Source organism: Hyperoodon ampullatus, assembly GCF_949752795.1.
Source record: "Hyperoodon ampullatus genome assembly, chromosome: 20".
NCBI lineage: Eukaryota > Metazoa > Chordata > Mammalia > Artiodactyla > Ziphiidae > Hyperoodon > Hyperoodon ampullatus.
In genome coordinates this window covers 7,797,886-7,862,192 of record NC_136933.1, presented here as the reverse complement: position 1 = coordinate 7,862,192, position 64,307 = coordinate 7,797,886, and the positions used below count along the sequence as shown (strand labels likewise).

General features: G+C 48.9%; 1 long non-coding RNA gene across 1 annotated transcript; it reads right to left on the bottom strand.

Annotated features, from left to right (window-relative positions):
• Positions 1–3,606: 3,606 nt before the first annotated feature.
• Positions 3,607–18,417, bottom strand: LOC307068748. The gene is made up of 3 exons (XR_013811472.1): positions 18,204–18,417; positions 17,421–17,547; positions 3,607–3,712 (listed from the first exon to the last, which is right to left on the bottom strand). It is a non-coding gene; the product is annotated as an uncharacterized lncRNA (long non-coding RNA).
• Between the last annotated feature and the right edge of the window lie 45,890 nt (positions 18,418–64,307).

Below are 64,307 nucleotides of genomic sequence, written 5' to 3'. Positions count from 1 at the left end.
CTCTGCTGGGACACTGACCCCCGTCGTCTCTTGCTGGGCACTGCTGTCCCTGCCACCGCAGAGGTGCTGGAGGCCCCCAAGCCAAGCATCTGCGGGGCTCCACCACGTGGTGGAGGAGAGAGCCATTCTCCCCATCGTGGGTTTTACTCTCAAGACCAGTCCCAAAGCTAGTTCCCAGGTGACCACCGCGTATTAGTTTAAAGCAGCCCTTTCCATCTCTATATGCTCTCCATAAGTTGCCGAAAGAAGCCCAGTGGGAGCTGAGTTGCACCCAGAGTCAGTTGTGAGCAGCACCCCAGGCCATGCTCAGAATTTCTCCTGCCCTGCTGCAATCAAAGCTTGGTTACCAGGCCACTGTTTGCGCTCAGTTCCTTCTTCCTCCAAAACGAGCTCCTTCCCAGGAGGTTCCACAGTCTCTCTTGCAAATAGACTTTGAACAGATCCACCCAGCAGTTCACCAGGCCTGCTCAGACATGCCTGGCCAGCCTGGGCTCAGGCTGCAACTCCCTGCAGGCTCCCCGAGGGCCAGCCTGCCACGTGGGAGAGGCACTGTGCTGGTGCCTCCCAGCCTCAGGAAGACCAGCAGGTGGAAGCTGCAAGGAGACAGAATTGTTTTCCTTGTATGTTGAGCCCAAAATTGAATGCATGTGCCTGTAGGTGGAATGAAATGTCTCAGGTGGCCATGAGTGTCCTGTATCATGAACTGTTTAAGTCAGATGGTTCCCTAAAAGGGATGTCGTTTAAAGATTCCCCAAGTGTCAGACATCGCCCTGGAAATCTGTGCATCTATCATCTTTCATGGCGCAGTGCTTACTGGGAAACACCTCCTGAATTGCCCCAGAAAAAAAGGTCCCAGGCTTAGCAACTGGCTTCATTGTCCAGGGAGAATAAGCACCCTGGATTCCTCTGCAGAATCTAGTTTTCACGAATCAGACCCTCATGTTTGCAGATGGAAGTGTGTTGTACAGTAGCCAGGACCTTCTGCAACTTGCAAGGATATTGCCAAGTGATTGAGCCCAAGGAAGACCCTCTGGGTATCATCACACTTTGGGGGATCAAGTTTTCCCAGGAGAAGAGATAACCCGGGGAGTACATTAGCACCCCACAAACGTACTAGGAGGGGCATGCAGCAGAGGCACATTCATATTTTCAGGTTAAGGTAGTAAAAATGAACTCTGAGTAGGAGTCAAATGACTGGAGAATGAGCCATAGCTGCTGCCCATGCAAACTGGGACTTCAGGCAAGTCATGGAAACTCTGAGCCTCCATTTGCTCAACTGTAAAGTGGGCCTAATAACAGGCACATCATAAGGCTGATGTGAGGAATTAAAATAATTATGTAGAGTACATGGTGAGCTGCACCAGGCATTCTAGAGCTGAGCTCTCCTTCGTGTCTTATTCGGCTCTCTATGTAATAGGGAAGAACAAATCTGACTCCATACTGGATCTGTTTCTTTTACTTTAGCCTTTGTGTTCTATTGCTTTTGCTACAAGAATGTTGCCTAGTGCCTGAAATATACAGGATAGCTCATTCTCAAGGCTCTGACCTTTAAAGGTATAACACTTCCATTCATAGAGAGATAAAAAGTTGCAGAACAGAGAATAACATTAGTCTTGTTAGAGGTTTTACAGGAACATCAGTTGCCTGACCTATGTGGACAGCTGCAAGAACAAAGGATTCTGACGCCAAGAAGTTTGTGACAACCAGCCACTCCCCTCCCTTTCAGCATAAAAGAAGCCTGAATTCCGTCTCCGGTAAGATGGTTCTTTGGGACACTAGTCCATCATCTTGGTCTGCTGGCTTTCCAAATAAAGTCACCATTCCTTGCCCTAACGACTCATCTCTCAATTAATTGGCCTGTTGTGCAGCAAGCAGTATGAGCTTAGACTCGGTAACATCTACCCCCAGTGCCTGCATCCCCACCTGATAACGCCACACCAGGGTTCAACAAATGTCCATTGAATGAACTGATGTTTCTCCAGAGAAGAAACATCTCCAGAAGGCAATCAACAGTTAAAAGTTCTAGGAAAGGGGCTTCCCTGGTGGTGCAGTGGTTGAGAGTCCGCCTGCCAATGCAGGGGACATGGGTTCATGCCCCGGTCCGGGAAGATCCCACATGCCGTGGAGCAGCTGGGCCCGTGAGCCATGACCGCTGAGCCTGCGCGTCCGGAGCCTGTGCTCCGCAACGGGAGAGGCCACAATAGTGAGAGGCCCGCGTACCGAAAAAAAGAAAAGTTCTAGGAAAGCTAAATCTGCCTTTAACTTAGGCAAGATCCACAGTGCAGGCAGAGAGGGCTACCAGGCCGATTCAGAGGCAGGGACCCCCGCTGTGTGGAGGCATCCAATCCCAGGAGCCTTGGTGGCTGGTAGAGCGAACTCTCTAGAATTCACGCTCTAGAATGAAGTCTCCCCACAGAATGTGGGAAGTAGAGAGTGGCGGAGCCACACCAAGGGGCAGATACTTCCCTGAACACCCACCTCCCTCAGCAGCCCTGGAACCAGCCCTACACACAGCATCTCAGCACGCACGGTTCAAGCTCAGCGCCACATCCCCAATCACCGTGTGCGTGCACATCTGGGGCACTCACACATGACAGCAAACGTGAAAGCCGCTCACGCCAAGGGTTTATGGAAAACCGTGTGCTCTCCCTAGATCTCCCGATCCTGTACGCTACCGTGTGGTGACGCTTCACTCGCAGATGGGCACCAGACAAGCACCAATTCACTCACTCATTCGACAAGCATTGCCAGAGCGCCTAATCCGTAACAGACACTGTCACAGGGTGGGGAGGTGGGAGTGGTGGCTGAGGAGGGGACGACAGCTAGAGTAGGACACAGCATCCACCAAACTTTGCCCTGCCTCAGGGAGTATTCACATCTATCCAGGAGACAGACATTCCATAATAGCCAAACAAACAAATGCGTACGTGCAAACTGCGGGCTTTGCTGTGAAGGAAAAGTAAAGGGCCTCTAAGGGGCCACCGTCAGAAAAGGTTTCTCTGAGGAAGCGACATGGAACTCAGCCTTCAGGCTGAAGAGTAGAGTCAAGCTCTTCAGAACAGTAGGAACAGCATTTAGGAGGCAGGAACGTGACTGAGAGAGTCCAAGAGTTGCCATAAGGGTGAGTGGAAAAAACAGTGATGGAGTGGGCCAGAGGTCCATGTTACAGATTTTGTCTATCTTATCCTAAATGCAGGGGATCATCAGTAAAGGATCTTCAGCGAAGACTGGTAAGATCAGATTTGGGGCTTTAAAAAGATCCTCCCCAGAGAAGGAAGCAGAAAGGACTCAAGAGAGGAGCAGTTTAAAAGCTATTTCGGGGGTCAGGCGGGAAGGGGGTACAGTGGTGATCTGCACAAAAGTGGGGTGGCAGCGCAGAGGGACCAGCCAATGTTGATTCTGTTTGAGCTGCCACCTCCAGGAAAAGGTCAAAGAGCAAGAGGAAAACAACCCTGTGTGCTCAAGGAAAATTATGAGAATACATTTAAAGCAATCCTAAAGTCTTAGAGTCTGAGGACATGTAATTAGAGTGCGAAGATAGATCTTCAGCCCAGATCATTCACAGAGCCTCGGGCTACTACTTAAAGAAAAAAGAATAGAAGGAAACACACCAGTTTGTTAACAGCAGTTATCTCAGATTACGGCTGCTTTTTCCTCCCATCGTTGCCGGTTTCTGTTTTCCAAGTTTTCTATGATCATGTATGTGTTTCTCCTGGAATTAGGGGAAAAATCCATAGATTAATTGAAAAAATAATAATGTCTTCTTCTCAATTCCTGGGTGTGTTTCCGGAAAAGAATTAAGGGTGTCTGCTGGGATTTCATCTTCCCAGCGGGATGCTTATCCTTCCTACGGAATAAAGACGGAGAGGCATTCAGAAGTGACTACGAAATTCTCACTGCCAGAAAGTCCCAGATCCTTAAGACAAACACACACACACAAGTGATTGCTTCCTTCAACTGCCCCTATAAAACGTACAGCTCCCTTCCGCAGCTGACCCTGTACCATCACCTCCCGGCCGCACCCTCCCCGAGGGGCTCCCCTTGAAGCTGACAACTCCCCGAACGACTGTCAACTGGACCAGAGATGGAAGTGGGACTCAAGGTAGGCCAAATGGATTTTCTCTCAGGAATTTGGAACTGAGGCAATGAGACTCAGTGAAGAAAGATGATGGTACTTGGACAAAAATATGGTCCTCTAGCATCAGGGTAACGTTGATACAAGTGTTCCTGTAGCATCAGGGCACAGCGGATACAAGTCAAAGCCATGACGAAGTAAAAACTGAGACACTCCCGGAGGAAACCCCTAAGAGGGGCAGGAACAGAAACAGAGGCAGATCAGAGACTGCATGGCTCCTTGGAAGGTATAAGAAGGAAGCCGCTCCCATCTGCGGCCCACCTCATTCCCCAGATGGCCTGTCTCCTCTTAGCTGTCTGAAAGATGGGCTGTTGTGTTCCTTCAATAGATCCTGTTTACTTGAATTTGTCTGAGGGGTTTCTCTTCCATATAAAACCAAAGAGCTTCAACTAACAAACTCTCCTCCTATTCAGCCAGCAGCCCAATTTCTCGTTGTTTACGAGCAGATGATCCATCCTGCTGATGATCAAGCCTCTGCCCAGGCCTAAGTCACTGTGATCTGGGGAAGGCCATGGGCTAGGGTCTCTCCCCTCCAACCAGGCCCCACCACCCAACCAGGTCAGGCCAGGCTCCTACTCCAAGCCGGGTCAGCATCTCCACTCTCCAAAGCTCAACAAACCAAGACAGGGCTGCAGCTCCCCTCAAAGGCCATCTGGCATATCCACCAAGAAGAAGTCAGTGCCCTGTGGTCTCAAGAACTTCCTCAAGGCAGAGGCTTTGCCCCTTGGGGAGAAGCCCCTCCCCTCCATAGGAGGGCCAAGGGCCCAGCAGCCACCGCCTTAAGCCAGAGGAGGGAGGGAGTTTGACAGCTCCAAGGTAAAGCCTCTTTTTATTAAGACAACACAGCAAACTTTTTTTAACCGCAACTGACATCACTCTAATAAATCACCATCATGTCTTGCGGGATAGAAAAAGCCAAAACACTGTCACATTTGATTTTGCTGGCTACTCTCGCCTAGAGAACAAACCATGTGTTTTTAATCAACAACACTTTGTTTTGCATTTCTCAGACCCCAATACTCTTTAAATAGCTGCTTTTACCAGAGGGCTATTTTAAACCCAGGGCCAGCTTCTTTGCAGAGGACATTAAGAATCAGAACACCACGTTACCAGTTCCCCAGGCTGATCCAAGCACTTTCTCTGCTGGGATGATTATGTATTGGGAGGTTCTCTCTGTTTCAGAGGGGGCTTTCCTTGTCCCTCTTTGGGAATTGAATTACATGTCTTCCCAGAAAGTTGGAGGGGTTTTTTTTTTTTTTTTTTTGGTTCCTCTAACAGGCAGCGCAACTGGGTTATGGGAAAAAGGCAAATTCCCAGCCAAAGGAAACAGAGAAAGTCACATCTGGGACGAGGATTCCAGAGGAGTGAAAGAGGAGGTGGCAGAGGTGGGGGACTGTTGGAGGGGCGGGGAGCCATGAAATAAGATTTCTGGAAGGGCACATGTCAATTTCTGATGCAAAGAGGCCCCGGGCTTCTTGGAGGCTGATGGGCTAGGACCAACTGAAGCCTGCAAGGGATTCATCCTTTGGATCTTGGGAGACGGGTAGCACCTCAAGGCAAGAACAAGCTGTGTGCAGGAACCTTGCACTAAAAGGGGCTGCTTCCCTGACTGCCCAGTCAACACACCAGGATCTCAGCAGTGACTGGCAGCTGGGCTCACCGTGTCCTGACGTAGGTCTGCAACAACACCTGGCTTTGGAAAGACGATAGAAGGGGGCTGCGAGAGAAGACCTTAACCTTCAACTAGAGGAACACTCTACACTGTTTGTGGAACAGTTAACTGAAGCCCAGTGGAACAATTCAACCAAAAATACAGACATGGCTTCCGTGTGGTTCTGGTGTCAACCACTATCCCTCAGCTGTCTGGTAAAATTCTTTTCTTTGAGCGAGTAGTGAAATCTTCCAACACGGGTCAGCTCAGGGCTTTCTTCTTCCCTGGAGGTCCTAATTGTTGCTCGTCAGATGATGCATGCCACCCAGGGGGGCCCCATGCTGATGCACCCAGACCCAGGCCCTTGCACATCACACTCATCCCTCCCTGGGTCTGAGCCGACAGTCTAACTACAAAGAACTCACTCTCAGTTGTTCAAAGTTCACTCTTTCGTGGAGGGGCTTCATCAACTATACACTCTGGTTATTCCTTTTTCTATGTATTATTTCATAAAATCACGGAATGCGTAAGCATGATATTAACCCATGGAAAACCTACTCTGTCGATATCCTCTGCAAAATCGCCTGCCTCCACAGTCCCCAAATACCTGCAACTGTGTTGGGGAAGGCAGTAGTTTATAAACACACCTGTCATTGGGAGGGGTGTGGTCTTCCAGGCTGAATGCTGTCTGGAAGACCCTCTCCCATGACTCAAAAGCCTTCATTCCATGGGCAATTCTGTCTCCTTCTCAGAGATGAGCCAGCATGAGTAGCTATTGACTCGCAGCCTCACTGGGATTTGCTGTTATCATGGTCACCTCTGGGGATTTCATTTGGCCACGTAGGAGTCTTGGGGCTGACTATTTACAAGTCCAGGTTAGGGATGACTTTCCAGTTACGTATTCCAAAGAGGTATTTAACTCATGGTCTGGAACCTTAATGTTCTATGGCAAATGTTTTCATTCATTTGGATGTCTTCACAGAATAAACCAAGAAACCTGAAAAGATAGTCAAATATTGGAAAACATCTTCTGGCTGCTATTTATGTGGGGATTCAAGACCAGATTCAGAAGGAAGGGTGTGTGTGTGTGTGTGTGTGTGTGTGTGTGTGTGTGTGGTGGGGAGAACTGAAGATTCTACGGTTGGTACCTGACAGGAACACCCTCAAGCAAGCCTCCAGAGTTGCCGCACAGATTTCTTCCTATGTTCACCTCCACCTGCTTCCCACATCTGCCATCCCCGGCCATGGCCAGGTGCACAGAGCTGTCAGGATTCGGAAAGGGATAGAGCCTTGCTACCCAAAGTGTGATCCATGCACGGCATTGGCACGCTTATTAGCAAAGCCCAAGTCCCCCTGCCCCGCATGGATGGACTCCGAATCTACATTTTAATAAGATCCGCCAGGAGATCTGTATGAACATTAAATCTGAGAAGCACTGGTATTTCTTAAGCCTGGCTACACATCAGAACCACCTGGATTTTGATACTAAGGTTTAACTGTAGACCAATTAAATCAGAATTTCTAGAGGTGGGGTCCAGGCTTTGGAAGGGTAACCATCCTGTTCAATGTACAGCCTGGGTAGAGACTACTGGTCCACAGACGCCAGAGCCGCCATTTGAGCCACGCCTTAGCTCCAAGCACCATACAGCCGGCCTGTCCGTGGTAGTGATACCACACGTCTGAGGACCAGAGACAAGCAGGGAAGAACAGCCGTGAAGTTCCAGGAAGCGCAGGCCCAAGGAATGCATCGTTCCTCTCCCACACAAGCCAAGCAGGCTGCGGTGGGAGAGCAGATTGGAGAGCGCGGCCACCGCACGGCAGAGACCCACAGGTCACACTGGCTGTGACCTCCCTGGGAAGGCAGGTGCAGCAGCCCCCAGATCAGGAGCGCCCCCCAACCCGGAGGGAGCCCCCAGCAGCTCCTGTCTCGGTGCATCCAGAAAAGCCAGGCCAGCCCGGTGAAGGATTTCAGCCCGATTTATAGGGACCTTTGCAAACAAAACGTGCTTATTAGTAAATAATAATTACAGGAGAGCCGGTGCCCCGGGGGGAGCAGGTAACATAGGATCCCATTTTCTAACAACCTCCATGAACAAACCCTGTTTGAAATTAAAACATCCCTGCTGTCAACACGAGTGTTTAAAGGGGTTTCTGTAATAGAAGCGGTAACTCTAATGCCGACTGTTCACGGAAGCCTTGCTCATTTACAGGGAGCTCTCACAGATACTAATGCTTTTAAGCCTCCAAACAAGCCTGGGAGGCAAGTATTTTTCCTTATCCCATTTTTAGATGAGGAAACAAGCCCAGGATAGTAGACAGGGCAGGCCCAAGGTCACTCAGCTAGTGACCGCATCAAGGGGCTGGGCCTTGGGATCCAAGGTGGGTACCCAGTGCCCTGCCCCATGGCTGCCTTCCAAAGTGCACTAATGTCATCTGGTCAAAACTCTAATCCCACCAGAAAACTTGCCCTCCTTCACTTCTGGAATTCCCTTTGCTGCTGGCGACCAGAGCCTCTGGGACCCTACTTACGTGCTGTGTGCCAGCTGACCTCTAGGGAGACATGTTTGTGGTACCCAGGTGGGCCCCTCTCCGAGACTTAAGGCAGCTATGAGCAGGAGTTTGCCAGCCAACGGGAGAGCTGGGGCAGGTAAAACTCGAAGAGTTTACACATAGGCGCACGTGGGCGCGCACACACACACACACACACACACACACACACAGTTTTTCAACAGTAGTACACATTCAGAGTCATGTTTCTAGTCGCCCCCAAATTCTGGGTGGAAGTCGTGAGCCAAAGAAATCGTGAACACTTCAAATATGGCGACCAAGTCGTAAACGTCATCACCAACTTGCAGAAGATTAAGGAATCTGGGAACAAATCAGCCTGGTGTAGACAGTGACTTACGGAGACGTGTCAGAGAGAGTCAGAGGAGCCAACGACTTCAAATCCTGTAAAGTTTCTTAATCGAGTGACACTATTATTTGAAATTGGCAGAACACCAATGGATTTAGTCCAAAGACATAATATATGCCTTTTTTTTTTTCGGGTTTTCTTTTTTAAGGGCATTAGGGTTTTAGTTCTTTTTCCTTTCTTCTTGAGGTTTTTTTTTTTTTTTTTTTTTTTGGCAATATATCGCTTTCTTTTCTCAAATCCGTTTCCATCCGACATACAGAAAATGGAGACATTCCAGGGAGCCCTACACCTCCCTTCTCCTTGCACCCTTAGAAGAGCAGCCTCCTTGGTTAAACTGGCCGGCTCTGCGAGCCACAAGCAAAAGCACACAATTCTGTGCACATGGTTCAGCTATTCCCTTGCAGGGAAAGAGGATGTGGGAGCCTTCGCCACAGAATCACCCCCGAGATTATGGGGGACCTTCCCCTTCAAAGGTCTCCTCCATCCCCCTCCCTCTCAGGGGCTCCACTCACAAGGCTGCACAGCCCCAGGCTTCCCTCTGTTATTTCCTCCCAGCCTTCCCGGGCCTCAGCCCCACTCCCAGGGCGGCCCTCCCTTCCCGGGGAGGCCCCAGAGAGGCCGTTCAAGGCCCTGGGAGACTCTCGTTCCCGTAGCTCCCCTCCCACAGCCCGGAGAAACCCCGGAGATCAAAGGCTCAGCAGCAGACCAGGTGTCCAGCCTCATTCACAGGCCACGATTAATCAAACTCCTGACTCACAAGGAGATCAAACCCGGCCCCCTGCCAGCTGTTGGTTAAAGCTGGCCTTCAAGTTGCCCTCATTAAATTTCCTCTCCCTCTCTCCCTGCTGACTCTGCCCCGTGACCATCTCTCTCTCTCTCGGATCTTTCTCTCAGCGCCCGTTTCCTCTCCCTCCTCCCTGCTTCCACTGGCCTATCAGTTTCTGATCTCCTCCGTCCCCGCCCCCCGCCTCCCCAGCTCCCCGACACCCCAACTGCTCTGTTCCCTTGGTCCGATTCCTTCAAACATCCACGGTCCCCAGACTCCCTCGCCTGGACACTCTCTCCTGGAGCCTCCTGCTCAGCCCCTGAAAGTTCCAAGAGGAAGTCATCGGGGGCGTCTGCTGGGGGGTCAGAGAGCGGGTTTCCCCTGCTCTCAAGGCCAAGGATGAGTTCATCCATGCGGAACTGAATTCCCACCTGCCCCTCTTTGCAGCAGACACAGGCCTGTCCAGCACCACAAGCACAGACACACACACACACACACATACAGATACACGTACACACACATACAGACAGACACAGAGACAGATACACATACATACACATACATGCACACACACATACATACTCACACACGTATACACACATACAGACACACACAGAGACAGATACACATACACACACATACAGACAGACACACACAGAGACACATGCACACACATACAGACACACACATACACATACATACTCACACACACGTACACACATACAGACACACACAGACATGTATACACACTTACAGACACAGAGAAACCGACACACACACATACAGATACATACACACACAGACATACACACACACAGACACACAGACATACATACTCACACATACACACATACGCATATATACATTCTCATACACAGACATACACAAACACATGCGCATACACACATGCACGCATACCTACACACATACATACCTACACACGTACACATACCCACATACCCCAGCTGGCCAGTCCCCACCTTAGCACGGTTCTCGACTGTCTCACCCCTGAACGGGAAGCAGCAAGTACCCACTAGAAGTTGGAACACAGGCAGCGGGCCTTCGTTTTCCTCCCAGCTCTGCCCAGAATGGGGAAATTTTGAATCCTGACTTCTCACCGGCTGATGTGTTGAGAATATTCACTCCAGTTGTCTGAGGTTTGTTTTTATACACTTTTTCCTACAACAAACACTGACAAAAAAAAAAAAAAGCGAATCCAGGCTGCATAGCACTGTCCTCTCTTTTCTCCATCTCGCTACATATACATCTATGTATTTTTTAACTTGTTTTCCATTTCAGTGGTTCTTCAAGCGCACAGGCGTGAGAAAACACAGATGGATCCGAGCAGGGCCTGTCGGAGCCGTGCGCGGGAGGCTTCGCACCGCGCTGGAGATTTTTAGAAGTCTTGGAAGACCTCAGGATGCAGAGGGGTTTTTTTTGGTCTGGGGTGGGGTTTTTTTCCCTTTCCTCCTTATAGACTTGGAATGTTCTCCTCGCTTCCTCTCCCAGTTCTATTCCTCTAGCCCTGCATCACCTGCTGCGGCTGGGAACGCAGGGGCCCTTGGCCTCGGAGAATGGCTCGCTGTGGCTGCCCCGGGCGTGACCCCTCTACCTGCCCATGTTTCCCCAGCTGTGGTGAGGCGAGCCCAGGGGAGGAGAGGCCATCCGTCACCCGGGCGGCAGCGGAGGCCTGAATGAGGGCACGGGGTCAGGGCTTGCCCACTTGGGCAGCTCAGAGCGGGGCAGAGGCATTACAAATTGTTCAGATATCAGGGCCGGCCTTGATTGATGGTGAGGAACGAGGGGCAAGATGCTGGCACTGGGGCCCAGCCTGCGCTCCGGTCCTCCCGGCTTCCTCCCAGCCCACCCCACAGAGGCCCCTCTTCCCCAGCTTGCTTTCTCCTGCCTGCTCACAGCCCATCACTCAAGCCATGCCCCGAAGCTGACCTTTGGCAGAGAACAGCCAGCCTCAGAGAACCATTTCTCGCTGAAAAACCTCACCAAGGAATTTTATTAATGCTGGCAGGCCAGCAGTCACCATGTGCCACCACCACTTCCTGTCACCGCCTCCTGCCTCCACGCCCCTGAGTTTCATTAGCTTTGAGCCAGAACAGAAAGGGCTGGGTGTGACCAGATTGCTTGAGCCGCTCCTGTTTCTCTCTCTCGGCCCCAAACCCACTTCTGCCACAGGTAGAGCTGTTGGTCTGAGTCACCTGTGGACGTGTGGGATGCCTGTCTCATCTGAGCCTCATCGGTTTCCACAGCCCCACCTTCACCTCCACGCAGTCTGGCCCGAGTGATGGGCGTTTCAGGAAAGGCACTGAGGCCTCCTCTGGGAGAAGAGCGAGCATCAACTGAAAAGTCCAGCTGGGTGGAGAGGAGAAGGCATGCTCTGGGCTCGGGCCGGGGACAGACACACCGTCAGGCAGTTGCTAGCTGCCTGGGGGACCTGACCATCTCCTCAGGGCCCCTCTCTGGAGACCACACAGGTTGCCAATGGTGCCACTGCAGCAGCACAATAGAACGGAGAGTGGGGACATGTTGGGGCAAACGGTGATGGAAGATGTTTAATAGAATTACTATTAGGCCTCGAGTTAATGAATCACAACTGCAAGAAATCATGATAATCCAGCAGGCATTAGTGACAGATTAGCTTCAAAGCTGCCATAAAAGTGCCATAATGCTTACCTAACGGCATGATTAATTCTCCCCGTACATAATGGCTTTATGGAGGAACCAGGCAACAACAGCGGCCTGATAGAAAGCCACGCCAGGATCCCCGGGGCGCCGGGGGCACCCGCACCCTGCCTGGGCCCCGTGGTTTCCCCTCTACCGGGAAGCAGCCGCCCCACTGGATTGTCGGTAGACAGGCAGCTGCTCAGGCTAGCCCCGAGCCGCCTCAGGATGGGGACAAGGAGTCCCCTGGACTCCTGCCAGGGCTTTGCCCCTCCCCTGGTGACTGTCCGAGGAGACTGGGAAGTCACATCACCCCAGCTCCCAAGATAGGCAACCCCTGTGACCAGCACTGGTGCCTGGAGAGCCCCGTCCTGGTCCCCTGCTCAAAGGGTCAGAGATCTAGAAAGAGTACTCAACTGGGGAAGTCACCGTGACTGTCCTCACCCACTGTGTGACCTGGACAGTCACTTCACCTCTCTGGGCTCAGGCAGTCAGGCTCCGAGCCTGCATCCTTAACCACTAGACTGCCTTCCTATAATGGCATCTAAGAACTATGAATCGCTAACTTGTCTTTCAGGCATGATGCAAATCTCATATGTATTCTTTCATTTGCTGCCTCCAACAACCCTGTGAAGTAGGTACCAATACGTTCACTTCACAGATAGGGAAACTGAGGCTTGGAGAGGTAAGGTAACTCCACAGTTAACCTAGCAGTAAATGTGGAGCCAGGCAACACTCTCCGGTTCCTTGCTTCTCTATCAGCCGCCTTTAGCCCTAATACCACCAATTTAACCTCAACGGAAAAGCAGCTTGTGAGACACTGAACATCATCTTTTACAACGTTCAGCTCTGCTCGATTGCCCGCCCGCTGCCCGCCCCGCCGCCCCCTGGGGCAGTGGAGAATCTGAACCGAAAGACAGCCAATCTGGACTCCTCATCTCCTGTTTACCCCGACTCTAGGATCCTGTTCCGATAGTGTTACCTTGGGCACAAAACCACTCTGGGTTTCTGTTTCAGCTTCTCTTTTGGACCAAGGAAATAGTAATGTAACAGAAGAACAAGCCTGACTCCATATTGGATCTATTCCTTTAGCTCTAACCCTTGTGCTCTCTTGCCTGTGCTGAGTCACGCTGACTCTGCACTTTTTATAAAAGACTGTTGCCTATAGCCTGAAATATACAGGGTAGCCCATTCTCAAGGCTCTGACCTTTAAAGGTACAGTATAAAACTTTTCCATTCATATAGAGATTAAAAGTTGCAGGCCAGACAATAACCTTTGTCTTGTTGGAGGTTTACAGGAACATTGTGACAAGACCTAGCAGACAGCTGCAAGAACAAACGATTCCTGCACCAAAAAGTTTGTAACAACCAGCCACACCCCCTTCCCTTTTATTTTTTGGAGTATAATTGCTTTGCAATGTTGCGTTAGTTTCTGCTGTACTACCCAAAGCAATCTACAAATTCAATGCAATCCCTATCAAACTACCAATGGCATTCTTCACAGAATTAGAACAAAAAATTTTACAATTTGTATGGAAACACAAAAGACCCCGAATAGCAAAGGCAATCTTGAGAAAGAAAAATGGAGCTGGAGGAATCAGGCTCCCCATCTTCAAACTATACTACAAAGCTATAGCAATCAAGAGAGTATGGTACTGGCACAAAAACAGACATTTGGATCAATGGTACAGGATAGAAACCCCAGAGATAAACCCATGCACATATGGTCACCTAATTTATGACAAAGGAGGCAAGAACATACAATGGAAAAAAGACGGCCTCTTCAATAAGTGCTGCTGGGAAAACTGGACTGCTACATGTAAAAGAATGAAATTAGAACACTCCCTGACACCATACACAAAAATAAACACAAAATGGATTGAAGACCTAAATGTAAGACCGGACACTATAAGAATCTTAGAGGAAAACACAGGAAAAACACTCTTTGACATAAACCACAGCAAGATCTTTTTTGACCCACCTCCTAGAGTAATGAAAATAAAACAAAAATAAACAAATGGGACCCCCTCCCTTTCAGTATAAAAGAAACCTGAATTCTAACTCAGGTGAGATGGTTCTTTGGGAGACTAGTCCCCACCTTCCCAGTCTGCTGGCTTTCCAAATAAAGTCACTATTCCTTGCCCAACAACTTGTGTCTCGATTTATTGGCCTGTCATGTGGTGAGCAGTACGAGCTTGGACTCAGAAACTGTAGTAGTAATAGTAATAATAGGTTTCCCACCTCACAGCAAGAATGTCTTGACCCCGTAGGGCTCAGCTCTACCTTTTCACAACTCCCACTAGGGCCAGGGCCACTCTCCTGAGCACAGACTCCACTCCAGAGCCTTGCTCCATGGTCTGCCCATCTTCCCATAAATATGGAGGCAATTAGCAGGAGGCCCAGGTCCAAAGGGAATTCACAGAGCCATGTTCATCTTCGTAATGTTGAAGAAACCCCACAGGAGGCCTGAGTCACTGCCGTGGCAGACCAACTGTTTCCGGTCTGATTAACTAGGGCTCCATGAGAGGCACCCAGCCCTGCCTCCCAGCCCACACCGCTCAGGGATTCCCACCAAGTGGGGACCCCCCTCAGGCTGCCCCAGATACACTTGCAAAAAAGTAGACTTGCTCCTCTCCTTCCAAAGCATCAACAGGCTACAATCTTCCCCGAGGTCAATGCGCCTCTTAAACTCCAAAATCAAATGGCAACCATCACTCAATCAGCAAATACAGTGGACCCTTCAACAACAGGGGTTTGTACTGCGTGGGTCCACTTACACACGTATTTTGTTCAGTAGTAAATACTACAGTGCCACGTGACCTGTGCTTGGTTGAATCTGCAGATACGGAACCGCAAAAATGAAGGAACCACGGATATGGCAGGCTGACTATAAGATATACGTGGATTTTCGACTGTGCAGAGGCTCAGTGCCCTAAACTAGGAGTTATCCAAGGGTCAACTATATTTGTTTTTACGGGCACTATGGGAAAGGCCAAGAAGACTCATTTCATCCCTTTGCAGCCCTGAATCCCAAAATGGACATGAGGCTTGAAGATGTGTATCGCCAGCATTGGGTGGTTTTTCTGACAGTGACTTCATGATAGCCCATGCGTCTCGTAGCTGACAGCCTAATGGGTGTCAAGTGGACTCCATCACTTTAGTTATAAAGTCACCAAATCTCAGGGCTGGAAGAGACGGCAATGATTGTTTCTCCCGGCCCCCCCTCCCCAAATCTACCCCCATCTGCTATTGACTCCTCTTGAGTCAAATATATAGTTCTTATTTCAACACGCTGAGCCCAATGAAAGCCCAATAAATATTTATTGATGGTGGTGCCTGTGATGAATTAACAGCCAAAGCTATAAAATGAAAGTTTCACACAAGCAGAGACCCTGGTGAGAAAAGAAACTGCTATGTAAAGTTTGACATTTTTCAATGTGACAAGTATTCACACACTCACACTCACACACACGGGGTGTTAGACAGAAGACCACTGCTTTCTACCAAGCCTACCCAGAAAACCCCACTGGAAAACAGGAAGTATCCCTCTTATAGAATGTTCACGCCTTTGTGGCAGGCGTGTTCAGCTTCTCAGAGGCCAATCAGCACAGCCCGTCACCACGTGCTGGGCCCTGGACCCAGAGCCTCTCTTTGTCTCCTTGTCAGATCCAAGAGCCAATGCAATTCTGGTCCTAGAGAAACAAAATGGTGCCACTGAGCGCTCCATCGGGCATCCCAGATCAGCTAAAGTAAGTGCAGTGACGTATACATTTCTCCGGATGCTAAAAATTTAAGGAAAAAGATCCAGGACAGGAGAGGCAGCTTAAATGGGAATTTTTGACAAGACAGTGTGTGTCTAGAAGGAAATGCCATGGAGTGTGGCCATAAAGATGTCAAGAATTTTGAGGCCTGGTAGATGGAGACCAGTCATCATGCAGCCCCCATCCACCCACCCAATGTGTCCATATGCATGAACACACTGTCTTTAGGTCTATGAGCCTCACGTGGTTCCGTCAGAGAACCAACGGTAGAGCACACGTTTTCCCCCATCTGGCCTGCCTGGGTCCCCTCTAACTGCAGCTCCGAGGCACCAAAGCTCCCTGTCACCCACACAATCTTAATCCATTTGACTCTGAACTCAAGTTCCAGGGACTTCGCAAACCAAGCCACACAGCTACCTGGAGTGCAGTCAGAAAGGGAGTCTGCGACTCTTGAAACCAAACAAGAGAGAACCGTGTACAAGCCGATAAAGCACGTGGGCCAAAGAAAACCTCAGCCCGCTGGAAAGGAGGAAAACACAGACGACCTTGAAGAAACAAAATCCAGTTTGTGCTGAATTTATAAAGTGAGACCGTGCATGTCACTCCCTTCCTCTGAGCCTGGTCTGTGCACCGAGATTCTCTCACACCGGAGGAAGGTGGCTGTAGTGTAGCATGTGGCAGGGCCTGGGGATGGGGACGGAGCAGGAGAAGTAGGAAGGGAAAGGGCTTGAAAACCAAAGATCCCCGAAGAAAGCTGTAGAGGGAAGGGGGTCGGAGCTGCAGGGCACACTGCCCTGCCTCTTCTGGTCCTCCCAGACCCCATGCTCTTCTTCGTCTTCCAGATCTTGCTCTTTGTCCCATCTCCGGGAACCCCCTTATTTGGACCCACTGCTGGTGTTGACCAGGCAGTCTGGAGAAGAAGACAGAGAGGGAAGCTGTTGATGACCAGCGTTTAGCGGCATCGCCCAGTGCCAGGCACTCTGCTAGGGAACGTCCTCCCATGGGAAGATCACAGTATGTCCATGGACAGAAGGAACACCCACAGTCCAGCTGGCAATGCCCGCTGGCCCCTTCCCAGCCCAGGCCTGTCTTCCCCAGCTGCTGAATATTGTCTCCTAATTCTGCTCTAGGTTTTGGTGTTTGTTCCTGCCCGGATGGGGAGTCTGATCTTGCCATGGCTGGTGTTTTCTGCAGAAGGGGGCCTGGTACACTTTTATAGGAACCCAGTGGCTCCCTGGGGCCAGGCTCTAATGCTGTCCAGATGCAGGAAAACAGAAGGGCCATTCAAAAACAACCGAAATATCAACACACTTTGAAAGCGGTCTGTTAGCACTTGTCATAAGCACAATAAACAAAACAATGAAACCATCAGAAAGGACCGTGAGACAGTCAGGCTTTAGGAACTTGGCTTTGATGACTTAGAAAAGCAAAGAGAGGGAGCAGAACCAGTTCCCACTTGGGCCGAGGCTTGTTTGTTCTGCTTATCTGAAGTTAGCGCACGAACGAACGATCCTCACCGTGATGAAAGGACCTAGAAGTTTCTCCCTTGCAACTGGCCTCTTTGCAGACGGGAGCTGCCTTCCACAAGCGGTCAGTTTCTGCGTTCGGTCCATAAAACACCCATCTGTATGACACCGCGCCCATCTGCGGAAAAACCCTCGTCCCGTCTGAGTTAGCTCAGCAAACAAGTGAGCTTAGCCAACAACATCATTTGCTGGGTCTTCCCCAGGTGAGCTCCAGGAAATGAGACCTCGGCTGGTGAGGACAAAGTTGCAGATCCTCAAGTGTCAGGCTCCCAACCCCAGGGGAGTCAGAGCCAGGACCGAGGGAGGAAGAGGCTGAGAGAGAAAAACGTCAACCGTCCACCTGGCCCACTCCAGCCTTCCAGTCTGAGTTGTGGAGCTGGGGCCTGAGCTGTCTCCGGGTGAAATGAGGCCGCCTGCTTACCAGTTACACAAGGTTGTTTCCCACTGTCTCCGCGGCTCAGGCTTTACTTAATTCCCAAAGTGGGCGCCAGCCAACATCTATCAAATTACCTGCCAGTGATTTAAGTGAGCTTAGTTCGTTTGGGTGCAGTCCTGCATTTTGACTGTTAGTCAAGCAAAATAGGGGATTAGCCAAAGGGGGGAGGGGGAGGGATCCAACAAGCCCATCTACGGTGGGAGAGGGAGGTTGTAGAAGCAAATGAGACCTGACGGCAAGACTGAAAACCTGGGGGTCCCGAGACGCAGGCGCTGGTCCCCTGCTCAGCTGTTGTGACCCCAGATCCATCTCTTGTGACCTCCTCTCCCCGTACATACCTCCGGTCGGCCAGTCTGCTAAGCCCTGTGGGCAGATGAATCAGAAGATTCGATGCTGTTCTCCCCTCCTAGCTGGGAAAGCAAAAAATAAAAAAACAAAAACAGATGTCAGAACAAAGGAACAAAACATACATACAGCAGGAACGCTCCCATTTCTGCTCCAGACCTAAGGCCTGAAGTCTATTCTGCCATAATCCTCCTCCTCCCAAGTCAAAATGCCCAAAGTGTCTGCTGTTTTAGTCTGAATCTGGCTGTCTCTCTGGAACGGAGAATGAACCCACAACGTGTTCAGTAAGAATTCACTGAACACCTTCAATGTGCCCAGTCACTGCCTTCAACAACTTCAAACGTCTTATCAGGTGGGAATGATCTTTGAACCAAAGCCTCAACTTCTCCAGCTGCCTTGCAGCCTAGGGAGGATGCTACCCTTAGCATCGAAGGCCCACCCCAATTCCGTGCCTAAGGCCTCCCAGCCAGATGGGGACAGAAACCCAAGAGCCAGGAGGCTTGAGCCACCTTTCCTTTGATCCGCCTCCCGTGGCACAGAGGAAAGGACAAGGGGTTTTGGAGTCAGAGAAACCTGTGACTCAAGTTCCACCTTTAGCACTCCTAGCTGCCAGCCTGTGAGTAGTGACAAAATTCCTAGAACTTTGTAAGGACCAGAAGAGCTCATGCTTAGCAAAGACCAACGCACAGCCCAACACAGAGTGTGTGCAATAAATATTAGCTGCTTTATGCTCGTCTCCGCCCACATACAGCTGTCAACCCATAGACAAGTATTTGTTAGAAGCCAATTAAGCGCCCAACACAATGGGAGTTCAAAGGATACAGATAATAAGCCAAGGTTGCTGCCTTGGGGGAGTTCCCAGGATGACGGAGAAGATAAGCAGACCATTTAATAGAAAGAGAAATGGCTTCAATACAGAAACAGGGTCCTGTTATGATAGGGAGGCAATATGGTCCTTCCCAGGCTTAGACTTATCCGGCTGGGGATGCTCCTTACTGGTAAAATGACCCCGGAGCAAGTACTTAACCCCTCTAAGTCTTGGTTTCCTCATCTGGAAAATGAAGAAAATCACATCTATCTCATAGGGCTGTTGTCAGGATTAAATTAAATTTAATTTAATTTAAATATGCCCCTTATCAGTTGTGTAATCTCACATGTAAAATGTGGATAATTGACATAACTCATAGGGATGTTCTAAGGGTTAAATTTGTTAGTACATGTAAAGCATTTAAAATAGGGTAACGTCGGGGCTTCCCTGGTGGCGCAGTGGTTGAGAGTCTGCCTGCCGATGCAGGGGACACGGGTTTGTGCCCCAGTCTGGGAAGATTCTACATGCCGCAGAGCGGCTGGGCCCGTGAGCCATGGCCGCTGAGCCTGCACGTCCGGAGCCTGTGCTCCGCAACAGGAGAGGCCACAACAGTGAGAGGTCCGCGTACCGCAAAAAAAAAAAAAAAAAAAAAAAAAAAAATAGGGTAATGTTGTTTTTCGCTGTTATTACCCTCAAGAACGTAAGTTCCCTGAGGGAAGGATTTGAGTCTGTTTTACACATTGATGCATTCCCAATAGAACAGGACCTGGTACATACTGCATAAATATTAGTTAATTCAGTGCTACAGGAGAACCAAGCAGAGGGGCAGATTCCACCCCAGGAAGCCTCCCTGGAGGAGGCGATACAGAATGGTGAATAGGAGTTAGCCACCCTGAGAAGGAAGGTGGGGAAGGGAATGCCTGCAGAGCAACTAGCACAGGGGGGTACCAGGCGTGCAAGAGCATGGTGTGAACAGGAAATGCCAAGCAATCTAGTATTTGCAGAATAAAAAGGACAGGAAGAGGCAGGAGATGAGGCTCTCGCTCCCAGACCTTCCAGTGATTGATCTTAGTGGAGCCAAATATACCCAGAAAACATACCCAAGAGAAATGTGAGTATTTGAAAAAGACAGCTCCCATCAGCCCCTCCCGAGGCCTCCAAGTCCCTGGGCCAGATCCAAGAGAGCCCCAGAAAGAGCAAATGCCCTGGGGAAGGTCCCTTCACATGGGACCCTAACCCATCTGTCTGCAAGATTTCCAGCTCACTTGGAGAAGCAGGCGACCATGCCTGTGAACTCTGACCCCATCCATCCCAGCAGGGCCTGGGGAAGCATTTACATCTTCAAAGGTCCTGGTAAATGTTAGCCAACAGCCTCTCCCCACCCCCCAGTCCTCCCTCCTCCCCCTCTGGGCCACTAGGGGTCAGGGACCAGGGTCACACCTGGCCAGGCGCAGCCCAGGCCCAGATCAGTCTGGCATCTCATCCACAGACCATCCTGCTGACCCCTCCCCCATACCCCGCTCCCTTCCACACCCACACTTGGGCCCAGGGCTAGGGGAGGTGCAGGGCCCCGGAGAGAGGCCCCTATAAGGAAGGCCCAGGACATCTTCCAAGGGGCCTTCAGACAAATGAGGGCTTGGGCCAGCCACCCTGGAAGGAGCCCTGGGTTCTGCATTAGGGGAGGGAGCAGGATAGACCTGTAGACAGGGGTCAGCTCCAGGGACTGCCATCAAGCAGGTTTCAGCGACCTCTCCCTGACCCCCAGAGTCCCTCTGATCTGCTCGAGGCAGGGAGGCCTGTTAACTTTTACCAGACTCCTTTGACACGGAGCCCTAATAAGAAGCCGGGAGGGAGGTTCACTCAAGTGTCAGAGGCTCAGCGCAGACTCCCACAGCCTCACCACCCCCCGTCCCCGGCCCTGCAGCAGCTCCCAGGCCCAGAGCAGCAGAGGGGCGCCAAGGCCCGGGGGGAGGCAGGGGGAGGGCGGCTTCCACCCTGGCCCTTCACGTGCCCCTGCCTCGTGGCACGATGGCCTCAGCTCACAGCCTGGACTGACCATCTGACAGATGATCGCCTAAAAGTTTCCCCAAAGAGTCAGGGCCTTGCCACACGGAGCGACGACTGGAACCCGGGCCTCGGGAGCTCTGTTGAGCTGGACCACTTTGGGGATGGCCGCCCAGCCGGTGCTGACCAAATGGACCAGTAGTGAAGGAGGGCGGTACCCCCAGGCCGAGCCTCCCTGCCTTTCCCCCTTCACCTGTGCTCCAGGCCAAGGTCCCCTGCAGCTCCCACCCAGAGGGAAAGGACACTAAGTAAGGGGCAGAGGCTGGATGGTCTCCTCGGCTCCGCAGGAATGAGCTGTCTGGCTTGGGAACCACTTAGCTTCCTGTGCCTCGGTTTCCCCACTTGTAAGACAGAGCGGGGAGGAGGTCTCTAAGATAACCTCCCCTTTCTGCATCCTCTGATTCCGAGTTTTCCATCCGCCTCCAGTTTCTTCCCTCCTCCCCCGCCCCTCCGGCCCTGTCACCAATCCTCCTCAAAAGCCCTGCTAGATTCTTCTGGTTTTACCCCAGACTTTATAGCCAGAGGGATGCATCTAGCCTAAGCCTTTTACTTAAAAAATGAGATGGCTGGAATGCAGACAGATGATAATTCATCTGAGTGACCTGCAGTAAGACCCCTAGAGGCACAGCCAGGCCTGGAATTTAGGTCTCCCTGGACCTTGTCCTTTATGCTGGGCCAGCTGAAGGCTCCAAATCCCCCGGGGAACACCACCTCCTCAGAGGAGACAGGCCAGAGTCTTTACCGGGTATTCGAGACCACCTGCCCACAGCCTGCCCACCGGCCGGTCCTCTTAACTGCCCCCTGATGACCCCCCTGCTCTTCAGTCAACTTACCCTCTTCCCAGCAAATCCCAGGATCCGGCCTGGCCCGGCCTCTGCTCCTGAAGGCCCCATCCTACAACCCGCCAAGTCCACCCTCTCCCCAGAGCTTCCTGCCCACAGGGCCCTGCCCTCCCTCCCTGACCTCCCACAGGCCACGTGTCTGAGGCACACCTGCTCACATAGCTCCTCATCCTGCTCTTGAAGGCATCACCAGCCCCCTGCCGTGGACAGTGGACCACTCTGTCTGGGAGCCACCCGTGGATCCTGGCAGCCTGGGGTTGCATCCTGGCCCACCTCTCACTGGCCACATGGGCAAGTTACATCACTTCCTGTGCCTCAGTCTCTTCATATGAAAAGTGGGTGTAACAGGAGCTCTGACCTCAGCCAGCCATGGTTAGGATGCCCTCTAACACATGCACATACTTAAAACCATGCCTGCATACATACACAGACAGACCTCGGGGATTCTGCGGGTTCCATTCCAGTGCAATAAAGCAAATACCCCAATAAAGTGAGTCCCAGATTTTTGGTTTCCCAGTGTATATAAAAGTCGTGATTACACTATACTGTAGTCTGTTAAGTGTCAATAGTATTATATCTAAGAAAACAATGCACATCCCTTAATTTTAAAATACTTGATTCCTAAAAAATGCTACCCATCCTCTGAGCCTTTAGTGAGTCACAGTGGCAACATCAAAGATCACTCAAACATAATAATGATGAAAAAGTTTGAAATATCGTGAGAATGACCAAAATGTGACACCAAGACACAAAGTGAGGCAATGCCATTGGAAAAATGGCACCAGTAGCCTCGCTTGATGCAGGGTTGCCACAAACCTTCAAATTGTAAAAAAACACAGTATCTGCAAAGCACAATAAAATGAAGTGCAACCAAATGAGGTCAGCCTGTGTATATATATTTACTATGTATAATTACGTAATATATATTATGTTTCGTGTATATATTTTCCCAGCTGTAAGTTTCTCTGAATGCAAGTATAATACTGGGTTTCTCGGTAACTTCTAGAACTGTGGCGATGTGGGTCAAGGAGGCTTTCGGAAATGGATGGGTAGGTATGGAAATGGATGCTGGATGAGCTCCCTTGTTCTTGGAATGCCCTTTATCGGCACAGCTCCAGAACCCAGGAACAGACATTTTCTCCCCCAAACCATGAAGATTCCCCTTAAAATTCTAAATGCCACTTCCTATCTCCTGCCACCAGCAGAGTTCCTTAAATTCTCTTGGTTCATCCACTCTGCTTCCCGCTCACCTCTACAGACAAAGGGCTTGCGGGTGATTGATGGTGACAGTGACCTGCCACTGACCCTTCCAACTTGCTGCCGCCCATGAGGCCCTCTGCAGCCTGCATGGCTTTTGAAATGCAGACCTGACGGGGCTGCTGGTTTTCTTCCCCTTGTGAAGTGGAATCTTTGAAGTGGACGCCACTGGGTTCTGTCCAAACGCCTGGGCCCCCAAATCACCATCTCCAACAGCCTGCCCTGTAGACTGCCTTTGCAGGTTCAGAGCGAGAAGCTAGGCAGACCTGGGTTCAAATTCTGACTCTGCCACTTTCATGCTTTTTGTTCTCCCAGGCTCCGAATCTCAGATCCCTTATTGTGAAGACAGAAGATAAGGCATGGCCCAGGGAGCTGGTGGAAGGACAGCTTGAGATAACATATAAGGCTTTTGGCCCAAGGCTGGCCTGTTGTAATTACTCAGTAAGTGATGACCATGGAGAGGAGGAGAATGATATGAATGTGAAAGTAGAAGACTGGACATGAGGACAGACGTGACTCTGTTCTTTCCTCCTTCTTCTTCTTACAATATAACCAACCTCCTCGGTCTCCATCCCTGGAATGGTCACACACACACACACACACACACACACACACACAGGCCACATTCTATCCATGGCTTTTTTTTTTTTTTTTTTTTTTGCAGTACGTGGGCCTCTCACTGCTGTGGCCTCTCCCGTTGCGGGGCACAGGCTCTGACGCGCAGGCTCAGCGGCCATGGCTCACGGGCCCAGCCGCTCCGCGGCATGTGGGATTTTCCCAGACCGGGGCACGAACCCATGTCCCCTGCATCTGCAGGCGGACTCTCAACCACTGTGCCACCAGGGAAGCCCTATCCATGGCTTTTTCCTTAAACTTCTCCCTGCCCAGAACTTCTTGGGCTGCTCTCTGGAACAACCTAACCCCATGGACCTGTCTCCTTGCTCCTTCCCTTGGTCATCCAGGGATTTGCTGGCTGAGCTCACGTCTTCCACAGCCGAGTCACCTGAGACTTGCTGTCCTCACAAAAGAATCTGTTTCCATGAAACCACTGAGCATTTCCCCTATCACCATTTTCAAACCATTTATTTATTCATTGTCTCGAGTTTATTTGCCGAGTCCTCAAAAAATAGTTGGCAGGAGTGACTTCCTGTTACTGAACTTGGGCTCCCGGCCGAAAGGTATCAAACAGCCTGGACTTGACATGAGGCTGCAGCTGGGTCGACCACCACTTTGCAACAACCAGAAGACCAAACGAAGCCTCAGCTGGACCCATGCCCTGCGATTTTACACAGATTTCAGTGCAAGGGGATCCATGAATAGCAGTTATTGGAGAGATGAAGCTGACGAAAGCCACAGGGCCAGTGACGGCCCTGGGAGCACGAGAAAGAGGATCGGGAATACACCAGGGTCATAGGTGCAAACTATTACATTTAGAATGGATAAACAACAAGGTCCTACTTTATAGCACAGGGAACTATACTCAATATCCTGTGATAAACCCTAATGGAAAAGGATGTGAGAAATGAATGTCTCTATGTGTATAACTGAGTCACTTTGCTGTACAGCAGAGATGGGCATAAGATTGTAAATCAACTATACTTCAGTAAAAATAAATAAATAAATAGAATAGAATAGAATAGAATAGAATAGTTTTTTTTTTAAGTAGAAGGAATGATGGAAATTTTTAAAAATCAAAAAAAGAAAAAGCAAAAAGAAATGCACCAGGATCAGAAACGCACCATCATCACAGCTCCCTTGAGGCTACTCACAGGCGTAAAACTTGAAGCGGAAAAGTAGAATAGGTGATTGCATTTGACAGGGAAGGAGGTTTGGCTTACCTCAAAGTCCAGCTCCACAAGCCTGAAGACTCGCTCTCTCTCTCTCTCTCTCAGATCCTCATTCACGGGGCCTTAATGATATCCAAACGCAGACTTCCTATGCTTTTTAAAATTTTTTTATTGAAGTGTAATTGATTTACAATGTTGTGTTAGTTTCAGGTGTACAGCAAAGCGATTCAGTTATAAATATATATATATATATATATCTTCTTTTTCAGATTCTTTTCCATTGTAGGTTACTACAAGATATTGAATATAGTTCCCTGTGCTATACAGTAGGACCTTGTTGTTTATCTATTTTATACATTGTGGTTTGTATCTGCTAATCCCAAACTCCTAATTTATCCCTTCCCTCCCCTTCCCCTTTGTAACCACAAGTTTCTTTTCTATGTCTGTGAATCTGTTTCTGTTTCATAAATAAGTTCATTTGCATCGTTTTTTTTTAGATTTCACATATAAGTGATATCATATGATATTTGTCTTTCTATGTCTGATTTATTTCACTTCGTATGATCAACTCTAGGTCCATCCATGTTGCTGCAAATGGCATTATTTCACTCTTTCTTACGGCTGAGTAATATCCTATACTCTTCATTGTAAGGGAAGGCACCGGGGCAGATGAGAACCCAGGAAAAAAGAAAACTGTAAGTCTGGAATACGATCACCCTGTTTAAAGAATGTCAGTAAACACCTCTGAAAAAGAGCCTTCCCTGGAAAGGCAGTGGGGAAGGAAGAGATTTTTCCAGGCCCCAATTCCAGGGAGCTCCTTGGACAAAGAGATATCCCTGAAGGACATCCATGTGAATGGTCTCCAACCTCTGTTCTTATACCCCCAGAGTGTTCAGAGCAGTGGGCAGTGGGGACCGAGTGGGGAGGGGTGTGCCTTGGGGGTGAAGAGTTTTAACAACTGAAACGTAGAGACAGACGAGCCTCAGAAGGACTCATCTATGCCCCCTTGAACTAAATGAACTGAGAGAAGAAGAAAGAAAGGAGGTTGGGGGAGCTTACCAAGTGGAATGAGTCGCTGAGTTAAATTACAGAGGCCTGGGAGGGATGATTAACTACCCTCATGGTTTTCTGCTTCACAGCCATATTTCAGCCCAAACCTGGGGCTTCTCGGTTACACAGCCCAGCGCAGGCCGACCATTTTTTCCATTGACTGAAAACACATTCTGACTGAAAACAAACTTTGGATCCCCGAGGCTTGGCAGCCCTGGGTCCTTCTCCATATTTAATCAACGGGAAGCTAAACACTTTCAGTCTGTGATGGCTCATTTGGACGGGGTCTCGGGGCTTTTGCTTGGTGCCAGATATAATAACTCTCTGCTCTCTTTTCTAAGGCCTATTTTATAATTTTGCTGTTTTTCAATGTCAAGCCCATCTTTTGAAGAATTTTTATTGGATTTCCTGCTAGACTTCAACGAGGATTTTTCTTGCTTTGGCAGAAATATCAAGCAGAACAGGGGAAAAACTCAATCATCATCTTGGAAAGTCGTGATGGTGTGTTGAGAGGGGTTGTGGGGGAAGGCCTTTGTCTGTTTGCACACAAACAGGTTTCTAGAAGGTTGGAGCCCCGGTTGCCAGCTTTGGGGGTGGAGGGGCCTCTGACTTCTGATTCGTGGGGTGGAAATTGACAGGCAAGGTGGATGGATGTGGGAAGAGAGGGGAAGTTGGGACAGGGGAAGGGGAAGAGAGGCATGAGCGCATCCGACAGGCTAAGAGGGGCGTGGATGGGTTTCCAACTGATGTCCGTCGTGAGGCCTGGTCCCACCATACACACACCCGTTCACGAAGGCTGCCGGGATGCTGAGGAATGGGACGCAGCGCCCACTCAGGGGGCAGCAGGCGGACTCTTAACCAACAGCGCGACTCCTCAGAACTGCTAAAACCCCAAGAATGAGCAGGAAGGCTCCATCCAGAGGGTCCTGTTCTACCAGCCTCGGCCGTGAGCTCTGTACCAGCTCCAGGCAAGGTTCAGATCTTTAGTTTTTCTTCCTACTGATGACTCCCCAGAGGAAGCAGCTTGCCAGTGAGTGGCAGCTTTTGTTTGCTCATATTTTCCTCTCTTCCCAGAGTCAACTTTCAGAATATACCAGGATGCTCCCTCTTACTCCTGGACTTTCTTTTAATTTCTTTTTTTTTTTTTGGCAGGGGTGGGAAAGGAGGAGTCTCTAGAGTATTAACCAGAGAACAGAAGTGGTTCTTTGTCCCAGAATGAAAGCGGGAGAGAGAGAGCACTTTGCTTCTCTCCTTTTAGGTTGTGTTTTTTCTGTTTGAGTTTTTGACTTTTTATGATGACATGTTAAGTAAACTGAACATCACGCCTCCTCGGCCACTTCACATCTACCGCTCTTGGCTTCACAATTTACAGAATGTTTTCACATGTCTCATCTTTTTATTCCCACCACAGGGCAGTGGCCACCGTAGGGGTGAGCAACCCAGACTCACATGAGCCACGTGATTTGTCCCTGTCTTATGGGTAGTAAATAGCCAAACCAAGCTGAGCCCTTTTATCTTCTCTGCTACAAAGTGTGTATGCTGCAGGGGGTGGGGAGGTGTGGGGCTGGCCCCCTTGAAAATGACATCTCCCTGTGCTGGGCAGAGTCCTCAGTGTAAATTTCCTGAAACAGAGGACATTGAGCGTTAAGACGTCACAGCAGTTTTTACCATATCCACAAATTATGGAACAATTTCTCTTCGGGCCAGGCTAAAAGACCAGGCTTCCAGGGCATCTGAGCCATGCCTCATTCCTTCCATTGCCAGTAGGAAAAAGGACACAGAAGAACTTAGGGAGGGCTTCCCTGGTGGCGTAGTGGTTGGGAGTCCGCCTGCCGATGCAGGGGACACGGGTTCATGCCCCGGTCCGGGAAGATCCCACATGCCGCAGAGCGGCTGGGCCCGTGAGCCATGGCCGCTGAGCCTGCGCGTCCGGAGCCTGTGCTCCGCAACGGGAGAGGCCACAACAGTGAGAGGCCCGCATACCGCCAAAAAAAAAAAAAAAAAAGAACTTAGGGAATACCCACTCCCGGCCCAGCACTGGGCTCGACAGTGGAGGCAGTCAGTGCAAGAAAAAAAGACTGTCCTTGTGTTTGAGGAGTTTACAGTCCAGATGAGAAGATAATTATAAACAGAATTTTATAACTGCCAAAGACCTTAGAGATCATCCATCTAAACCCCTCAATTTCCAGTAAGGAGATGGGACAGTTCAGAGAAATGGTGAATCAACACGGGTAAGAATAAAATAGTATTTTTTTGAAATTTTCTTAAAAGCAAACTGTGTTTCCCAGGCAATAGCTGTTTTTTAAAATTGATTTTTATTGGAGTTGAGTTGATTTACAATATTGTGTTAGTTTCAGGTGAACAGTTAAGCAAATCAGTTACACATATACATACATCCACTCTTTTTTAGATTCTTTTCCCATATAGGTCATTACAGAGTATCGAGTAGCATTCCCTGTGCTCTACAGTACGTCTTTGTTGTTTATTTTATTTATAGTAATGTGTTTATGTCGATCCTCCCTCCACCTTTCCCCCTTGGTAATCATAAGTTTGTTTTCTACATCTGTGACTCTATTTCTGTTTTGTAAATAGGTTCATTTGGGCCATTTTTTAAGATTCCACCTATAAGTGATATCATATGATATTTTCTTTCTCTGTCTGAATTAATTCATTCAATATGACTCTCTAGGTCCATCCATGTCACTGCAAATGGCATTATTTCATTCTTTTTTATGGCTGAGTAATATTCTACTGTGTGTGTATATACATATATATATATGTATGTATATACACACACACCACATCTTCTTTATCCATTCCTCCGTTGATGGACATTTAGGTTGCTTATTTAATTTCATGCTGCAGAGTGCAGTGGCCACTGCATGCTGGTCAGAGAAAGTAAAGGGGTCAGAGACATGCACTAGGAGAAAATAAAACTTGATCTCGACCTGAAAGCATGTGTAGAACAGATGGATGGACGGGAAGAGAAGGGCCACAGAAACCGAAGAGAAAAGGTAAACTTGAGCCTGGTGTGTTCCCGAGACCGTGAGGGGCAAGAGGTTAGACATGGGGAGAAGGGAGGGAATCAAGGCTGAACACTGGCTGAAGCCATGGAGGATCTCAAGCAGTCGGGGAGAAAGTGCACACATAGCCGGGGGAGTCACATGAAGGTCAAGGCTTCCACCCCAGCTGACCAGTAATTTTCTAAACTTTATACCCACACCTAATGACCCATCTAAATGTATCCACAGATGGCTGTGATCCCAACTGGTGCTCAACTTTGAGTCTGGACAGACTCACAACTGCTGCAGGGTCCGCTTGCCCCTCAGCCTGTCCTGCCGGGCGGGTGGAGACATCAGCCCTCCTCGTTCCCGCAGCCACCCCTTCAGTGCAAGCTCCCAGCCCCCAGCCCCATCTGCCAGGTCCCAGGCCAGGGCTGGTCCACGAGGCTAAAAAGGCAAAGAATAAAGAGGCAACGAAGAGGAAGCCCATCTCGGGACAGAAAGAACTCCTAGCTGAGGATGGGAAACTAGAGAGAAAAACTCTCTCCCCAGGATGTCAGAGAAACTCCAAGAAAACCTGGAACAGAATTCTCTCCACAGCGCGGGGGGTTGGGGGTGGGGGGCGGGAGGCTGAGGGCATGAAAGCTGGAAAGGGGCCACCCCTGTGACCTGAGCATCTCCACCCACTTTTGTTCCTTTTTTTTTTTTTTTTTTTTTTTTTTTGCGGTACGCGGGCCTCTCACTGTTGTGGCCTCTCCCGTTGCGGAGCACAGGCTCCGGACACACAGGCTCAGCGGCCATGGCTCACGGGCCCAGCCGCTCCGCGGCATGTGGGATCCTCCCGGACCGGGGCACGAACCCGTGTCCCCTGCATCGGCAGGCAGACTCTCAACCACTGCGCCACCAGGGAAGCCCCCTTTGTTCCTTTTTATGCCTCACTTTACCCATTTGAGCCTAAAAACAAGAATGCCAGCCTTCTTCCTTCTTAACAGAGACTGACATGAGGACAAGGCAAAAGGCGAAGACCCAAAACGCTTGTGCGCATGGTTGCCGTTGCAGCTAATACTAATAATGACACAACAATGTCATTGTCACTCTGCCTCCAAACACAGAGCCTGTCTGCCCTCGCGAACAAGTCCTTTGTGCCTCCCGTAGCCCCCATGTGAAGGAGAGCACATCCTCCTGGGGATTCCCTCAGCACCCCACCTTCCATCTTCCTCTCCTAAAGAAGCGTCCCCACTACCCTGAACTCAAGGCTCCGTGTTCCTAAAGCCCCAGAACAGCTCCTCTGACTGTCTTCCCTCCGGGGAGAAGCATCAGCCCCATTTACCCTCATTTCCCACTCAAGGACACCAGGAGTGAAACTTGCCCACCTAGCCCGGTGACAACCACTCCCAGGGAGACCGTCCTCCACCCATTCATCAGTTCCGATCCATCCTGGGAAATTCAGATTCCACAGTCAAGTCCTTGCCTTTTGATTGTGAATACAGTAAGTCCCCTACATCTGAAGGAGTTCAGTTCCAAGAGCACGTCCGTTAAGTCCAACAAAGTTAGCCTAGGTACCCACCTGACACAATAGGCTATATACCACTGCTTTGACACTTGCTTCCGGACATCCTGGGCTTGAAATAAAGGTACTGTACTACTGTACTCTATACAGCACTGTATAGTAAAATACACAAAAGCACAACCATTTATAGAGGATGCACGCACGTGACACTGTACGCCAGACAGGTGAACTAACACGTGATTGGACATGCAACTGCACATTTGCATCTTTGAAAGTTCGCAACTTGAAGGTTCGTGTGTCAGGGACTTGCTGTAACTGCCCAGGTCAGGCCATTCCCAAACCCGATCCCCACAGCCCTGAGACGTACACGCCATGCCCCAGGGATGTGCCACTCCACTAGGTAGGGCTCTTGCCAGGTCTGAGAGGTGAGTGCCCGGGACCCTCACATCTCCAGCCCTGTCCCACGCTGGCCTGCGCTTCCATGCCCCTTGAGGTTGCCCCTGAGTCTCCCAGAGCTGCTCCCTTGCCTCTTGAGTTCACAGTCTTCCTTTCTTCCTTCCCCTGGCCCCCATCTTCACCTCCCTCCTTTGCTGTTTGAGATTAAGAAGCATGCCATGGTCGTCCATAAATTACACAGCAAGAGTAGATGACAAAAACAAAATGTAATTCAGATTAAAGTCACCCTCCAGCTGAAGTGATAGTTTCTTAACTAAACAGCAATGTTGCCCATCCACCTTGCTGGCAACTGGGCCCCTTCTTAGTCGTCTTTCTTGGGGGTGACTTAGGACCCACCTAGGCCTTCGGAGAAGATTCTCCCATCATTTCCTCCCCATCTCTCTGGATCAAGCTGCTGGGCTTGGCACAGATGACAAATTCCCCAAGTAATCCCTCAAAAGATTGGAGAAATGCTCCGAATGCTCCATTAAATTTATTTTCCATGCTTTAAGAGACCCAAAACTATGTCCAATAAATAAGTGTTCCCTGTGATTTACTGAAATGCTCCTCTGATTTAAAGTTATAGGGGAAAAAATATGGAGCCCCTGGGAGCCCAGGACCAGCCGTGCAAGTGAGACCAGATGTGAGATTTCTGCCCAGGGAGGGGTGGGGAAGGAGGCGGGGGGAAAAACAGCCCGACTGATGGAGGTTTGAAAGTGACAATGTCTGAACCCCGGTTCTCGGCTTTAACATAAAAGGTCCCCAGTTGAGCATTCTTTCTTACAAAATTTATTGTGGTTGTAGTTAGAAGGGGAACCATCAAAAGAGTAATTCTGGCCCTTGTTTTGCAGAGCTCTTTTGATAAATATGATACTTAGAAATATGCCTCCCACTAGACAGAAAAGCCATATAGTTAAAATGAAGTAATCTGTCAGTAAACTCGCTAGAATCAAAGCCAAAATGAAACCTGTAACAGGAGAAGGGGGAAAAAACTCCACTTAGAAACGCTTGAGTCAAGCAGGGGAGAAGGTGGAGATTAAGAATTGTCCTTCATTCGGATATTTTTATCTACAGAGTTAAAAGCGGAGATTTATTTTTAAAGGGGGCTATTTATGTTCCAATCTTCACCAGATGGGCCTGTGTTTCTGCCTCTCTTGTGCAGGCCAGGCTCAGCAAAAACAGCTTCTCTTGTGAGCTGAAACTTACCCAAACAAAGGAGGAATAAAAACTTTGGGAAGCGAATGTAACCTTTGGAGCTGCTTGGTAAATATTGGATGTGTTTCCTGCAGAGGCCCAGGTGAGCCAAAACCAAGAAACAAACAGGAAGGAGCGGAAACAGCCAGTGTTCAGACTAAACCATATATGAATATATATTATACACATACCGCACATGTGTGTGCGCACACACGTGAGCTGATTCCAAAAGGGCCAGAAAGCTTAGGCTACGAAACATCCCAGTGGGGATACGACATCATCAACGGGTTGTCCCAATCCTCTCCTCCATCTAATAAATCACCTGTTTGAAAAATGCCTTTTTCATGGTTAGGGATGAAAATTATAGGGGGTAATTCCCCTGGTGAAATTACCCCCAAAGTGTTTCTCACTCTTTCTTCCTCTGTACCTGGAACCAAAAGAAACTCAACCCCGTGCCCTCCAGGCTCTCAGGTGAGCTGCTTTGGAATCTCAGATTTCCCAAGCCTTCCAGAGCAACCAGGCCAGCACAGGAAACAGCTCACCTCACTGCTCAGGGCGCTGAGCTGGTCAGCTTCCCCAGAGCCTCACCCCGGGAAAAGCCTCCTTTGTTGTGTCTGCTTCCCCATTCCTGTCCCCAGAACAATGCCTGATACAGCCATCCCAAGAGTATCAGAAGTCTCCATCACTTCCCTGCCATGACAGGAGGCAGGAAGACCTCCCTGCTGTCCGTCTTGCGTTCCACATCCACCCAAACTCTAGGACAAAAAGATTAAGACCCCGGGCTTCCCTGGTGGCGCAGTGGTTGGGGGTCCGCCTGCCGATGCGGGGTGCGCGGGTTCGTGCCCCGGTCCGGGGGGATCCCAAGTGCCACAGAGTGGCTGGGCCCGTGGGCCATGGCCGCTGGGCCTGCGCGTCCGGAGCCTGTGCTCTGCAATGGGAGAGGCCACAGCAGTGAGAGGCCCGCGTACCGCAAAAAAAAAAAAAAAAAAGTTTAAGACCCAAGGTGTATATATATACACAGCGTCGGACAAATTACAGTATTCACATTCTCCCATTTCCTCCCTCCACAAGTGCTTGTACTACAGTGAAATGTGCCTAAAATGGACCTGGGGAAGGAGAGGAGAGAGCAGAAGCGTCTGGAAGGGATCTTAGACATCTGATGAATTCACATCACACCCTGGCTCTGCCATCAGCATCTGTGCGACCTGAGCCCTGTGGCTTCTCCTCCCAGAAATCTGTCCCTTTACTTCCTTGGTGAAGGGTTGAACCACACGACCTGCCATCCTTGGACTCCCAGGGGCAGCTCCTTTCTCGTGGCCCCAAAGGCGCCCTTCCTCCACGGCACCCGTGCCGGTCCAGGCAGAGCTGGAGGGTGTGGGGTATGAGAAACACCTGTGTTTACACTGTACAATCTGCAGTTTACTGTCATAAAATCATTTAATACAGTTATAATTTTTTTGGCAAAGAGTTGTGTTTATGGTGAAGCAAGACAGAGAGGGAATGATTGACTACAACTGATTAAAACGATAAATCAAAAACAAAGGCGGGAGGACGCAGGGAGCCCAAAGCCACAGGCAAATCCAATTTAAGTCTCCGGTTCTGGGCCTTTGTGGGAACAATTCTGTCTGATGAGGAGCCAGCCCTGGAGGTACGGGCCCGGGGCTCGGGGTGGGCAGGATGGAGGCGCAGACTCAACAGGGTAGAAAAAGAAGGAAATGGTTTTACGAGAAGTAGTTTTACAAGAACTGGTTTCCTTGGGCCTCCATCTTCAAAAAGGACTTGGAGGTAGGACCTGGGAATAAAGGGCTGTGTGTGCATGTGCGTGTGCGTCTGTGTGTGTGTGTGGGGGGGGGGTGAATGTGTGTGTCTGTGTGTGTCTAGGTAGAATAATCTCAGCCAGAACTAGAAGGATTTTCCAGAATCAGAACCATCCCTCAAAGACAGCACCTGAAACCCCACGACCAGCAAGGATGACACGAGACTGCAAACGCTCTGACCTTGCAAACATGACATCCTTCAGCAACTGAGGGCCCGCTGCATGCTGCGCACCGTGCCAGGGCAGAGGAGGGACAAAGGATTGTTCATTCAACACACGCTGACCGAGTGTCTACTCTGGTCCAACTGCTGCCCTAGGCTCCGGGGAACACAGAGTAGGAAAGAATCCTGACCCCATGGAGCTTCTGTTCTTGTGACACGGACACACACCACGTTCAGAAGACGCATGGGCACCCAGTTCTTTATGCTCCAGTGTGATAAACGCTGTAATCCAAGTATGTTCAAGGGGTCAGGCACACTGAGGATGTTACTTCTGAGCTGGATCGTGAAGAACGAGAAAAGTCATCCTCTCCCGGCTGGAAGATAACGGTGCTCCGGAGGGGTCACTGCACCGGCAAAGGCAGAGAGCTCTGGAAGGGCCTGCTGAAGATGGGAGAGAATTTCAAGGTCTAGGAAGGGATGGGTATTGAGCCGATGGTCTGGTTGTCAGCTAGGAACTTAGTCACTTAACGGCGCTCTGAGAGCAAGTCTTCAAAGAATAATCAGAGGTCAGAGCCGGGAAGGGGGAAGAGTCACAAAACTGGGAGGCTGTGGAGGAGTGCATTAGATGGAGTCAAGATTAACCTCACTTGGGGGCTTCCCTGGTGTTGCAGTGGTTAAGAATCCGCCTGCCGATGAGGGGACACGGGTTCGAGCCCTGGTCCGGGAAGATCCCACATGCCACGGAGCAACTAAGCCTGCTGTACCACAACTACTGAGCCTGCGCTCTAGAGCTCGTGAGCTACAACTACGGAGCCCATGTGCCACAACTGCTGAAGCCCACGCACGTAGAGCCCATGCTCCGCAACAAGAGAAGCCACCACAATGAGAAGCCTGTGCTCCGCAACAAGAGAAGCCACCGCAGTGAGAAGCCCGCGCACCACAACGAAGAGAGTAGCCCCTGCTCGCCGCAACTAGAGAGAGCCTGCACGCAGCAATGAAGACACAATGCAGCCAAAATTAAATAAATAAAATAAATTAATTAAAAAAAAAAAGACTAACCTCACTTATCTCCCAGCTTTGCTTAGGGTGGTGTGGCAGAGATGACTACTGACCCCCTAGGCTCCTGCCCCCCTTGACACAGTGTGGCGTTGTTTCTGGGGATCTGCTGCCCTGTCTACAATTTTCAACTCCATGCCCACTCCCCACCCTGTGCAACTACATCAGTTCATGGGACTCTCCTCACCAACGAACGTGAGCCAAAGGGCTGTGTCAGGTTCAGGCCCAGGTGGTTAAGTCTCCCGTGCGCTCCCTGGATGAAGACCCGTCCACAGAGACCATGGCTGCCAGGTGGTGACAATGGTGCCAACCACCCTCAAGGGCTCAGAGGAACCAACCAACCAACCAACCAGAAACAGCCTCATCGGGTTTTTCATAAGTGATGAAAGCACTGTTTTTGTATTAAGCCACCAAGGTGTTGGCGTTGTTTGTTATAGCAGCTAGTCCAGCCTGATACAGGTAGCCCGGTTCCAGGTGGAGACTCAGTATTTAGACATCCTTACCGTAAGCCAGGTTCCCCAGGAAACAGTCTGAGACGGAGCCCTGTGTACAAAGTCAACGGATTTATTTCCCACCGTCTGTAGTATGTGTGTCTTACCAATGCCTCCATATACCTGCCATTGCTTGTTAATTCCCAGTAAGATTATCAAAATGGCATTAATAGAGTGTACCACTATGTCATTCTGTGGAATGTCTAGATGGCCTAGGTCCCTTCAGGCTTTGTTATGACAGAGGGCAGAAGAGTTAATGTAGCCCTAGGCCAAGACATAAATGTATACTGTTGTCCATCTCATATGAATGTGAAGTGCTTTGATCTCCCTGATAGGTATGGAAAAAATGCATTCACCAGATCAGTGGCCTGTACCTGAGGCCATACTAATCCGTCTAGCACAGATACTACAACTGACAAAACAACTGCAATCAGGGCTCCCGCTTGGCTGAGTTTGTGCCAGTTCACTGTCATCCCCCAAGATCATCTGGTTTTTGTAGAGTCTAAATTAGTGGGTTAAATGAGAATACGAGCCGGGCAATCATCTGGGCGTCCTTTAGTTCTTTAAGAATGGCACTGATTTATGACATTTCCTCCTTTCAGGATGCAATATTGGTTTTTATGTACTGTTTTGGCCAGGAGATGGGGGAAGATTCAGAAGCCACTCCTATTCCAATATCTCTGACCCCACATGCTAAGGAGCCAATGCGGTCCTGCCAACTACGAAGTCTATTCCAGTTATACATTCAGGGATCAGGGAAGTGACCACTGGGTGGATCAGAGGACCCAATGGACCCACTGTGAGTCAGACTTAGCCAGAGCGACCATACTGATGCTTCCGTTTCCTGGGAGTCAACACAGATCCTGTGTCCAAAAGTCCTTGATCAGTCTGCATATTCCCTCTTCCCCAGGGAATGGTTACCCAAGTAAATGGCCACTTGTACATTCAGGGAAGGACAAAAGAAATCATTATATATTGGCTGTGGCATTACAGGGTCCTCTCCTCTGGAGACCTGATCTCTCCCTTAGTTGATAGGTCCCAGGTCTAAACACTGGCTTAGGTCCAGACACTAGGCAAGGAATCACACCTGTTTACTGGGGGTAGCCACCCTCAGCTTCCCGAGCATCAGTTTCTCTTGGTTGTATAGCGTGAGTGATTCCCATGTTAGCTGCCCATCTGCTTGCCCCGAGGGATGATATTCTATTAACTAGGTTCATGGTTCTCTGCAGGTCAGGCCCCCCAACCACCACTCTGTCTCTGCTCCCCCGATAACTGTGCCTACCTTGCTTCTGGCGACCGTAACACCAGCTGGCCCCTCTTATCTGGCGACCCTATCATCCCCATTGCTATAAAGGAGTGAAGTTCTGTCCCAGAATCTCCGATGGTCAGCCCTAGCCTACAGAGGACAGCCACCGCTGAATTTCTCAACAACACTGGTGAAGGAAATCGTTTTCATTCCTTTCATAAATGGGGGTTGGCTAAGTGTCCATTGACAGAGGAATGGATAAAGAAGATGTGGTACATATATACAATGGAATACTACTCAGCCATGAAAAAGAATGAAATCATGCCATTTGCAGCAACATGGATGGACTTAGAGATTTTCATACTAAGTAAAGTCAGACAGAGAAAGACAAATATCACATGATATTGCTTATATGTGGAATATAACCCCAGAGGGGTCAGAGGAATCTGGGGATTCAATGTTTCAGTGTACCAACCCAGGAGTCTCCATCCCAAGTCTCAGGACCCTGATTTTGGCAGAGAGCCTGGCTGGGGTAGAGGACCCAGCCTTTCTCTGGAGCTCTGCTGTCTTTAGTCCTAGCCTAATCCTCACTTTCCCCCTCTAGCTTCAGGCGATAAGATTCTCTTTTTATGGAGGTCCTTGGAGTGAACTTGGTGATTAATTATCCCCAGCCTTCATTGTCTCTCTCCAATGCATCAGTAGCTCCCAGGAACAGCTATGTTCCCTTAGTCCTTATAATCACTACTGCCTCCAACCTCTCAAACACGTGAGACATTATACCTGCCAGGACATTTCCTTCCATCCATGTCCAATCTCATCTCCCTGCCAGTGAAGGTTTGACAATGGAGCTGCTACCACAGGCCAGGTTCCATGAAAACATCACCTACCACCAGACACAGGGCCTCATAGCCAGTTAGCTGGTGGATGATCAAGCTCCCAGGCCCCATTTTTTTTAAAAAAACACCTTTATTGGAGTATAATTGCTTTACAATGTTGAGTTAATTTCTGCTGTATAACAAAGTGAATCAGCTATACATATACATATATCCCCATATCCCTTCCCTCTTGAATCTCCCTCCCCCACCCAGGTGATCACAAAGCACCCAGCTGATCTCCCTGTGCTATGCGGCTGCTTCTCACTAGCTATCTATTTTACATTTGGTAGTGTATATATGTCCATGCCACTCTCTCACTTCGTCCCAGTTTACCCTTCCACCTCCCCGTGTCCTCAAGTCCATTCTCTGCCTCTGCATCTTTATTGCTGTCCTGCCCCTAGGGTTCTTCAGAACCTTTTTTTTTTTTTTTTTTTTTTAGATTCCATATACATGTGTTAGTATACGATATTTGTTTTTCTCTTTCTGGCTTACTGCACTCTGTATGACAGACTCTAGGTCCATCCACCGCACTACAAATAACTCAATTTCGTTTCTTTTTATGGCTGGGTAATATTCCATTGTATATATGTGCCACATCTTCTTTATCCATTCATCTGTCAATGGACACTTAGGTTGCTTCCATGTCCTGGCTATTGTAAATAGAGCTGCAATGAACATTGTGGTACATAACTCTTTTTAAATTATGGTTTTCTCAGGGTATATGCCCAGTAGTGACATTGCTGGGTCATACGGTAGTTCTATTTTTAGTTTTTTAAGAAACCTCCATACTATTCTCCATAGTGGCTGTATCAATTTACATTCCCACCAACAGTGCAGGAGGGTTCCCTTTTCTCCACACCCTCTCCAGCATTTATTGTTTGTAGATTTTTTTATGATGGCCATTCTGACCTGTGTGAAGTGATACCTCATTGTAGTTTTGATTTGTATTTCTCTAATGATTAGTGATGTTGAGCATCCTTTCATGTGTTTGTTGGCAATCTGTATATTTTCTTTGGAGAAACGTCTATTTAAGTCTTCTGCCCATTTTAGGGGTGGGTTGTTTGTTTTTTTGATATTGAGCTGCATGAGCTGCTTATAAATATTGAAGAAGCTGTCTTTTCTCCATTGTATATTCTTGCCTCCTTTATCAAAGATGAGGTGACCATATGTGTGTGGGTTTATCTCTGGGCTTTCTATCCTGTTCCATTGATCTAATTTCTGTTTTTGTGTCAGTACCATACTGTCTTGATTACTGTAGCTTCGTAGTATAGTCTGAAGTCCGCCAGGCCCCATTTTAACGCATGCTTCCTTGCTCCTCTTCTTCAACCAAGTGCTGTAGGTCCCCCTCCCCCAGAAACAGGCCTTGAGATGGAGATCTGCCTGCAGGTGATTTATTGGGAAGAGTCCTTGAGAGTGTCTGAAGGAAGCAGGATGGGGCAGAGGCTGAAGTTCAGTGGCAATGCAGCTGTAGCAGAGACCTTAGCCAATCCCGTGGAGAGCTCTGTGGCTGGGCAGGCCTTCAGAGATGTCCCACATCGAGACAAGAGGACCAGATCTTTCCATACCACATTGCCCAGTCCTTGGACATGGGCTGCCCCTGGAGAGGGGACACAGCTCTGGTGAGGGAGCTCCCTTCAGTTGGGGGCAATGCCCAGAGGGAGACAAGCAAAGTGACATGAGCAGCAACACTTCCCGCAGCTGGAGAAATCGGTGCCTTTGTCCCCAGGGGGGATCGGGGCAGCTCACATTTAACTACAATCCCACGCTCCCAAAATTAGGAAAGTTTATGAACCCTTTGTATAAAACTCTTGGTCTCCACTCCCAAGCAACAGGGTTTGATGCTTGAGGAAGGAGAGGCGTGTTCAGACTATCTTGACTCATGCAGACCATTGCCCTCATGGATACAGTGGCCTTAGGAAAGGAGGTGGGGGGATGGAAGGGTGCGTTTTGTTTTCATCTTTCCATTGCAAGCACAGCTGTTCATGGAAATGATGCTCTGTCACTGGTTCTCAAACTCAAATCATTGCCTAAACTAGAGGGGCCAAATATTTACCAAAACTTTGCAAAGTGTTCTTAGACTATGGTCATTGGCCCAACAGCCCATCCAGACATGGAACAGGGCAAGAAAGGAGGAGAATTTCTGGAGGGAAGACTTGTTGAGTGAGCAAGCCACTTGCAGACACACACACACACACACACACACACACACACACACACCACCCTTCACTCAAATTCAACCATAGAAAGTAGAGGAGGGCATCTCCTGGAAATAGTAAGAAAGGAAGTTGCATTTGTTGAGTATCTTTCATGTAACGGCACTATACCTGGCCCTTTAAATATGCTATTTCAGTTAAACCTCACAACTCTATAAGGAAGACATTACCTTCTGGAGGAAGAAAAAAAAACCAAGGCTCAGAGTGGTTAATGAGTCGTCCAAGGTAACACAGCTAGTAAGTGGAAGCGCTTACACTGAGTGAAGTTCTGTCTTAGTCTGAAGCCCACACTCTGTCTTCAAGCAAAATTCCCCCAAGGATGCACACTCCACAGAAATGCTACTCCTGCCTGGGCTCCTGGAAGGCCACCCAGGGCCACCTGCGATGAACTGCTGTCTGCAGCAGCTAAGATGCCTCTTTCAGTTTCGTTTTTGCTTTAAAAGCAAAGTTTATCATTTGTTACCCAATTATATTTGCAGTCCAAAAAGTCTGAGAGCTCCAGCAAAGCCCCAAATAGTCCCTACTGTAAAGTGTAACATCCAACGTTTTTCTCATATGACAGACTAGAACACTTAGGCACTTGGAACTTGAGGAATCCTAGAATGTTTTTCCAGATAAAAGAAGAGATTGTTTCTTTAAGAAACATAACTTTTTATTACGATTTTGACAATTTCCACACATCCTTTCCTCCATCCTTAAACAAGGGTGATAAATTATAAGCATTAATTAATGTTTACTTTACAGTAATGACTCCCAGGGTTCTTGACCTGAATGATCCCAGGCTGTTGTGCTTTTGGAGTTCCTGTATCAGCTTTTTATGGGTTTTTTTTTTCTCCTGCCTGAATGCTGGTCACCTCTCCCTGCTGTTGGTGTGATCTGTCTATATCAGCCTTTACTTTGCTGTTTCTAAATATAATAGGCTTGGAAACAAATAACCAAGCCTCCTGGAGACGTGTGTTCAAGAAATCTATGAAACTTTAGTGCATTTATTCATTCAACAATCATTTATCAAGCACTTCTTATGGGCACTTATATGTTGGGAATACGGTAGGAAACAAAATAAGCAAAAATCCCTTCCTTTGGGAGCTTGACATTCTATTGGGACCAAAGAAAATGGTGGCATCTTTCGAAACATGCAAAGGCCATTTTTGCTCACTGCCTAGTCCCTTACTGTGTCCACATGGGTGGGAACTCACAGCCATGTTCCCCACAAAGGAGGTCTTACTGTCCAAGTACACAAGTTCCTCAGGGCTCTTAGGAGCACAAAGCTAAAGGAGAGCTGTTAGTTCTAGAATTCCAACACACTGTGGATTAAACTTGCTTTTGTGGGCCGGTCTGGGCACCTCATCACCATCCGTACCTCTGTTTCTATAGGGAAATATATTCCAAGTCCAGGCAGCGGACTTCCTGATGAACTTTTGGAACAGAACTCACTTGTAAGTTTAGGACTGACTGTACTTGTCTATAAATGCTCCAAATAACAAGGGCATATCTGACTGGAGGGTTAAAAATGAGCGTATCTAGATGCCACCCAGCACCACCATTAAAGAGCGTGGATGTCTTGGGCAAGTCCCTGAATCTCTCTGAACTTTAGTTCAGTCTCTTATATATTGGGTTTCATGAAGATTTTATTAAATAGGGGTTCTGCTGCTAAAAGCAAAAGTCTGAAAAGCACTCTCTAAAAGAACCAATACATATTTCTCCAATGAATGAATAAATAAGTGAATGAGATGAATGAATGAGAAAATGTCACTTCCATTCCTAACACACCTGGAGTCGTGTCCAAAAGGAAGAACATTTCATCGAGACGTGTTTTCTCTTTTTCCCCTTTCCATGGCGGCTTCTGACCCAAAGTCCAAACACTTGGGAAAGGAATAGAATGACTGTCCTCACTCCTGGGGATCCCAACTGAGAATCCGGGCCTCGGCAAGACCCCAATCGCTTACAGAAGCCCATCGGGTCAATTATTAGGGCTGGGAATGGTTGGAAATCGCCAAGCTGCATGCACTTGTCTGGTGAAGAGGAAGAAACTGAGGTACTTGAGGAGAAAATCAAACCCAAGAACTAGCTTCACAAGTAACCATTCACCCCTTCCCCGGGCAGGACCAGTTTCATTCCAGATGTGCCTTCTCCTGGCTGCCAGGAAGGGAAGGACTGGTGCCAGGCAAGCCTTGCTGGGAGGTAGCTGGCCTGTGTATTTCTAAGCCACGCTGCTGGACCTCAAGGTCACATTGACATCTTGGGATGGTCTTTCTCTGACCTCCCTCCTCTTCAGGCCCCCCACCCTTTACCCTACCCTCTGTTCTCCAAAGAAGGGTGGCTTTGGGGAAAGGCAAACACCAGGTCTTCCTTCGTGTAGACAACATTAATGGGAAATTCAGAGAAGAAAGTCCAGGGGACCTGGGGAGCTGTCACCACATGCACGAGCAGGGAAGATTTATCTCAAGGACCAGGATGTGGACATATCAATGAATTATCCTTTTGTGCCAAGGTAAACTGGATAGGGGAAATGTGTGTCACAGAGGCAGAGCCTGGGCTTCGCTGCAATCCTTCTGGCACCTGGGGAAGTGGTCTTCCCTTCCATTCTCGTAACAGCAAAACTATCTGGAGCCAATGATTCTTCCAGGCTCTCCTGCATAAGAATAACTAGCATTCATTGAGTACTTCTTAAGGCCTGCATCTTACTTGCATTAACTCATGTAACCTTCCCAAACTCTAGGAGGTCAGCACTGTGACCCTCCCCACTTCAGAGTTGAGTAAACTGAGGGACAAAGAGGTTAACTTGCCCAAGGTCACAGAGCTAGGAAGTGGCTAAGCCAAAGCATGAGCCTAAATGATCTGACTCCAGATCAGCCTCTTCCCCACTAAACCACATCAACGGTAACCACAGAAAGTGCACAGGAATCCTTGCAGTGATACAGCCCCTCTCTTCTTAGAGAAAGACACTGCCAAGCTCCCCCATGGGACCCTCGCCAGCATTCAAGGACAAAGATGACAGGGACCTTTATAAACAAGAAAAGTGCCCTGCTCATTGCACAAAAAGAACTTAATACCCTCTATAGGTTCTCAGCAGCCTTTGAGAAAGGACCATAAATAGAGGAACCCAACTGTTCTGGATGCTTTTTGTTTTTAAACTTTTCAGGGATGACCACTGTAAAAATTCTGGTGTATTTCCCTCCACCTTTTCTATGCATCTATAAATATCTCACTAGATTCATATTCTGCCTGATTAATTTGACATTATCTCATGACCATTTTCTTTCTTTCTGGGAGGCAGTGAGGTGCAGTGGTTAAGCCCACAAGTTGGACCCTGGGAAAACGTAAATTCAAATCCTGGCTCTGGCACTCTGCAACCTATCCATTCTCTGGACTTCAGCCCTTTGATTGGCATAATGGCATTTTAAAAACTTTTTTGAAAATTGATTAAATAAGGGGGGAGAAATCAAACGTTTACACTGCCTTTCCTGTATGAACTCTTTTTTTTTTTTTTTTTTTTGTGGTATGCGGGTCTCTCACTGCTGTGGCCTCTCCCGTTGCAGAGCACAGGCTCCGGATGCGCAGGCTCAGCGGCCATGGCTCACGGGCCCAGCCGCTCCGCGGCATGTGGGATCCTCGCGGACTGGGGCACGAACCCGTGTCCCCTGCATCGGCAGGCGGACTCTCAACCACTGCACCACAAGGGAAGCCCTCCTGTATGAACTCTTTATCAAGCCAACCACATAGTTGATGAGGAAAAGAATCCTTCTCAGAAGGATTCCAACAAATAGGTGCAGAAGGAATGATAAAATGTAAAAATCACCAACAGAGAACTTCCCTGGCATCAGAGCCCTCTCACACTTCAGTCTCTTTGATGCCCTTTTCTACCTTTTCTGGAGAAAATTCTCTGCTCTTAAAGGGCTGACATGTTTGGGTTAGGTCCCCCTGGAAAATCTACCAATTCTGAGGTCATCTGATTAGTAACCTTAATTACATCTGCAAAACGCCTTTTGCCGCATCCCATAACATAGTCATGGGGGTAACCCCAGGGGGTGAAGGTCATAGGGTGCTTTTGGAATTCTGCCTACACCCCCTCCCACCAGATGTGTGATCTGCCCTTCCTATGTGATGTCCTAACTCTTTGCCTATCACCCCTCCCCACTTTCCTGGACAAGAAGATTCCCACCTTGAGTTTGGGAGGGTTGTTTGTTTCTTTGTTTGTTTGAAGGAGGGCCAGGAACTTAACAATAAGGGGGAAATGCTTTATTTTTCTCTAAATTTTACATCTTTTTTTTTTAGTTTTCTTCTATTGGGGGCTCTAGAGAAATGGAGACAAGCAGGGGCTGACTCTCTATGAGCGGCTAGTCGAGCAAGTTATTTATCTTCCTCGTGCTTCAGTCTCCTAGTTTATCATATGCAGGTAATCCTGGTACCTACCATACGGGGTTTCCATGAGGAATAAGTTAGCTGATATATGTAAAGTCCTTAGAACATGCCCGGCACATAGTTAATCTAAATAAGTGTCAGCTACTAGCATCTGTAAAATGTGAATCATTATGGTAAATAATTTATTGGGTTATCATGGAGATTAAATGAGTTCCTCAGGGCTTCCCTGGTGGCGCAGTGGTTGAGAGTCCACCTGCCGATGGAGGGGATACGGGTTCGTGCCCCGGTCTGGGAAGATCCCACGTGCCGCGGAGCAGCTAGGCCCATGAGCCACGGCCGCTGAGCCTGTGCATCCGGAGCCTGTGCTCCGCAACGGGAGAGGCCACAACAGTGAGAGGCCCGAGTACCACAAAAAAAAAAAAAGAGTTCCTCAGTGTTAAATACCCACTTGAGTCCAGAGCCAGCCATGCAGTACGTGCTCAGTAAAAGAGAGTTGTTATGCGCTGACCCAAGAGCCTGGGGTTGGCGGTGAGGGGTGTTGGACCAGAGGAGAGCTCCCTTAGCACGATGTGGATGCCAGAGCAACGTGCAGCAAACTCATCAAGGGCTCTTGTTAACCTCGAGGTAAAGCCCAAACACCATAGGTAGTTTTAGAAGGTCCCAGAGAATCTAGAACCTCTTCAGTCTCATTCTCCACATTCTCTGCTCACTCCCCAGACCATCTTCCGTATCAGACTGAATGTCTCCTGAATAACGTAGATGCTCCAGCTCACCCCCACTCCCCCTCCTCCCCCTGTCCCCAAGCTGTACCTGATTCCTACTCATCAGTTCGATCTCAGGTGGAAAGTAACTTCTTTAGGAAACCATCCCTGACCAACGCGCGCGCACACACAGGTGTCATCCCTCTCTAGATCCACCTATAGCCTCCTCTATTCCCCCTATCAAAGTGTCTCAGACTGTGATGTAGTGGCCTGTTTACCCCACACCGCCACCCCCCCTCTATACTCTCTAAGGCTGACTGTGAACACATAGATCCCAGCACATATTTCAGTCATTCTTTGTGGAAGGAAAAAGGAAAGACGTTAGAATAAGCATCAGAAGACAAGGCTCAGGTCCCAGATTTGACTCTAACGAGCTGTGTTCTGTGGACAAGACCCTCCCCTTCCTGGGCCTCGGTTTCTGCATCTGAGAAATGGGAATTGGACCTCGTGGCCTCTAACATTCCTTCCAGCAGTGACATCCTACAAACCGATTGCCACAGTCTTTAACTGGACCTGTGACATGGCTGGTTTTAGAGACGGAGGCCCTTTTCCAGCCTTTCCACTGCATCCTGGACTCTGTGGGTGACACCACTCCTGGGACCAACGCTGGTGGGGATTGAACACCCATGCCCTTCCAAGTTAACGTCCAAGGGAGGCCCCAGTAGGAAGTGTGTTCTTTGTTTTTTCTTTTTAACAGCTTTATAGAGATGTAACTCACATACCATGCAGTCACCCATTTAAAGTATAAAATTCAACGGTTTTTAATATATTCAGATATGTGCCACCATCACACAGTCAATTTTAGAACATTTTCATCATCTCGAGAAGAAACTTTATATCCTTTAGCTATCACCCTAAAGAGGATTCTTACAAGTGTACTTTCTCTCTCTCTCTCTCCCCATCCCATTGATTGGTTTTGACTTGTACATTACAGGTGGAGGGAAAGACAGATCAGGAGAAGAAATGCAGCTCTTCCTATAAATCTCACCCATCTTTCTGATAACCCTTGTCCCTCATTTACTTTCTCTTCAAGATTGGGGTCTCCCCTCGGAGCAAGGACATCTGTGTTCCTCCACACAACTCAAAGAAGATTTTTTTTTCAAGAGCTAGTTTCTTCAAAGAGCTGTTCCCTTTGCACAAAACGTTTTGAGAAGAAAAAAGCTCCTGAATATTTCACACCGGGTGCTACACGGGTTTTAGGATGAGGTAGAGGGTGTGTTGGGGGAAGAAGTGACCCGGTCTGGGAAGGGAGCTGGAGGGTCCACTCCTGTGTCCCCGAGGGAGGCCCTTCAGCACCGCTGCCTAGGAAAAGACCTGACGTCTTCCGTCACTGGAGGCCCAGCAGTGAGGAGATGCCCGGGAGGCCGTGAGCTTTGGAATCTCAGACAGACGTGTGGGATTCGCTCGTGTGTTAACACAGGGCTGCTGTCCACCTCTCAGGCTCACCTCTCATAAGTGCAGGCAGACCTCAGAGACATCATGGGTTCAGTTCCAGCCCCTCACCATTAAGCGAGTATCAAATAAAGCGAGTCACCCGAATTTTTTAGCTCCCCAGCGCGTATAAAAGTTATGTTTACACTATACTGTAGTCTATTAAGGTGCAATAGCATTCTGTCTAAAAAAACAATGCACAAGAAGGAGAACACTGGCTGTACAGGAAGATAGAAACAGTGGGGCCTTCTCATCAGAGCAGGAGGTCGAAATAGCAAAAGGGGAAAAGCTGGGATAAATCCTGTGCTGTTGGATTGGAACTGGAGATAACCATGGGAACTCGTGGCTTGAAACATATATCGAGTTACAAGAATAAATGTAAATGCATGGGTTTGGTGGGAAAAAAATGCACATACCTTAATTAAAAATTACTTTATTGCTAAAAAATGCCACCTATCCTCTGAGCCTTCAGTGAGTCGTACCAGTAACATCAAAGATCACTGATCACAGACCATCATGGAAAATATAATAATAAAGTTTGAAATATTGTGAGAACTACCAAAACATGAGCCAATGCCGTTGGAAAAATGGCACCGATAGACTCGTTTGATACAGGGTTACTGCAAACCTCCAGTTTGTAAAAAACACAGTATCTGCGAAACACTATAAAGTGCAGTAAAATGAGGTCTGCCTGTGTTCATTGCTTCCACTGGATGGGGACTCACCCTTCCTTTGCTTGACATAGACCACCCCCCAGTCATGGCCCAGGGGCTTCCAGGAATGGAGCCTTTACGATGTCTTGGCCATGACATTGTATGTTCCCATTTTTTCCTGATCACTTGGTATAAGAAGCATGGAGACAACTGGGCTTTTCTGGGTCCACCGTGCTTTACATGTGCAACCCAATAAGAGGGGGTCCCCGGGAACACAGTGTGTACCCTGCGCGCCCGGGACCCGTGCAGACCTGCGCTGTTGCGTGTTCACGAGGGTTCATTTGAGAGCATCAGCTCCCAGATCTCGGGGAAGGTATGGGGTCTTGAGGGGATGGCAGGGTTGCCCAAAGGAACTGGGGGTGGGGAGGATGAGACGGAGAGGGAAGGCAAGGGGAACGGGAACAGGGAGGGCAGGAAGGAGAGGACGGGCGCCAGCCGTGAGGCAGGCTGAGCGTGAGTCTCGGGAGAGGCAGGGTTCGTGGCGATTTTTTTGCCAGGAGCCAACTCCAGCCGCAGGTGTCAAAGGGCTCTCAGTAACAAAAGTACTTCCTACTGCGGCTCAGAGCTTTGGAGCTCAACTGATGTGGAGGCAAGGAAAGAGACAACGAGTGGGCGTCGGGGAAAAGCCGAGGAGAATTTAATTACAGGGCCGACTGGCCCCCTGGTCGCTGTGATGCGGCCAGCATCCCACGGAGAAGTCCGGTCCTCCCGCCCACGTATGCCTCCCCAGGAATGGGAGGCCCGCTGGCTACCCGCGACGGAACTGGGTCTACAGGTGTCTGTGAAATGTTAGTCTGTCACAGGGTTGTACTTTGCCCTGTTTTTTCCTTTTCCCACTCTTTCTCCGAAACAGGGCCGGTGCCTCCACACTTCCGTTACACATATTGGTTCTGACAGCTCAAATTAATATGTCAGATGCTGTGATCCTCGCTGGCGACAGGCCTTTTGACCCTATCAGTGCAGCCTGCCTCCCTGATTGAAAATCTCTGCGTCTCAAATTGATTCCGAGTATTATAAACATCCTGCAGCCACGATCCAAGGAAGCCACCGGTGAAAAACCTGGGAGAGCTTAACTTGCCCTCCCCTGCTCTAGCTGCTCCAAGCAGTGGGGCAGGTCTAGCAAAGGGGTTAAAAGGAAGGCCTTAGACTGGACAACCCTGTAGGCTGAGAGTCTCAGAGACCTTCTACCAGCTAAGCTATGCCCCTGCTTGCCCTGCCTGCATCCTAAAATGCAGCTGGAATAATCCAATGAGATGGAACCTGATTAGGCATCAGAAGTCCTGTGTTGTCTAGCTGTGTAACCTTGGAAAAGTTGCTTAACCTCTCTGAGCTTTGGTTTTCCCTTCATAAAATGAAGATAGGGGCTTCCCTGGTGGCGCAGTGGTTAAGAATCTGCCTGCCATTGCAAGGGACACAGTTTCAAGCCCTGGCCCAGGAAGATCCCACATGCCATGGAGCAACTAAGCCTGTGCGCCACAACTACTGAGCCTGAGCTCTAGAGCCCTCAAGCTACAACTACAGAGCCCACGTGCCACAACTACTGAAGCCTGTGCGCCTAGAGCCCATGCTCCGCAACAAGCGAAGCCACGACAGTGAGAAGCCCGCGCACTGCAACGAAGAGTAGCCCCCGCTCACCACAGCTAGAGAAAGCCCGCACACAGCAACAAAGACCCAACACAGCCAAAAATACATAAATAAATAAATAAATAAATTTTTAAAAATGAAGATAGTAATAACCACTCTGTTTAACTCAGTAGGACTTTCATAAGGATGGCATGAGGTGATGCATTCTGAAGCATTGATGGAATGCAGGGAATTGTGACTATTTTTATAATGCACTGGGGAGATGGAGGAAACAACATTGGCAAAATGTTGATAACTGCAGATGCTGGGAGATGAGTACATGGGGACTCACCATGCTCTTCTCTCTAATCTTGTGTATATTTGAAATTTTCCAAACTAAATTTCTTTAAACAAAATGCATTGAGTCATAAAGTAAGTAAGTTTTAGAAGTGTGTGTGTGTGAGCGTGCACATGAAGTATGTGTGTGTGTATGCACGCATGCACGCACGAGCCCACATGCAGAGAGGAGAAATAATTTCCCAGTGAACCCTTCCCATCTCACACGTTTAGGGATCCCCAGAACTGTGCATTGAAACAGAGTCTTAACCAAAAACTGGGGATGGGGATGAATTTGGATCAACATGAAAAGATGTCTGTGATACACTGTTGGTTTTTAAAATAGATTATCAAGCATCCAGGGAAGGGCCCGTTTCCTGAAAAGGGATCATCAGTGGACAGGGCAGAGCTCTCTGCACAGGGGCTCCCCGGCTGTGAAGAATCTTCCACCCAGAGTCCATCCCACTTTCTCCACGTGTGCCCAGCTCACACTTAGCATTCAGGATGATAGTTCATCATTTACCTGCTGGCTCCTGCAGCCCTCGGAGGGCTGGGCTGTCGTGTGCGGTGGGGACCTCAGTCCCAGGCACTCAGCACAGCACGTAGCACGTCGTCGATTGCACTGCTCACCGCTGCTCTGCTGAGGCCTCCCTCCCACTTCCAGCACCTTCTGTCCTGCAGTGGCTTTCCCTGCAATGCAGCCCCTCACGCCAAGCCACCCACAGGAGACCAGCATCTCTACTAAGCTTTCTCAGAGGCTTGGGAGGGTTTGAGGACCCGTTTTTGCCAAGTACGCACACGTGACTCTGACAGACAGCCCAGCCTGCCCGCCATCAGCCGGACGGGTCCTTTAGTTGTCAGCCCATCCGGACAGGTTCCGAGAGCAGCAGAACCGGACGAATAGCCCCCTGACGATGGCTGCTGTATTTTCCTCCCCACGTTGACGATGCCACGGAAGGAACACAGAACTTCCTCCAAACTTCTCCAGGGCTTCAGGACAGCTCTCGGGGTCCTCCAAGCACCCCACAGAGAGGTCACTCTCTCCATCCCATGGCTGCCCCCACCAAGCCGTGCTTGGGAGGGAGAGCGGGTGGGCAGGAGAGGAGGGGAAAGGGAAACCTGTGCCTCCGGGTGAACCAAGAAATCCCAGCCACGGGCAGACCCCCAGGAGAAACACAGAGTCCATCTTAAAGCACAGGGGTAGTTCTCACCAACCTCAGTTCCTCCTGGCGGAGGCCGACAATCAAGAATGTCATGGGGGGAGGGAGCAGGAAAAAAAAGAATGTCATGGCTCAGCATCCTAGCGGACACTCCCTCCCACTGGTCACCTCCCCAGGGCTCTGGACAAATAATGAACACAGGCTCCTCTGCCTTCCTTCCCCACCCCTCCACTTCCCAAGTTGTCACAGACTAAAATGCTTTCCAGCTGGTCCACTTGACTGTAAGTGAAACTACTCACTCACTTCAAGTTGTCTCCAAATAGACAATGACTCATAGATACAGCATTTGTCTTCAAAGTCCATCTGTCTAGAGCTGGCTCTGCAGCCCTTCCCATCATGTCTGGTCCCAGGTATGTTGAGTCTACAGAAACCTGTGACCTTGGGCTCAGATCCTGGATCTCTCGCTCACCAGCTGTGTGACCTGGTTAAGTTAGTTCATCTTTCTTTCTGTGCCTCGTTGTCCTCACCTGTAAAATGGGGACAATAATTATACTTACCACATAGGGATGTTCAGGGGATTAGCTGAGTTTGTCTCTGTAAAGTGCTTAGCACACTGACACATAGTACATGCTCTGTGTTAGCTGCCATCATCACCATAATCATCATCACCATAAGCATCATCATCATACCATCATGGTCATCATCATCATCACCATAAGCATCATCATCGCCATCATTATGATCATCACCACCATCATCATCACCATCACCATCATCACCCTAAGCATCATCATCACCATCATGGTCATCACCACCATCATCATCATCACCATAAGCATCATCATCACCATCATGGTCATCATCATCATCATCATCACCATAATCATCATCATTACCATCATTATCATCATCCCTATTACTGTTTATTAGGAACCCTTGTTTCTGGCTTCCTAAAAATTCATCTTTTTCCTCTCTCCTTCCCCACCTCTTTACTTACCAAGAAGTCTGTTTTCAAAGTCCAAATCATTTCTCAAAGCTAAAATATGATTTTTCTCTCTCAAGCTCTCTTCCTTCCTACAGGCCAGACTCATTTGTTCATGGTGTTTTATGATCCTCGAAACATTGGAATTTCTCCTGCAAAAGCAACAAAGTAGCCTTTGTTCATCCATAACTTTGTTAATAACTGCTGCCAGTTTACAAAGCTCTTTTACTTACATTCTGCCATTAATCCTTTATGGAGGCCTGGAAATTTGGTAAGTTGGTCACCCAGGGTCCTTTCCTTTCCCAGTTACAGCTTGTAAATGGCAGAGCTGCAGCTGGACTCCTGGCCTATCTGACCCCAAGTTCTGTGTTTTCCAAACCTACCTGCCTCCAGAGAGACCCAGGTATCTACACACCTGGGAATTAACACTGGCCACTGGGAAGAAGTCACCTCTCGGCCAACCCTTTTTCTCACACATCCAGGGGTCTCTGGAACTGCCCATGAGAACAAAGTCTTATCTTAAACAACGTGGTGGAGATGAATTTGGGTCAACATGGAAAGATGTTCGTGGTATGTTGTCGATCTTAAAAATAGGTTACAAAACATTATGTACAACAGGGTTTCATTTTGCAAAACTACACACACCTACCCACAAAGAAAAGAAACTGAGAGTACCTATACAGTTGGTGTTGACCATGGTAGAAATAATACAGTTTTTAATTCTTTTGTTTTGTCTGTATTTTCTAATTTTTCCATGAAACACACTATTGTGTTTGTAATTTAGAAAAATTAAGACTCGGGGGGGACATTGACACAGATGCACAAATGCTTTACTGTCTGCCCAAGGGATGCTGGAGCTTTGGAGCTTTCTCCTTAATGAGGAGAATCAGACTCATAGGAGAAATCTGGCCTCTACTCAGGGTCTCTGCACGAGACCCAGATGTCACACATGACGGCTGCCCTCATGTTTCCAGGAGAGCCTTCGTTCCTCCTGAAGACAGAGTGAGACCAGGGATGGGTACCAACCTCCTGGGTGGGGAGAGAAACAGCCATCACCTTCGTCACCACCCCTAACAAGGGCAAAGCACTTACACGATTTCTCATTAAACTACACCCCAGCCTGGGAGGTAAGTCGGGCAAGCATTATTATATCTATGCCACGGATGAGGAAACTGAGACCCACAGAAGGGAAGGAGTTTTCAGAAGATCCTGCAAATGGGAAGGACTGGGAGGCTATGGATGAAACCCAGGTTTCCTGGCACTAAGTTTGCATCACTCACACCGGGTCCTGCTGTCACATACAATGGTCCAGGGTATTCTGCCAGGGATTTGAGAAGCCACAGAAGCCCTTCTGTTACCCAAAACCCTCTCCCTCCCTGGGAACTTCCCACCCCCTACTTGGTCTCAGAACTTCCTGGCTGGACCCACTCCCAGCCAGGTGGCTGCAGAAGAGACCAGGTGTATTAACTAGCTAGGACTGCCATTATGGCACATCATAGATGGGTGGATGGCTTATACAACACGAATGTGTTGTCACACAGTTCTGGAAGCTAGAAGTCCAAGATCAAGTGTGGGAAGGGTTGGTTTCTTCTGAAGCCTCTCTCTCTTTGGCTTGTCTTCTCCCTGTGTCTTCACACGGTCTTCCCTCATTTGGACCAATGTCCAAATTTCCTCTTCTTGTAAGGTCACCAGTCATATTGGATTGGAACCCATCTTAATGACCTAATTTTAATGACCTCTTTAAAGACCCCCTGTCTTTAAAGAGGTACCCGGTGTTAGGACTTCAAAATATGAATTTGAGAGTGGACCCAATTCATCCCATAATACCAAGTAAAGTCCCTCTAACCTGGAAGAGTTCCCCAAACCTCGCCAGTGGCACTTCAGCAAACACTGATGACCACTGATGCTAGTAACCCCTTGAGTCCCAAGGGGGATGAATTGCCAAGAGGCAACAGTGCAGAAAACTGGAGTGACAAGTCCTAGGATTGGGGGCCAGGGGTACAACACAAGGGAGCCTGGAAGATGCGTGCTGAGAGGGCAGGTCCCCTGCAGGCTGATGTGAAATAAGGAGGCTGGACCAGGGTCTCTGATGGCCCATGAGTCCATGTAAACTGTTGTTCCATTGGCGAGTGGTCAGGTATATCATAAAACATCTTTGCCTATAAAGGATGATTATGATAGGACAATTGCTTTCCTAGGAAGAAAAAAGTTAGAATGTTCTGGAACTTTGGGCAAGTCACTTCCTTATTAGTAAGAGAGGGAAATTAGAGTATAGGGTACCTAACTTCCCATCCAGCTTGAATGCTTTCGGATTCTAAAATGATGATTTTTTTTGAAGTTTTAATTTTTTTAATTTTTTACTGAAGTATAGTTGGTTGATAATGTTGTGTTAATTACTGCTATACAGCAAAGTGATTAAGTTATACATATATATACATTCTTTTTTAAAAATATTTTTTCCATTATGGTTTATCATAGTACATTGAATATAGTTCTCTGTGCTATGCAGTAGGACCCTGTTGTTTATCCATTCTATATATAATAGTTTGCATCTGTTAATCCCAAACTCCCATTCCATCCCTCTCCCACCCCCCAACCCCCTCCCCCTTGGTGACCACCAGTCTGTTCTAAGACAATGATTCTTCTTCATTATTTCTCTAGAAGTGATAAAAATTTTTTCTGCAACCAGCACATAGTAGGTAGTCAGATAAATTCAGCTTCCTTCCTCCATCTTTCCCCTTTCATTCCCACAGCTGCTCTCAGTTCCCAGTTCCTCCTCCTGGGTTAAATAACAGAAGAGGAAGAAAGTAGAAAGGGCAGTAAAAGCCCCAACAATTTACATCCAAAAAGGCAAATCTAAGCGGAAAAGAGAAAAATATTCACGTGCGCTGACACGGCTGAGATGCCTGTCAACTTCCAGAGAACCTGGGCGACTCTCCTGAGTCAGGCAGCTACAAGTATAACCAGAAAGTAAATGTGTTACTGACCCTGAGGCCCTAGCAAGCAAACCCCTTTCTCATCACTCCCAGGATGAAGTCTCTGCTCCATCATTAGACTGACAAACTCTGCCACTCAGCCCACAGGGGCTGGGCAGAGATCAGGGGCCCAATTCCAGTTTCTCCTCCCCAGGTGCTGCCATCACCAGGGTGCTTCCATCTCTGCTCAGATGGCACATTCCCCAACCTGGCCCTTCACTTCCTTGACTCCATTGTATCCACTCTTCTTTAGCTACTCTTTCTAAGACGCCATCCTGAAGTCATAAATGCACAGCCCATCATCCTTACCATGATCCTTCCCAAAGCCTCTGGACTTTTGACCCCACCAGGATCGTCACTCCATAGATGCACACATGCTACTTTCTCCCTTATTCTCCCTCTGTCTTCACTGTCTTCTTTCTCCAGCCCAGATTCCATGGGCCATCATTTCAACCTCTCTTGCCAATGTGCATAACTGGCTAACCCAACATGCTTCACTGGGACATTTTGGCCTTATCCGATGTCCTCGCATCATCCACACCTGGCCGAACCCCAACCAGAGAACCCAACTGTCCAATCCCACTGTAGCTACACTGGGATCACCAAGCACAGATAGAGGAAATCCTACAGGATTATGACTGGCTTTCCATATTGCTCTTCAGACAAAATTGAAAGTCCTTACCGTGGTCTACAAGGCCTTGCACAATTTGCCACCTACCTCTCCAGCCACATCTCTTTAATCCATTCAACAGATAATTATTCTGCACCTACTCAATACACTTACAGGGCCCTGTGGCCCTCCCCCTTTGCACCCTATCTCCAGTGAGGATAAACTTCTTTCAGTTCCTGAAATGTGATCCTTGACACCCAGGCTTATCTCTGTTTAGAAGACTCTGCCATCTCCTTCCCCTGACCGACATCCTCTCATTCTCTCTGCAGGTCTAAGCTTCAGTGTGGCTTCCCTGAGCAGCTTTGTCAACCTCTTAATCTAGATTTGGTGGCTCTGCCAATGGGCACACGATAGCACCTGTCCATTTCTCATGATGGCACTTTTTGATAAGATATATTTAATTACATGATCTGAATTGCTCACTCATATATATATATGCCACACCCACACACATATATATGTGTATATATATAGCAGGTTTTAATACATAGCTACAGAAATGAAGACTGCTGTGAAATCTCTATGCACACATCTTGGGTCGCCCCATGTGTCACGGGGGTTGGCTCACCAGATCTAAGCCGGCAGCTCTCCAGTTGTTAACCCTGGTGAGCCCCTTCCTCTGTAGCCTTTACAAACCCGGGGGGTGGGGCGGGACCATTTCTCTATCCCACAAAAGAAGTCCAAAATCTTTCAAGGCCCATCTGAGAAGTGTGTCGAGAAGCTCCACTCCCACCCCGTTTGGGTCCCTGTTGGGTCTGGATGGTAGGGACCCCCAAGGACAAGACGCCAGAGGATGGCATCTCTACTTAGACCTTCTCCTTGCTAGAAGGTTAAAGCTCAAGAGAAGCCCCCTGGAGCCCCCACTGTCTCACCTCCGTCTCTCTCCCACTCTCCCTGCCCATGAACTCCTACTCAACAGTCTGGCCTCCACAAGGAGTGGAATGCTCTCTCACTGCCCCATCTCTCCTCATGCTTGATCCCCCCATCCCACCATGTTGCCATGGCAAAATGTTAGGCTAAGGACCAGGAGGCCAGAGAGGGCTAAGTGCCAGCTTGGGATCAGTTGTAAGGTTTGGGGCACGTCACTTAGCTCCTCTGATTTCTCTTCTCATCTATGAAAATGGAGATGGTCACCTCTACCTCACCCTGCCGTGTTTTGGGGGAAATGGAGTAAGAGCTGCAAGACTCTTGTGAAGTTTTCTGTAGATGTTTGACAGCACGACCTATATACCTCGCCATCCTCCCCAACCCTGTTCCTTTATGAAGTCTCTCCAATGACCATGGCCCATCCGCTTCCCTAATTATCACTGTTGTTTAGGGAATTTTTCTTATATATTGAGATTGGAAAGATATAAGTAAATGTTTCAAATAGAAAAAAATAGAGTAAAAATATCTAATTATATGTTATATGTTCCAACAACTAGTGATAACAACGGTACCTACCTTATAAATCATTACTGTAACGATTAAATGAATCCGTATGCTATGTATATGAATATGAATGTATAAATATGAATGTGCATATGAATTAAACGCATTAATATAAGCACTTAAAATAATGCTGGGCACATGGTAAGCCTAAGGAGTATTAGCTATTTTCATCATTACCATCATCATTATATGCTGATACCCCAGAAATTGGTGACAGAGGTTGCCTCGGGGAAGAGGAAAAAGAGAACTTAGGGGACAAGGAAGGCAGCTATTTTCCTTTTCTATGCACAGTTCTTTTTAACTTTTAAACCACTTGGATGTATATTACCTATTAAAATGAACTGGTTCTAGAGAATTCCCTGACGGTCCAGTGGTAAGACACCGTGCTTCCACTGCAGGGGGCACAGGTTCGATCCCTGGTCAGGGAACTAAGGTCCTGCAAGCCACACGGTGCGGCCAAAATAAATAAATTAAATTAAATAAAAATGCCCTGGTTCTAAATTTTTTTAAAAATTGAAACCATTGGTATAGGCAGCATGCACAGAGCCCTGAGTCGGTGACAGTCATTTGGTTCCTGGTCATCTGCAGCCTGGCTCTGTCACTGGATCCCCATTCTCCATCACAACCATGTTGGCCATGTTTCCTACTGAGCTACTGATCGGGGATGGTGCTAAGTCACCAAATCATGTAACCTTCATGTCAACCTTGGGAGCTGGGGAATATCACCGTCTCCATTTTAGAGGCGGGTTAGTTTAGAAACTAACCCACGATCCTACAGACAGTAAGAGCCGGAGCAAGGACCCCACCAGGTGCGTGTGCCCCGAGCTGCACTCTGGACCACCTGTCGTTACGTCCCAGCTCCACCTGCCCGCACTCACTCCCAGCCAGCCAGTTTGTGCATGGCCTGGCCCCTCAAAATAGGTCAGGGTTCTAGAGAAAAGAGCCTGTGTCATCTTTATTTATATTTTCAGTGCCTTTCTCTCCTTCCTCCCCCAAAATAATAATTAGAGCTTTCCTAGCCCTGGGCAAGAATGCGTACTTGTTAAATAGTTGCTGAATTGAATTAATTAAACTTGGCAAAAACATAGTCCCTTCCAGGCGCCCCCCATCTTCATCATCACTGTCATCATCCCAGGTAAATATTTCATGAGGTGTCTATGCTGTGCTAAGATCTGGAAGCGATCCATAGATCTATAAATTCTGGAAAGACCTTCTAGATGATATTTCAGGGAAGGGAGGAGGGCTAGGAATTTCCCGAGCACCTCTGGAAATGTTCTCGGAGCTGCCTTTTCTCCCTTCCTATCCCCCGCACACCCAAGTACATGCACATGACGGATCCTCAGTTCAGATAAAGTGTTTCAGCCCTCAGTCTATCACGGGGGGGCCAGGGCTTTACTGAGCAATTACAGCACTGCTGTTGCACTGCAATTATCATCTCCAGGAGGAAAGGAGCTTAACCGGCCTATCTCCCTCACCTCCAGGCTCTGGCTGGGATACCTGTCAGACACCTGTCAGCTCCAGAGCCTACAGGGCCAGCGGGTTGCCTTTCAGGTCTGACATCGAGGAGGCCTTGCTACATGGGGCTGGCCCTGGGGTCAGGCAAGGTACTTCCACTCAGGTGCAGGGGAGATGGGTGGCTCTCAGAAGACACCCCCGCCCCGCCCGCAAAAAGAGCATTCTCCTTCACCACCTGGATCCTTGGAAGGAGGGGCCCTCCCTGAAGCCCCAGGGGAGTCAGAGCCAGTCTGTCCCCGACAGGACCACACACAGACGGCAAGGCCACAGGTCTCATCGTGCACTTGGGGGGTGGGGGGAGGCTAGTAGCCCTGCCCTGGCCCTTCTTTATCTTCCACTCTTCTCTGTGCTCAGGACCAACCGGCCAGCTGGTCAACCTCAGCAAACCCTCAGATGATCACTGAACAAGGAACTGAGGGCAGCGTGCAATGCTACTCGCCATCCCAGCTCAGGCTGCACTTGCACAGACTCAGGGTTGCAATCTCCTTCTCCCTGCAGAGATAGCATCTGTTCTCCTGGCTCCAGGCACCATCTATCTCCTCTAGGCTGAGGCCCTGCATGGCCATCTCTGCCTTTGCCCCAGGCTCCAGGCCCCTTCCCTAAAGCCAGCAAGGACATTTGCATGTGGCTGCCTTGCTTCCCTGTAAGCTACATGCCTAAAATGAGAGGGATTCTGGTGTTCTTCTGCGCCTCTCTCTCTCTCTCTCTCTCATCATTTCTAAATCCTCTCCGTCCCTTTGTATTTCCAAACACCAAAAGTCACAGCCATCACTTTATCAATGCTAGACTTCATCACATTCTACCAAAGTTTCAAGGTGACCTACAGAAAGGGCATCGCTGCTCCCTTCAAGGGCAAAGGCAGGAAAGGCAGCACGTTTGCCCAGGGAGTCCCCCCTCCCCCGCCTGTGGCCCTGACTCTAGACTTGAGCTCTGCGTGGTTGATGGTGTGTCGTTTCCTCACCACCCTGCACACAGGACAGTGCCTGGCACACAGTAAGGGCTTAGAAACTCTCCCCGCACCAGGCACTTGGAACTTAAACAGTTCTTAGCACGTCTGCTTCTAGGGTTTTCCAGCTACGGGAAAGACAGCAGGAACAAAATGAAGGGTCAGCGTGTTTAGGGACCACCTCCACTCTGTCTTGCTTCTTTCCATTTTTAAACCTGTCTGACTCCAGCCATCTACCCGACCTTACTCCCTGACAGGTCCTGACAAACATGCTCTGAACTCGGGACACCTAGATCCAGGCCAGAGCAGTGTAACTGAGGCAGCAGTGCCCAGCCCTGGCTGCCCTGCAGAGTAAGCAGCTAAGATGATTTCAGGGGGTGAGAATCACAAGTCTCTGCCTCAAAAAGCATTGCCTCTCTTCTCACCAGTACTAGAAACTCTGTTGACAGGGAACAAAGCCCAGCTCTGTCTGTTTAATGGGGAATGAAGCTTCAAAAGCAAACACATCGGACTGAGCTAAATATTGAGTTAAATTCATACTAGGGTGTAAATGACTGCCAGAAGATCTTTCCCTGAGAGAGAATTGATGAGGATACCTGAAGAGAGGGGTGAAATCTTCTGTTAGTGGAAAAGAAGGAGCAGCCAGAATCATGGCCATTAAGAGGCTTCTCCCAGTGAGAAAGTACTGGACTGGGGGTCAGCGACATGAATTCTAGTTCCACCACCGCTGACTTCAGGAATGTCGTTATACTTCTTTGAGCCTCACCTTACAAATCTATAAAATGGGATAATTAAACTAGCTGTTCCCTAAGGTCCTTTCAAGATCTGACAAACTGTGATTCAATCATTTCAGTTTGGCCCCCAGCCTATTTGTTTCTGTATTCTTAACCCAGCACTGTACACAGAGCCACTGTTTGTCGTGAATGTGCCTGAAAATCCCCATTGTTCAGACCATGAGTTAAACAATGCCTCCCAAGTTGATTTAGAAACCAAGGTCATCACAGCCTTGAAGAACCATAAAGAGAAACAGAAGACTGATCCTGATAGGCTTACAATCCTTTGGAATAATAGGACCTGAGGCTCAATTAGACATGAAACAAAACTCTGTGACAGCGCATATGAAATTACAATAATCCACCAGATTTGCAGGGTGATTTGCTATTAACCATCCTCTTTCATCCGTTTTCTGATTTGATCCTCTCTGAAGCTGTGTGAAGTAGACAGGGCAAGAATTGTCACCCCCATTTTACAGATTTAGAAACTGAGTCTCCAGCTGAGGAATTGCAGCAAGTGAGGGGCAGCCAGGACTCAAGCTCAGATCAAGTGATTCCTCTCCTTCAATCCCCCCACCACCCCACTGCTACCTCCAGATCCAAAAGCAAGCTAGGAAAAGGCAGAGGGAGATAAACTCCGGAGAGAAACCCAAGTAATGTGCAAAAGCAATGGATGCTAAAGAACGCCCATTAGCTGGAGCCAGAAACCACCCCAACACCTCCTGCTCTTCTCTGCTGCCTGCCTGCAGCCGCCAGGGCTGGGACACCTCCCTGTGTCCACAGACCCCGTCTGTTGGCTGCAGCCAGTAGCTGGGCGATAGGCTCCCGTAATCTGCTTTCCCATGAGCTCTGCCTAGCCAAGGCCGGGTTCACTCGGATAATTGCAAAGCAGCAGACTCCTGCTTGTGACTAATCAAGCAAGTAGGACAGAGGTAAGAACAAACTCAGCCAGGAGAGGAGGTGAGGGAGAGAGAGAGAGAGAGAGAGAAATAAAGAGAGAGAAAGAAAGTAAGCCGCTTTAATAATAGGGCAATTGCCCTCTTTAGGATTACAATCTGCCAGCATTTCACTAAACTTTATGACACATGATGACAAGTTAATAGGCCAATACCTCATCTGTGTGCGTTAAACAGATGCCCCGGCCTCCTTGTTCAGGGAGGTAACCCCTACGGCCAAAAAAAATCCAGCCAGGTGCGGGGGAAGAGGCCAAGAAGCTGGGGAAACTGGTTATTTCTGTTGTCAAAATGGCCCCGGCAATAAATCACCATTAATAATACGGCCATCTATCAAAGAAGAGCTCTGGCTGCCAAGGCCTTTGAAGTGGAAGCACCTATACTTTCCCACCTATAAAAGGTACCTTTGTGCGTCTGTCACGCTGGGAGCCGACGACAGTGAGACGCCGAGGAGTTCAGACCCTCCCCACACCCCGCACAGCAGCCAACCCGCCACGCTCTCCACCCGGCGCGCCTGCAGGCCGGCCTGTCTCCACTCACTCGGCCCCAGGCTGCCAGGTCTCCAGTCACCAGCAGACCTGCGAGACAGGGGTGTGGAGTGCAGGGAAGGGCCTCCAGCCTCCTCGGTGACTGAGGAGTGACACCTGCCACCATCCCCTCAGCACTAACCCCCAGGAAGGCAAGCCTGGATGGGTCTGAGGGCGAGACAGTGTCTCCAAGGGACGGACCCTGTCATCAGATCCACTGGGGAACCTCCCCAGGGCGCCTGCCCAGACATAACTGGATGAGGCTCTGAATGCGGGGAGTGGTCATGGACTCTGCATCTTTAACGCAAGCCGCTCAAGGAGATTTTTCAAGCACACAAAAGTCTGTAGTGGCTGCACCAATTTACATTCCCACCAACAGCCTACTTAGGTTCCCTTTTCTCCACATCTTTACCAACATTTGTTATTTATGGTCTTTTTGACAATAGCAGCCTCTATGGAAAACAGTAGGGAGGTTCCTCAAAAAGCTAAAAATAGAACTACCATATGACCCAGCAATTCCACCCCTGGGTATATATCCAAAGAAAATGAAAACACTAATTCAAAAAGATACACGCATCCCAATGTTCATAGCAGCACTATTTACAATAGCCAAGACATGGAAGCAACCCAAGTGCCCATCACCAGATGAATGGATAAAAAAGATGTGGTATATATACACAGTGGAATACTACTCAGCCATAAAAAAGAATGAAATTCTGCCATTTGCAACCATGTGGATGGACCCGGAGGATATTATGCTTAGTGAATTAACTCAGATAGAGAAAAACAAATATGTATATAATATCCCTTATATGTGGAACCTAAAAAATAAAATAAACATGAATATAACAAAACAGAAACAGACTCACAGATCTAGAGAATAAACCAGTGGGGGGGGAGGGGCAATGTAGGGGCAGGGAAGTAAGAGGCACAAAGTACTATGTATAAAATAAATGAGCTACAAGACTATATTGCAAGGGACAGGAATACAGTCAATATAGTAACTTTTTAAAGAGTTTCATCTATAAAAATATTGAATCACTATGTTGTACACCAGAAACTAATATAATATTGGAAATCAACTAGGCTTCAATTTTTAAAAACCACACACACAGAAGTCTGAGAAGCAGCGCTGGCCCTTGGTCCCGTCCAGGAATCCGGGCTCCAGGGAGGGGCAGCCGTTGCTGCTCCTCAGGCCTCAGGAGAAGGGCTGGGTGCAAGCCAAGTTAGTCAGCTCCGGCTGCCGTAACCTGGAACCACAGACGGAGTGGCCTCGACAGCTGAAGTGTATTTTCTCACAGTTCCGGGAGCAAGAAGTCCAGGATCCCAGGGTCAGCAGGGTTGTTTCTGAGGTCTCTTTCCTTGGCTTGTAGACGGCCGTCTTCTTCCTGTGTCTTCCCATGGTCTTCCCTGGGTGCCTGTCTGTGTCCAAATGTCCTCCTCTTATTAGGGCCCACACTAATGACCTTATTTTAACTTAATGGCCTCTTAAGACCCCCATCTCTAAATACAGTTGCATTCTGAGGCACTGGAGGTAGGACTTCAACATATGAATTTGGGGGACACAATCCAGACCTTAACAGATCCCTAAAGCTCAGCCAAGGGGTGAGCCCCCGAGATGGAACAAAGGCCCTAAAAGCCACCCAAGCCGCTGGCAACATCTGCAACTTGGATAAATCTGAGTTAATAGAACCCAGCGGTCTCATGGCCCACTTCACCTTGCAGGGGATTTGTCCCTAGGCTTCGACAGACCCTGAGTGCCCGCATCCTATCCAAGGGGGCAAGGTCCTCCTTGGTTCTGCCTCCCAGAGTGAGATATTTTCAATGTGACCTGGACCAAGATTCCAAGGCATCTCTAAAAGGGGACACCTACTGAGCACATACCAGGTCCCCAGCGCTGCGTACGATTACCTATGAGGAAAGTACATCAGGAAGCTGCGAGAGAATTTGCCCAAGGTCAGCAGTTATCGAGAGCCCAGCCTGGCCTGGAACCCAAGTCTCTGCGACTCCTGATCCCCTGTCTCCGTCCCCTTTGCTTCTCGGCCTCCTCTTTACATGCGCAGGTGCTGAACGGTCAACACTGGAGCTGCTGCCACCATCGCCTTTGAGAGCCTGCCGAGCGGCTAGTAGTTAAGGACTCCCCTTTAACATTTTATAGGGGACTTAAAGCAACTTTTATCTGTGGGGCATTTTCCCGAAATCGTGGCCATATACGTTTACGTGCTTTATACAAGCACATCTATGGTTTATCGACAGCAACACTTGTGTGCATTTGTCTAGTAAACTGGCTCAGGCTTGAGTCCCTGGAAGCCAGGCCAGACACCAGGGTTTCTGGGCTGATGGCTTTCCTTCTGCCACTAGTCCCCTCCCTTCTCTGGCCTCATTTTCCTCGGGGCCGGGGAGTGTGGGGGGTGGCGTAAATAAAAGGCTCAAGCTAAGTTGTTTCTACAACCTCTTCCTTCCCTGGCACTTGGGATTCTTAGGGAAACCCTGAAGAGGAAAGAAAATGGTGAGTTTTGCCTGAACAGTCCTGTGCCCTTCCCAGGAGAGCTAAAATCTCAGCCCCAAAGCCTCCAGTGTCCTGCGGCAAACAGAGGACCGTTGAGGCCTCCTACAACATCCAGACGGAAAGTTCCACACCCACCATCACTGTCCAGGGAGGGGGCACCAGCGGCTCACCACCCGACGGTTTCTGAGATCTTCCAGTTGCATTTCATTTTCTCCTCCAGCCTCAAGTTCCTCGTGGGTGTCAGTCACACAGCCCCTGAGGTGCCTGCAAAACCCACAGGCACTGCCTCCACGAACGCTAGAGAAGGGTGAGGAGGGCTTCCCTAGACCTTTCTCGATGTTTCGAATCCTGACGGATGATTCCTGCGGCCTTGACGTCCTGCTCCTGACGGGCAGCTAGGCGCTGGTTTCGTGGTCTGGTTTCCTGAGGAGCCCGAGCTGTGGGCTGTGAGCAGGCTCTTCATCCTCCTGGGCCTTGGCCTCTCCTATAAAATGAGGGGTTTGGGTCTAAGGGTTCTGTCTCCCCCTCCCTCCAGCTGCCCACCTGTGAAGGCGCCCACAAAGCATCTCACAACCACACAGGTGAAGGCACACAGCGCCCCTCGTGTGCACTCACACACACACTCACACACACAGGGGGTCCCCTCCCGCCCCCTTCCCGTTCGCCCTGCTTTCTCTCTCCCC